The sequence below is a fragment of the Parasteatoda tepidariorum genome, chromosome 4, assembly GCF_043381705.1.
Source record: "Parasteatoda tepidariorum isolate YZ-2023 chromosome 4, CAS_Ptep_4.0, whole genome shotgun sequence".
In the NCBI taxonomy this organism is placed as follows: domain Eukaryota; kingdom Metazoa; phylum Arthropoda; class Arachnida; order Araneae; family Theridiidae; genus Parasteatoda; species Parasteatoda tepidariorum.
In genome coordinates, this window is record NC_092207.1 from 20,483,711 (window position 1) to 20,553,826 (window position 70,116).

Below are 70,116 nucleotides of genomic sequence, written 5' to 3' on the forward strand. Positions count from 1 at the left end.
TTTCGCTCAATGAAACATGCAAGGCCAGGGATTCTTCAGCGTTTGTAAGGTGCAAGCGAAATTTTTTTTCCACATATTTCTTAAAAAATTATTTTTCAAGGCAAGACGTATATTATAAGAAGTTCTATGCGATATTTGGAAATATGGATATTAAAAAAAACTCAAGTTAAGTCCGGACCCCATGGACACCACTACACCCAGAACCATGAATATTTCCTGGTGTAGTGAAACACTAACACTGCAAGTTCTTTTAAGCTCTTTGTTGTAAACTAGTTGCTACCACTATACCAATGTGGTAAGTAAAATCTAATCAATATCGAACACTTATGCAAATCGAGCATTTAACTAAGCTAACATTTAAACAAAAAAAATATTTTAACATTCTGAGCATACAATTTTAAGAATCTGCTCTAAAATAGAGCAATAAAATTAATGGATTTATTTGTTTGTGATAAAAAAATCATTTTAGTGAATATTTAAATAATCATTAAAACGTTTTAATTTCGAACAAAAATATAAATGCGATGTTGTCAAATTCAGCCTTTTATAATTAATGGGAAAGAAACTTTTATAAAAATATCTTTTTTTTTGTAGAAATCTTCTAAAATATTTTATTCCTCCTTTCCGAAACTATTTAAGCGTAAAAGTTAACTTTTTTTGTGCCCAACCTAGCGATTAGATTTCAATCAGAGAATGTCGAGAGAATATTGGCAATAGAGGCCACAAGAGAATTGGATTTCGGTCAAGATTCGGTAATCTTCAGGCTTTCAATAAGCGTCAGTTAGTCAATAGAGATTTTCCTTTCACTTGGATAGCGAGCAATTAGCGGTCATTTTAGATATTGCGGTCATCTCCCCGAAGCTGATTTTCGAATTGCTCCGAATAAATAGTCTTTGTGTTACTGATTCACGATACCATGACCTACATAAAGAGAACTACTTTTCTAGATGTATCAGAAAAATAATATAATTTCTAGTCTAACAAAAGAAGAAAAAAAACTGAATAATACACAGTAGTCTTATGAAGATGTTTGTTAATTAATGTATTACTTAGTTAAATAATTAATGGTAATTAGTTTGGTTAATGTGTTTTATAGTTTATGATTTCAGGTTTATTAGTAATAGTAAATGTAAACTTGTAGAGTGAGTAAAATGTTACTAAAACTTTTTTATTTACAAATATTTTTAATGGTAAATATGCATTTAACATTTTTCTTGACGTTATTTAAAACATTTGTAAAAATTTCAATCGGTTAATTATATTTGTTTTAATATGAATGAATTATCAAAACTTTTGTTTTATTATTATAAACGTCTCAAACTGTGAGATCAATAATGTTAGCTGAAGGTATTTTTACCACGTTTATATCAACTTGCCTTCGTGTATGTCTGTTCGGGTGGAATTTTGTAATCGATTTTAAACTAACTTCCCGACTACCTACAGACTTCAAATTTAGCACATAGTTCAGAATTGGATGACAATGCTTGAAATTAAAGAGAAAGAAGACATTACAGAGCAAAATAAAATTAAAGAAAAATTAATATTTTCGCGAATGTCTTTTGTTGTCGATTCGATTATTTCAAATTAGTGCACATGTCAGTTGAAAAGTTTTGTGTACAGTGAGGGAAAAAATTGAGATTTTGGAAGTGAATACAAGAAAAAATCAAAATACAAAATAATATTTTTAAATACCACGTTTTTGTAGTGGAGAATAAAAATTAAAAAATAAAAATTCGAAAAACGAACAACATGGTGCGCATGAAATACATAACAGTACATATACTCATACATATACACATTTTCTTACTCATACACATCCACATATACATCCTCATACACATGCATATACACAAACATATTCCACATACACATTCACATTCAGATACAATTACAGATATACATACACATATTCTCATGAGCTCACATACACACACTAATATAACATTACTGTTATGTATTTCATGCGCTCCACGTTTTTCGTTTTTCAAATTTTTGTTTTTAATTATTATTCCCCACTACAAAAACGTGGTTTTTAAAAATATTACTTTTTATTCATTTGTATGATTTTTCCTTAATTTATAATGACCAAAGTAGTCATGGTTTATTACAATAGTTATTACCCTTGCTCCAAATGCGTAAAATACAAATAATTTTTATAAGATTGTTTCGTACAAATCATCACTGTTCGGCAATATGCTAATATGATGCTAAAATATTATTGCAGAAACTACTCCATAATTTATTTTTAAAATCAATATTTTAATCGCAAACTGAAACTGGTATAAATTGAAATTATAAAACTCTGAACAGCTTTTGAATAAAAGGAATTTTCAAAAATATTTTAAATAAATAATTTGAGTGAGTTATGAAGACCTAAATCAGAGTAAATTATGAAATTAAAAAACTCCATTATAAGCTAAAAGTGAAAAAAATGTACCTTGCAACATGTTATTATTAAATAAAATAGATCAGAAATTAAACTGTTTACTTTACTAGTTTATACTTTGCTATTTTATTATTGATTACTATTTTATACTTTTTGAGGTATATTTATAAGCATGCAACGAAGAAACCGCAGGAATGGTTTCAAATTTCTTAGCTGTTGTACCATTTATCTCAAAGCTTTACGCCGTCATTCCTATAAATTTTATTTTAGCTTTTTAAAAAAAAGAAGCCAGCGACTACAAAAACTTCAACTTTTATTTTATGCTGATCAAGCACTCTGCCAAGTAAAATATATAGTATGTTGGGTGTATTTTCCTTTTATCTGATGCTTTTATTTTCGTTTTAAGACATAAGGAAGAGATATAACCAGGCACATTCCACTGCATATGTTCTCTTTCGTCGATTTTCGACCGAAAATTATTTGTTTTATTTTTTGTTCTTTACATATAGATCTTTATTTATTGCTAAATAAGAAAGTAAACAGGAATGTATTTGATGTTTTGTAAGAAAGGCACGCTTTTTTTGTCTGGAAAGTTATTTTTCTAGCAATGCTAACTTCTTCCTCTGAATAAAAAAAATATTAGCGCAGTTAAGAGTTACTCATTTATTGCCTAATTATAACAAAGATAATTTTTAAAAGTTTTTTTTTTAATAACCCTCATTGAAAATCCGAACCAGTTCCAAGTACACTATCAATTCAGTTTAACTTCTCAGATTTATCAGGGATGAGCATTGGAGCAAAGAAACATTAGTATAGAACTTTTTGATGGGACTAACCCGCATTTACGATACATAGAGAGGAAGATCAGGGGAAAAAATCTCACGGTTAGCTAGACGGCAAGATAATTCTAACCCCTGATCTGATTCACTGATGATATTTTATGTCAGGTTGGGTCGGTGCGAGCCGAGCAGAATTTGTATCAATCAATCACCGCTGGGTTTAGAACCTAGGTTACCTGATTGGAAAGCGAAAGCTCTATCATCTGAGTCACCGTGGCATCAACTTTGATATTCATAGATAACAATTTCGATGGTTCAGTTGATTTTTTCGGGTATTTTTAAAGAAATCTCCCTTAGACCAAGTGCTTAGACTACTTAGAAGTGCTCGTATTGAGATATCAATACGAGCTCGTATTTGATTTTCATTTTGTGATCGAAGTTAAAATGTTATTGTACTACATTAGCGGTTTTAACTTACGGATTCTCGCAAAATCTCTCATTTTCACTTATGCATGTTAGATATTTTTTCTAGCACTATAGAGCACTAGACGCATGCGTATTTCACCAGAACTGAAACATGCGCACTAGAAGTGCGCATGCGCATACTTGAAATCTTATGCACGGCAGTGTACTGAAGCTAACGTAAATTTGTAATTCCCTATTCATTTTAAATAATTGAAAACAAAATTTATTTTATTTCAATTTCTAAATTTGGGTAATATTTTTAATAATTCTTGTACTATAGTTTTTCAACAATCCATGTAAAAAAAGTCTACATTTAAAGTGCATTTTAAGATAAATCTGGCAATAAAGATCTGATTGTTTATAATCCCGGTATTATCATTTTAAACGATTCAAAACGAAGCAACAAACTAACCTATGTTTTAACAATAACAGTGAATTAAGATTAATATCCAACAAAATTCTAACTGTGCCTTTTCAGTTAATTTTCAAGTAAGGATTCCAATGTCCATGTTGACATTCCCATTTCCATGCTGACATTGCGTATGGGGAACACTTTTTACCCATGTAAAGTGTAATATAGGTATGGTTCTTTGAACCAGTGCAATAAAGGTATGGAATTTGCGTAACATTAAAATATCTACGATTGGCTACAACTTTAGCTTTTAAGAACTTTCGTGATAACATAATTCTTGATAAGAAAATACATATTTATAATATTATTTAATTTTGGTGAATTTCAATATCTTTTTTAGATAAGATTTTAAATAGATACAACTAAATTGCCAGTTTTTGTATATTTTTTAAAAGAAAGAAAAATTAAAGGCTTTGGCATCAAATGGCTAATAACGTATTCTTAGAAATCTTGTTAAGAGCGAAAGTTAACGAAAATTACAAATTATATGAACTCTTTGCTTACGGCACTACGTATGATTAAGCCCTGCATTTTGGTCCACCTGTTATACCAACCGTAAGGAAAAGGTTAATTTATGAGTCCTGATTTGAGTAGATTATAACATTTTCATAAACATTGAGAAAACGATTCGTATTGATTATGAAAAACCCTGCATGTTAGTAAGGGTTATTAAATAATGTTTTTTTATTTTTTATTCATTGGTATTGAGATAATAGTTGATTTGGAACAAAAAGACTTCATCTATTTAACTTTTATACGTCCCACATGCCATGGCTCCAATCTTTTATATTCCAAATTGTTGACATAAGTTTCTTTTACATTTTTGTTTTTTATATGTATAAAATTTTCTTTGCAAATTCACCTATGATTCTGTTTTCCTGATTAAATTACAGAAGAAAGCCTTTCTGAAAGATTTTTTTCTGAAGATCAAATAGGCAATCAAAATCTACTTTTTTTGTGGTAGGAAAGTTTCTTTAAAAAAAAAGCTATTGATTTTGATTGCTTAAAAGAGGAAAGAGAAACTGCAATTGCTTCCACTTTTAATTGCTTCCCATTGTTTGAATATTCCTTTCTTACTGTTTTTTTTATAAGTTGAAGTCTTTGTAGAATGATTTTTAAATTCTTCGTGTTTGTTGTTACTTTCTATGCTATTCAATTGATACGAATTTTTAATAAAAAAATAATGAGGTATTTTTTTTAAAAAAAAGAGAGAAGTATCAAAAAGTGAAAATTTTAAAGAAACATTCTTTAAAGGTTTAGGGTTCATAAGTTCAACATAATTATGCAATTACGAGTTTGCTGAGGGTTTGCGCAGATTTGTGTCAAAATAGATTGAAGAATTTTGATGTTTAAAAGTGCCTAAAGTCAACGCTGTTTCTTAAGAAACATTACTGCACTGATATGTTAACATCAGCGTTTTGTCTGTTATGAGATTTCTTTTATAATAGTGTGGTACTGTTACTATAAAATAGAAAGTCCTATCGCCGAAAAACAAGTTTTTTCATCTGCATCAAATAAATCTTGTTGTTGTTACTAATGCCACTTGTCAATATCAGCAAGCCTGCTATGGGAATTTAAGCGATTTAAATGCAGATGGTGCAATTTTTGTTTTTCTCAAGTGACGCCATCTATGGACGACTTCATACACTTACACGTCACAGCCCGTTTTACAAGGAGGACCCATTCATACTCCTTTCATTCATTCATTCATCCACAGATTGAAATTTTGACCGGAACCAAAGAACGTTAAATTTCCAATTCCATACCCCCAGAGATATTGATTCGTTATGGTACACTTTGTGACCTCAACAGATTTAACGTGGGCCAGTCACCATTTTTAAACGGCAATCTTTCGGCCGGCGGGATTCAAACTCACGATCTCGCGAGCATGACCCCAACGTCCAACTAAACAGAATATCCCAGTCCTTCAAATAAGTCTTAAAAGTTTTGACCCCTAAAACTCCCATTATGGGAATAATTACGTTTTTTTTTTACTGGGTCACCTCATTGAAGGCTAGCGTTCTGTCTCTTGGACCAATACAGCTCCATCAGATAGACAGAGCTATCTGAGTAATTACATCACAATCATTGTAAATCTCCAGAGGATAAAAGAGAGAATGCGGAGAAAAAACATCATCGGTTAATTTAAATTTTATTAATGTATCACTAATATAAATTATGATAAGATGACTAAATATAAATTATGATTATCTTACATTAATTTTTATGAAAGTGTACGAAATATACTCTATTAAGTGAAAAAGATTCATGAAGTATTTAAATTTTGTAATGAAAATAAGCATGATGAAAAATTGGAATTTATGTTTTCTATTCTCTTTTTTTAAACACAATCCTTAAAAAAAAATTCTTTTAACTTTCATCACGGAAAATCGTTTATAAACAAGTCATTCTCAATATCAGTCAAAAGTTTATTNTATTTTTGCCAAACGATCGCCAAATAGCAACATTGTTCAAGTTTGCTCACAACCTTCTCCCAAAAATGGCGAAGTATTATCGTCGCATACCACGTGATGAAGGCGGAGCCAAGTGCCAACTCCTGGTGAACGAGCTATACTCTATTAATTGAAAAAGATTCATGAAGTATTTAAATTTTGTAATGAAAATAAACATAATGAAAAATTGGAATTTATGTTTACTATTCTCTTTTTTTAAACACAATCCTTAAAAAAAAATTCTTTTAACTTTAATCACGGAAAATCGTTTATAAACAAGTCATTCTCAATATCAGTCAAAAGTTTATTCAAAAACTCATTACTGGTAGCTGATAACGACTTTCCTGTTTGTTCTGATATGGGGAACTTTGTCGTGAAGTATAGTCGTATTATCTTTATTCTCTCTTTTATCCTCTGTATATTTACAGTGATTGTAATGTAATTGCTCAGATAGCTCTATCTATCTGATGGAGCCGTATTGACCCAAGAGACAGAACGTTGGCCTTTAATGAGGTGACCCCGGTTTGAATCCCAGCGATAGCTGGCGGAAACGAATTCCGCACCCAGTTCGCATCGACCACAGTGCTAGTGTAAAATGTCCCTAGCATTAAACGGATCATGGTATAGAGCAGGGGTTTCGTATTTTACTCCACTGCGCAGTTTATGTTCGTTACGTCGGTCTACTAAATTGATCCGAGCAGAGGCTTTCCCTTTTCTTGAATTTATTGGCTAGAATCCCCTTGCCGTTAGGCTAACTTTGGGAAATCTTCGTGGTTTCCTTCTCCATGTAATATAAATGTGGGTTAGTTTCATCAAAAAGTGCTCCAAATTTCTTGATCCAGGAGTTACTCTTTTTCCGAACTGGGTTCAGGATTACAAAGCTATGGAGTTAAATATTGGTAATAGTAAACTCAAAATTTGGTCGGCTGTTTAACAGTGGTTATAAAAATCTGTCTCATTGCTCTGGAATGTAAAGTGGGTGAACTTGCACATGCATTTTATTTTATTTTATAACCGTCGTTGAACAGCTAACCCATTTTTGGGTTTATGACTACGAATGTTCAACTCGGATCCATCGATTTCAGAGATTTCGGATGTCATGAAAAGATTTATTTCATTATACCACTTCTAAAATGTCACATTTCTTTGACTTTTAAATTAAATGGGGGTAATTTAATTGTGTATTTGTAATATTATCGACTGCTGAACATCAACTTAAAAATTGATTCACATTTTCCTGTGATTTTATATTTTACAGAAGTTTTGCTTGTAACAGCTGAGGTAGAAAGAAAATTTTTAAGGTTCAAACTTGTGACCTTCTCTACCTCGATCTGGAAAAATTCCGTCCTGCCATTTAGTCTGGTTTTTTCACCAGTTTCTCTTATGTGCATCGCTTTTAAAGAAGAGGTAGTTTCATAGGGACTACTTGGATGAGCGATCTCGCTTTTCAACCAAATGCTGCGTGGAGGAAGCGTGTTGTTGTTGTAGTTAGCTTACGTCGAACTAGAGCAGCACAATGGGCTATTGGCGACGGTCTGGGAAACATCCCTGAGGATGATCCGAAGACATGCCATCACAATTTTGATCCTCTGCAGAGGGGATGGCACCCCCACTTCGGTAGCTCGACGACCTGCATGTGAAGTCGAGCACTTTATTGCAGAACAGTTTAACGAAGACCAATGCCGCACACCCTCGGTCCCTACGCAGACTAATCCAAGTGGTCACTCATCCCCACACTGACCGCAGCCAGTGAAGCTTGACTTCGGTGATCTGCTGGGAACCGTGTCTTAACGATCAGTCCACTGCGGGACGGAAGCGTGTTTGAATCTCATCATAAACTTTGATGTATTTTTGTGATGCGCTACTCTAAATTTGTCCCTACATTGAACTGATCGTGAGAAGTGGCTCTTAGTGGATTCGCCAAGTTTAAGCATCATCTGTGGTCAGTGAGCTGGTGGGTCACAACTTTGATTAAGATCCGGAGCGACCAAGGACGCGTGGTATCGGTCTAAACCGTTTCATTGTCAACTGTTCAACTTCATGCGCAGGTTGTCGGACTACTAAAAACGGACGAACCTACTCCCTCCGCAGAGAATCAAAATTGTGATGGTATGTATTTGGATCACCTCAAGAGATCTTTTCCAGACTGTCGTCCCGCAGTGGACTGATCGTTAAGACACGGTTCCCAGCAGATCACCGAAGTCAAGCATCACTGGCTACGGTCAGTGTGCGGGTGGGTGACCACTTGGATCAGTCTGCGTNGGAGAATTTGTTTTTGTTCTTTGTTTGAGCGGAGTCTATTTGAACCATATGGAATAAAACCAGGAGGCATAAATGGAAGTTTTGAAATCATTTTAAATGGTTCTTTTTTAGGTACTACATAATGAGCCACTCGTATTTGCTGTCGCCATTTGTCTCCTTCTGTTACACACATATGACACATACGCTGATATGCCTCTGACATCTGAACGGCTGCTTCGTTTTTCACTCTAATAAAAGAAAACTCTGAGCTAGCATTTATTTCAAGAAGAGTTGGTTCATTATCAATCATAGTACAACCAAGAATTATTGTCTCACGTCGAATTTCATCAAGTTGTAGAATATTTGTCAAGGGCAACGCAACGCTTGCTTTTGGACCAACAATGATACGAACAAGAGCTGGTAAAGTAGTGACACGTAGCAAATTGGATAAAAGATACACATGATTTATTGTATGAGCTTCAGGGGTTGATATGCAATAAAATCTTCCTCGTGCGCTGTAAGGAAGAAATATAATTTCTCCTTTCTGGGTTAGGCATTTTAGATACATCATAAGGTCTGGGGTGATGGCATGTCTTCGGATCATCCTCCGGGATGTTTCCCAGACCGTCGCCAATACATTTGTGCAGCTCTAGTGCGACGTAAATTAACAACAACAACAACAACAATTGGGGCCGAGCGACGCTCTGTAAAGCGTGGAGGTAGCTGGTTCGAATCCCGCTATTATACTGGATGTATCTTCGTGCTGTCCTTCTCTGTATTATGCTATCTGTTCTTCTCTTTGACAAAGGTTTATAAGCCTAAATTGAGCACACAAACCTGCAAATGTATGCAATTCCAATAAACCAATAAATAAACTGAATTGTATTATCTGTCTTTCTACTTGACAAAGGCTTATTTACGTACATAGGTAACTAAACACACAAGACTGCATGCATGTGCACCAATAAATATATACTTATAGTTTCGAATGGAAAAAATCAAATCTATTTTCTCGTGAAAGGTGTTGGTGGTTTATTCTTTGACATTGTGTTTTTCGGCGTATGTAACAAGTGGACTTCATAAACTTTTTGATTGACAGTGACTTTTCTATATCTTTTATTTTGTCCCCGTCTCCTATAAGTTGATGAATGCTCAGGAAAATTTCCTCAGTTATGACTAAATGAGTAAGTTATTTATGTTTCATTATTTATATTTTATTGTTTTATAAAAATAGATTTTTCTCGCTGTCCGGCCCCAAGGAGCATACAGTGTGGTCAGCCTCTAAATAAATTATATGTCAGACAAAGATGCGAAGTTACAAAATCCGAAGAAAAAAAAGTTAGCAAATAATGAAATGTTTTAAAAAAAATGTTAAAGATCAAAAAAGAAATCCAAGTTTAGATCAACGTCTATTTATTTTAAGATCATTAAAATCTCCAGAATTTGATTACAGTCCAAAGTTATCAATTTGTTGTCCTCTGTGGTTATTTGAATTCTAATGTTGCTCATTTTTTGACAATTTCAATCACCGCGCTCTTAATTTTGTATCTGTTTAAAAAAAATGCAAAAATCACTACTTGGGTACAGTTCCTTGGGAAACTTTTCTCTCCGATGTCTTGGTAAAGTAGACATTTGTGAAATTATGTAGTACTCTAAATTTAGGTAAAGTTATTAAACAGACTTAAAAATTTATGACTTCTGTTTCATAAGCAACTTTATCGCAATTTTAATTAAATATTTAATACTCTTATAAACGAGAGAGCGAAAACGAGAACTACGCATTTTCAACAAATATTTCAACAGAGAAATTTTTTCATAATTTAGGTGTTTTTGATTTTTTCTAAAGCAAACGCTTGCATTTATTATTTATTTTTGTTATCCGTAAGCTTTATTTATATTCATAACTTATACTTGTCCTTATGCTTTATTTGAATTTGCACTGTTTCTTTAAATTCTTATGAGTTATGCTAATCCGAATATTTTAGTTGAACTCTTGTTTTATTTAAGCAGATCCGTATTTTTTATCTGAACTATTTGCATTATTAATTTAAATATGTTTGCAACTAAGTATCGGTTAATAAAATAATCATTTTATGCAACATGCTCAAAAAAAGAGAAATTTAAAGAAAATAATTTGTAATGGCATTTTAAAACTAATTTATCTTTAATTTATGTGGCATTTTCTAAATTAATTTTCACTTATTAAGAGACGGTTGAGTTACTTTATTCCGATCTGTCAAAGAATAAAAAATATCCGTTCGTATTAGTTTTTTTAAAAACATTTTAATGTTTTAAAAGTTAATACATTTTTATTCTGAAAAATGAATAGAAAATACCATTGTTTAAAGTTTGAACTCAATTTCTGATGTTTACAATTAAAACCTAATAATAAAAGTGAATGATTTAAAAATGGTTTACCTTTTGACTTAACTGACTATTAAAAACATTGATAAGCAAATTAAGTACCCCCCAATGTATTTGGATTTTAATTAAAATCTTAAGCCTTATCTAACTTCTGTCATTGAATACTTAGCATTCCCATTCATCACCATGGCAATCAGAAAGTATTTAATCACAGCCTTAATTCGCCCGCGTTAGCAATGATTAAACTCTACTTGTTAGAGAAGTTTGTTGTAAAAAGGAAAATGATACTGCACGGGACAGTGTTATTTCTTGGAACAGTTTTAACTTTTTTTAATGCCCTAAGTTATAATTAAAAGAAATAAATTTTTTAAATTTTATAGAAAATAAATAATAAATTCCTCAATCAATATATATTTTGTAAATATTTCTGTCATGCACTTCCAAATTAAATATTTATTTAAGTAACAAAAATTACAAGATGGTGAGCGACACTTGGCTCTCTCTCAATTCCTTCAGCTTTTAAAAAGTAAACAATCGTTTGATGGTCGACTTTTTAAACGATCCAGTTCGTTGTTTTCGCATGACGTCATTATTCTTTATTAAATCACAATTATTTTATTGATATTTAATAGCATTTACTCTAACTACAATTAGAAAGTCGAAATCTTAAGGAATAATCAAATAAAGTTAACGATTTTTACAAACTTAGGGAACTGAATCTGGCCTTCTTAAAACGCAAGATGTAAATTCTCGATTTCTAAATGTTTAATTTAGTTAAATTTGTTTTTTGATGCAAAAGTTACAATAAAAAATATAATCCCTGCAGAGTTGGAAAATAATTTGAAAAATTTGTTTATAAAGCATTTTAATTCAACTAAAAATCGTTTGCTTGTAAAAATGGGAGAAGAATAGAATATATTTTTTCTTCGCTTAGATGAAAACTGATTTAACTTTTTAGTATGTTTTTGAATGTCAGCATCAGAACATCTTAGAGCACACGCCAAGTCATGGTAGTCACCCATTTGTTTTGGAATTTTTGACTACGGAATGTTTCTTAAAACATGGTACTTAGCGTTTTTAAAAAGCCCTTAAAGGTGCTTTTTTCATGGCGTGTTTTTAAAGAAAGCTTAATTTTCACTTTTCAAAAATGAGATTTTTTTTTCTTTATCATGCCGATTTTCGCTGCTTATTATGCAAAAGCGTGGTTTTCAGTGTTTTATTCAACGTTTTCAGAATGCATTCATCCACAATCCATTTCGGCTTACCGTCAGTCCGTAACGCATGATAGCACCAATCATGTTACATATTTGATGTAATACTTGGGAGTTCGCATGATATACAGAACTGGATTTGGTGAGATTATTGCACTCTCATGTGCAACTCTGCTGCCTTTCCAATTTCGAGATATTCTCCATTTCGGGCTTCTTTTTCCACCCTTTAAAATCGAACCGAAAAATCTCTCTGATCTTTTTATGGTGCCTAATATAATCAAGAAAATAGTTCTTTGTCAGAAATTGGTTATTTTATCAAGTTAAGTCTTTGAAAATTATTTTGCATTTTGTTAATGTATTTCGTGCTTAACAAGTACTTTAAAGATAAAAAAAATTTATTGAGATATTTGGCTACACACCCTGTAAAACGCTTATTTCGAGTTATTTAATCCTAAACTTGTTAGATGACTGAATTTGAACATCCGCTCAATGAAAACTTAAATTTCAATAACCGGTATAAGCTAAAATAAATCAAATTAACGACTTAAAACGACTTTGTTTTCTTATTAAATATATTCAGCACTAGTAGTGTTGAAAAAAAAGTACAAAACCATTCGGCATTGGTACACTGTGTTGGCCCAGCATGAAAATCCGCCATACCATGTTGGGTTTGCTATGTTGGCCCAACATAAAAATCCATCATACCACGTTGGTTTGCTATGTTGGCCCAACATAAAAATCCGTCATACCAGGTTGGGTATGTTATGTTTGCCCAATTTAAAACTGGTGCCAATTCCTAAATTTGGATGTTAGGCAGATTTGATGGTCCCCATCAAGCTGTATGTTGATCTTTGATGGGAATTCAAGATGGTAGCTATCATATTTATGTTGGTCCATCAAAGGAAAACCATCAAGATTTTTTGCCTTGGGTATTACAGGTCACAAAAAATAAAAGGTCTACCGTAAAGGTAGTTATTTGCAGACTCCTTAATTTATAAAAAAAAAATTCACATTGGAATTTGCGAACTAGTATTTAACCGAGGAAAAACAAACGCTTTAAAATTCTTTTAAATCCCGGTAAAGGAAAATACATGTAATAAACAAGCTTGATTGAGAAGTAAACAGAGTGAAGTTTAAAGACCACTAATGGAATCACCTTCAAATTTCAATATCTAACTAAACATGTTTTGATGTTAAGCTGTAGAGAATGACAAATACAAACATCATTTGACTAAACATGTTTATATATGTCTTTCTACAGTAATTTGTCAGATTTCGATGGCATTTTTGTGTCTTCTACAGATAAGTTACAAAAAATGCGGAAACATTTCCAAATTCTTCCCACTCAAATACAAAGAAGAAAAGGGCAACCCTGGTAGTAAAATCATCATAACTAATTTATACTTAGTGGCTCTAGAACACATTCGATTTGTACATTTAAGCTTTATTCTCAATTAAACTGGTTTCTGATGACATTAATCTCACCTTTATTATTATTGACCTCAATAATGATTCGTGATACATTTCATTCTTACTCACTTACGTGTTTATGTGATTTACTAATGTTCATAGTTTTCCATTTTATAAAGTTTCTAATAATATATTAAAGTGTAGGTTCTGTACAATTCATTACACTGATATAAACTCACCCCTTTAAAACTTCCAAAACAAAGCTCTGTATTAAAACAGTTTAAATAAATATTCTATTTTTTAATATAAGGACGTTCTTTCATTATATATGTAATTTATGGAGCTTAGATTTGTCAAATAGATTAATATTAAGGGTCTACAACTGATGACGCATCTAGCCGGTAATGCATATAATACAGGGTGTTTCGTAAAAGCCGCCTTTAATATATATTTTTAGAATGCTTATAAATGCAAAAGACTGAAAACTGTACTTTAGAGGTCATAAAAAATATTTAAGAGAAGAAAAGCATAGTCGCTATGCGAGGAAGCAATAAATTCGCTGTAAAAAATATGACAAAATATTAGTGAAGGTGATTGCAAGTAACATCATATCCCCTCTTGAAAGGGAGAGAAAAAGATTAAGAGAAGTTGAAAGACAATTATTACGAATACCTTCAAGTAACGAAAAGCAGACACAGGTTTTGCATTTTCAAATAGTTATAAGCATTTCTTAATTGTGTTTTCCCAGGCTTTCATGACTATTTTACTTATTCCTGGCAAAACTAATTTCAATAACAACTATCAATTTCCTACACTCAATTGTTTATTTTTTTTTACATTTCTTTTCTGACAAAGATTCAAAAAACATAAACAATAAGGGTGGTCTTCATAAAACACCTTGTACAAGTTCTTTTTAACCTTTATTATAACCTTATCATTAAACGCTTCTTACGGCTGAATAATTCATCGACAAGAAAGGACAGTTTCTTTGAAGTTCATTGTCAATTTATAGCAAAGGAAAAAAGAAGCGTTTTGTCGAATATTTTATTAATGCTCGAACAAACACGCTTTTTTTTGTTGCTAAAGTGTGGCTTTAAAAAATGACGTCACGTTTTTTTCTTACAAATCTTATTTCTCTGTTCTTTTTGTTTCTTCAAGCTTGTAATTTTACTTCGAAAAAAAATCCTTAAGCTGATGGGGTAAACACTGACAAATATTGTAAAAAAAATGGAACATTACCTAAGAAAATTTACGTTTTTACCGGCTTACTAATATAACATTAAGTCAAATTAAAGTTAGAATATAACATATTTTTTATTATAATTGCTAATGGGGATTTTTCTTGCGGCTCATAAATTTATAAATAAAATACTTAAAATATTTTTTTAAATTATTTCTTGATACTTTTATTACTGTTAACATGCGAAATAAAATGTTATTATCTGCAGCAATGTCTACTTAGTTAGCATTTGATATATTAAAGTATTTTTTTTTATATCAAAAACCTTTTTATTATTTAAATTTGATTGTTTTTATAAAATTTAATTAAACTTATGGCTATTAAGAGGGATGTAATTTTTGTAGTAGAGAAATGCTATCGGTAAATTTTCGACATTTTTCATGGAATTAATAATAATGAAGTCTTCATTTTGGGTAATAAAACGTGATCATACTGATGCTGTAGTATGTAGTGTGATGATGAGCTATGACTGATGCTATTTCTAAGGATCCTTTTCGCTCCTATACTCTAATTCAGGGGCTCTAGCTATTTCGTCTTACGTCTGTGACGTCATCATAAAAATAAACAAATGTTTGTTTCAATAGTTTGTTATCCTTTTAAACAAAGCGCATTCGTTGATAAACGAATGGATACTAATATTTTATTTCTGTAATTCTTTAAATAAAATGAACTGCATGCTGGTATTTTCACTTCAATGGCTGCAATAGTTTTGCCCAAAGTGTCTGGTAATAGGTTTTATCTAACTCACATTTTCTAATTTTATAAAAAAAGTAGATAATGGTTCGTAGATCTGAATAAATAAATGCAAGTTCGCAAATACTATACTCTTTATACACTGCTTGACAATTGCTAAGGAACAGTTTCATTTTTAGAAATAATTTATAGTAGACATTTAATTGAAGAAATGAAACTAAGTACATATCTAGTAGAGACAATGTGCATTTATTATGATGCAAAATAGTAAAAATATTGTCACAAATAATGTAAAAAAAAATGTGTCATCACAAATATTATAAAAAAAAAATCTAAAAAATATGCTTCTCAGACGATTTCCAAACACCCACTAAAAATGGGTTTTCTTGTCAGAATGAAACGGGTATGAGTATGTCAGAATGAAACGGGTATGAGTATGTCAGCAAGATGTAAAAAGACCTGTGACACAAATGCACGTTTTGCATCTGTTATTTATGCTGTTCATTAAACTATCGGGGTGTTCTTGGGGGGGGGGTGATACAGTCCCATTTCTTTCCAAATGCATTATCAGATTTTTCATAATTCGAGCAGGCTCTATCAGAATCTGGTTCGGAAACATTTTACTGAAAACTGTTTCAAAATATTAAATAGAAATGTGTGTTGCAAGCTTTGACTTTTTACTTGATTCTAGTGTAGAATTTGGTTTTGAGTAATATATTTTTAAAGCGAACCTTTTAATAAATTTTATACCAATATCTTGTTATGAATGGTAAATATTCATAAATTATCTTAAACCAAAATATAATAAATTTAAATTTTTTGAATATTGTGATTAAGTTCATGAGCATTCGTCTTCCAATAATTTTTGAACAGTTCCTATTTTGGATAATTAGAATAATTGTTAAAGAAGACAATGTGTTATCGAAAACCAATATTGTCCATCCCATACTTTTATGATTTATCTTTAAACTTTGATGACGAAAAATTCTTTTCAGTTCATTGCATTCGTATTTATCACCTTTTGATTAAGAAAAGATTTAGATCTCTCTAAGGAAAAAAATTATAAATGTTAAAGGCTCTATATTCATTCTAGTCTTGCTCATAATAAATATATATGTTACCGTTTAAGTGCATAATTCAGTTATTTCATAGAATAACTAGACAAGTCAGTTAGAAATATTTCGTACTTTACCTAGTTATTCTATGAAAAAACTAATGATAGACAGCAAAAGTATAAATAAACAATTTCAAAGCTATTTTATAAATTAATTTATTATAAATAGCTAAAATTTCTCAAAAAAAAAAACATTTTTTTCTTATTTTGGATGATTAATCGATACATGATAATAGAAAGCAAAGACATTCCTAATTATTGCTCATATTAATAACTACGTCTAACAGCAACGAAATGAAGCGTACACGTCATTGTTAAGCAGCTATAAGCAAAATTCCCAGCCATGCTGACAGAAAATGTTGCCACTATATGACAATGACTCTCTCTCTACAGCTCAGATCCCAGCTTTATTGGACTCTTTTGGTAGGGAAGTTTTGGACCACCCCTCCCTACAGGTCAGACCTCGCGCTGAGTGATTTTCATCTTTTCCGATATTTCAAACCCTATATTTTGGGGGAAATCACTACGACGATTACGTGAAAACTGCTGCGACCTCTTGGATAACAGAGCGGGTGGCAAGTTTGTGTGAAAGAGGGTATTCTATATCTAGTTGTAAGATATGATAAGTATTTAAACGAACTTGGCGACTATGTTGAAAAAAAAGAGAAACATATGTAGAATCAGAAAATAAACTTGTTTCTCGAAAATTTTCTTTCTTTTGGTTTTAATTTTAAATCTGCCCTTACTTAAAAAGCAACCCTCGTATTATTAGTTTTAAGAAGCGAGTTAATTTGAAGGCCTTACGCCAGTTCAACTAAATTCCGTTCATGTTGTTTTTGTCATGGGAGTTAACTTGGATATCTTATCGCAATCGACTCCACTCTTTGGGATTTCATTTCCACTTAGTTTTAAATTCAACTGTAAGTTTAAAAACATACTCTAATTTAAAATGTTTTCTTTTTGCAACAGTTACAGTAAAGACGATAGAATCATGGTTATCAACAAATCATCGAAATAAATAACTGCTAACATTTATAAAATACTAAAAACGCATACTTACTCCATTTTTCACGCATATTCTCTAGGCTAATATATAGCATTAATTGCATTTGGTGTGTCGTGATTTGGCAAGAGAAATAATGTTGTTAGTTGTAGTTACTGATTCGATTAATGATTGAATTGTAGATACTGAATGAAGCAAAGAATAAGGTTTGTGAGTCAGTCAACCTTTGAAATGTCTTGCAGGTGGTTTGATGTTTCGAGTACTGTTCTGTCCCATTTAAATATAGTTTACAACGGGTATATTGCACCAGTATTAGATATTGATATCGGATATATCAATTTTCTTGTGTTGTGAATCAGTCAACCTTCGAAATGTCTTGCAGTTGGTTTGATGTTTCGAGTACTGTTCCGTCCCATTTAGAAATAGTTTACAGCGGGTATATTGCACCAGTATTATCAGATATTGATATCGGATATATCGATTTTCTTGTGTTGTGAATCAGTCAACCTTCGAAATGTCTTGCAGGTGGTTTGATGTTTCGAGTACGGTTTTGTCCAATGTAGAAATAGTTTACAACTGGTATATTGCACCAGTATTATCAGCTATTGATATCGGATATATAGATTTTCTTGTGTTGTGAATCAGTCAACCTTTGAAATGTGTTGTCGGTGGTTTGATGTTTCGATTACTGTTCTGTCCCATTTAAATATAACTTACAACTGGTATATTGCACCAGTAATATCAGTATATTGCACCAGTATTATCAGAATGTCAGTATATCAGATATGACTTTCTTGTGTTAAAAAATAAAGCACTGTAAGAAATGGCGCAATTTTTTTTCAAAACAGATTTATTTTTAAATCGTTTGCAACTGGAATTTTATAAGCCTAGTTAGGGGACTTATTGGTGTTCCTTGCATTGTTTGTATACAATCAATTATGGAATTTTAAAGTAAAATATATCAAGATACAATGATGGATATATTATAGTATATTTTTACAAGACGCAATATGCAACACTTCATCGTACAGTTTTAAAACTTCTAATCTAATTTACTCATTTTATTCAGCAAATAAAGTACATTAGTTTCCATTTTTATACCTACATTCTATTATATTCTAGAATTTAGAAGATAGCTTGCGAAGAATTCCCAAAAATCAATAGTCGACGTATCAGTGGTAAACGAGGAGGAACAAAGATCATTCAAGAAAAGATCGAAAATTTCTATAAAAGAGAAGTTTTGCACTTTTTTTTTTCTTTTTTTTTTACTGAACACTCGATTTATTTTTTGTGCAAAAGTTTGGCCCAATTTCACACCAACAAAGCTTTACTAAAGAAGTTCAGTGTAAAAAAAATAGTGAAATGGACTTTAAAAAATCCCATATTTCTTTTAGAACTCTTCTTTTTTTTCTAATAAATAACCTTCATGGGTGATCTTTTTTATTCTATAATAATATGAATTGACTTCCATGTGATACACCAAAAGGTTATGACAGTGGAAAAGTTTTTCAGAACTTATTTTTTCTATATTACAATTGAAAATATGACAGTCAATCAATATTAAGTATAAAAATGTTTCGAACTTCGAACTTTACACTTAAAAAGTACATCCCAACTTTTGTACAAAAAATTACCAACAGAAGGAAATTCTTCTTTATTTTGAAGCACGTAATTCCTATAAATATCAAATTTTTTTAAATGTAGCATTACTTGATATTTCATTAAAAATTAACGCTTAAAATCAGAAATGGTAAAATTTTTAGTAAAACCTACATATACACGTTTCGGTGTTTTACTGGTACTTTTATCAATTAGGGATAGCAAAACAGAATGGAATTAACCTGGAAAAGCTTACGATAGTAGATATACAGTTAAAGGTAAAACAATAAGTCGACAGTAAGTGTTAGAAAATAATAAATATAATTTTCAAATATTTGAAAGATATGGTATAGTATAGTAGCAAGTTTATTAACAATGGTTTTTTTACGATCTGGTAACTCTTTCAAAAATCTAAGTCAACGCATTCATTTCTGAATAATATGAGGAAAAATCGAACCTATGGCCTTCTGCCCTGCTGTATTTTGCAACAGTTGAGAGGTGCTGTTCGTAATTTTTGTCGTAGCCTTTACAGTCCCCGGCCAAATTATTAGAAGTACTATAAGATTCTATGTAAAATATTTACTATCAGGTGATACTATACAGCTTTATCGTTTTTATGCAGCTAAAACCGGTTTGCACTTGTTTACGTTTATGTATCAATTGATTAACATCGTAATGCAATTCGTTAAAAATATATACAGAGTAGGGGAGAGTGGGGTCAATTGTAACAGGGTATGATTGTAACAGAGCAAAAATTTCGAGTGTCGGGTTCTAGATTTGGTTCATAGGTGGCGCACAAGGTGTATTTAATAAATCTACATGTACACCCCTGATGGCAACCATTTTTATGTACTTTTGAAAGAGTTACATCACAAAAGATATTTTCACGCCACGCAAGTACTTTTTTTTGGTATTAGAATATTATATTGCAACAAAGTAATTTTGTTTAAACAAATAAAAATTAGTAACCGAATATGTAAGTGGACACTTTAATTAACATTTCAATAAAAAAAAGATTAGTTTTGCTAATTAACTAGCATTGTTTTTAACAAATGAAGCTGAAATGGCGTCTTGGGGACAATTGTAACAATAAGTAAAGGGACGATTGTAACAGCTGAAAATAAATAATCTTATGTTTACAAACCATTACTTAACTCTTTAAGAACCACCAATAGTTTCCTATATCATTTATATTATGTTGCATGTGCATTATTTTATTTGTCACCTTTCACAGCATAAATTAAAATTTTTAACCCCTTAAAGTTAAAAGTTTAACCCTTTAGGTCTCTGCTCATTATTATTTTTACTCCTAAAATATCACTACTATTTTGATCAATAAAAAAATATATCACAACTATGATAATATGTATAATTAACTATGTTTTAGTTGAATTTATGAACTGTTACAATTGACCCCGTAAGTGGGGACAATTGTAACAAGTGCACGACTGTCAAAAATTGTTAATAACTAATATAATAACATTTAAAATAAGGTTTTTTTTTTTTCTAGTAGAGGATAGTCTACTTTACTCGTCTGTCGTACTTTCCTGATAACCACATGGATTTTTTGTTAGTTAAAAATAGTTAAGTAAAAAATGTTACAATTGACCCCACTCTCCCCTACATAAAAAATCTCCCGAATAAAAACCTATTACATGTATCTTTAAATGTAAAAGTATCGCTTATAAACTCGTGCAAAACATGCAATTATTAAAACGCTACAGTGTGTCTAATAATTGGACCAAGTTATTATAATATACTAATATATACCTGATGTAATAAATATTCTACATTTATATAATATATCGTCTAATTTATCCGATCATCGAATTTTACATTATATATAGTCTAATTTAACCAATTGATACACGAACGTAAACTAGTGCAAACCGGTTTGTGTCACATAAAAACAATAAAGCTGTATAGTATCACCTGATAAAGTAAGATTTTATATAGAATCTTATAGTGTGTATAATAATTTGGCATGGGACTGCAGATAGCAAGATAAGCAGAAAATGTCCGTAAATGGCCATCACCACCATCAAACTCTTAAAAATGCATTCATGAAAATTTTATACGTATAAATTTATAAGTTATTTCTGGTTTGTGTATATGGTGAGAAACTATTAATCCTACAATTATTAATCTCAAACTAAATTATTAAACTCAGGATTAGCAGAAATCGTCATCATATTTCGTGCTCTCTTTTTTGCTCAATGAAAGAGAATATGCTGATTTAATTCGCAGTTTGTGATATTTTCTTTGAGGAAGAAGAATTAAAAATTAAAATTCAGACTCACCGTTTTACCCGTAAAAGTTCACCCATAAAAAAAAAAAATCCAACTTATCTTTTTATGCTCCTGTGAGAAAAATCGAAAATCCGACTTTAATCCTTACGTTGGCCTGTAATATTTGGATATCATGCAATTATCACAATAACAACTTCAAACATAGATACTGCATTTTAAATGACGAAAAATACTTAAGCTTCATACTGTTTAAAAAATAAAAGTTGCTTGAAAAATCAAAAAGTAGTTTGAAATGTTTTTCAAATAATTGGTCTTACTGATTAAAAAAATAGATTTGTTGAAAAAGGAATATTTTTACTGCACATTTCTTCCAGATCATTACATTTAATAATTGACGCCCGGTTGCTTAAATGGTAGCGCTTCACGCTCCCGTGCCGCAGGTCTGGGGTTCTATCCTTGGACCAGGCATGATTAACTCAGCCTTTCATTCATTCAGTGGGTCGATAAAAAGGCACCAAGCATGCTTGGAAACTAAACACTGGGGATTCCACGTTCAGCGGACCACCCACTCCTCCTGCACTCTAGAGTTCAAGGTCAAGGAAAATTGGATGGGCACAGTAGGCCGATGGACTGACAAGCTATTGAGTTTAGCTTTTTTTTAAATTTTTATAATTAATAATTAATCTCTAATTTTTTTTTCAATTTTTTGATTTAGTAAGGAAGGTTGTATAGGTGAAATTTAGTATTTTTGTAGAAAAGGTTTTTTTTTTTAGAAAAACAAAAATCGGAATGCCTGTACGATTAAAAAACTTTATTCTTTAAAATATTTAACTTAGTTATTTTTTTTATGGTCATTTGTTTCAAAATAGTAAAAATTAGAATGTGGTTAAGAATTCAAAACATTTTTAGAATATGAAAAAAAATAATACATAAAGAAATGAACAGAAAAATATATAGTATGAAAGGATTTTTTATTTTTTTTTCCGATCTGAATATCCAAAGAGTTGAAAGAAAATTACATGGGATTGAAAAAAAAAAGGTGTATTTGAAAAGAGAGCGAGCCAACTGATTTTGAAACCTAACTCAAAAGTCTCGTATATAAAAAAAAAAATATATATTTTTTCCTACCATCTTCAGAATTTATTTTCCAACTAGTGAAAGTGCAATGCTTTAAAAATAAAAGTATTTTTCTCTTCAATTTTTAGGGACGATACAGCACTTGAAGCACTTTTTTCCAAGCTCTCTTGTCCGAGTGCTTTGGTAAGTATTTTGAAAGTGAGGTTTTTGGGAAGCAAAAATAAAGTTATAAGAAATAATACTCATGCTTTACCACATTTTCCCCATCGTTAAACATTGGAGTAAGTCTTCATGGTTTTAATTTTTTTAGAATATATAACAGAAAAGTTGAGTTTTTATATAAAAAAATATTATAGGTTTTTAATTTGACTCGTCTAAGTGTTATTTTTTTCAACATTTTCATTGCAGCTTTTGACATCAATTGCGTGTTTGAACAAGTTTTGATATTTCATTGTGGGAATAAATGAAAAAAAATAATACATGTGAGTTTTATTTTTTTTTATAACCGTTGTTGAACAGCCGACCCAATTTTATAGGCTTACGACTACAAATGTTCAACTCCGTAGACTTATAATTTTGAACTCAATCCAGAAGACAAGGGAACTCCTGGATCGAGTATCGGGAGAAATTTACCTTGGTGGAAGACTTTTTTGATGGAACTAACCCGCATTTGCGTTACATGGAGAGGAAGGCCACGTGAACCTCCCACGGTTAGCCTGATGGCAAGGGGACTCTAACTCATGATACGTCTACTACTGAAATTATTTCAAGTCAGTACTGTGGTCGGTGCAAGCCGGATGCGGAATTCGTATCGACCAGCCATCGCCGGGATCGAACCCCGCTTCACCACATTGGAAGGCGAACGCTCTATCCTCTGAGCCATCACGGCTCATGTGAGTTTTATTAACTAGTAAAATTTAATAGTTAAATATGAATTGCATAAATATTAGCACACTGCTTATTCTAGTACGAGGTGATCAGTAAAAACCGCCCCAAATATGCATTTTTAGAATCCTTACAAGGTTTAGACGAAAAAGTAAGCACATTGGTGAACGCAAAATAATATTTAGGAAGAAAAAAAGCACAATAAGGCTATTGAAATCTGACTAATCACAGTACTGAAAGGCGAATGTGTTAAGTTTCATTGGAGGTTTGAAACTTCGTGTTTCTAATAATTGCCTTTCAATTCCCTTTATAACATACTTTTAACAAACATTTCGTTTAGCAGATTTTTCTCAATGAGACATTTTTTTCCTGTAATGTCATTTGGTCGATTTCGATAGCGTTGTTTTTTTTTTCTCCCTCCAAATGTGTATACGTTTGTTTACATTTTTACTAAAGGCAGTCTTTACAAAACACTCTGAATCGTTTTGCAACTTTTCTTTTAGCAAAACAAAATTTTCTTCAAAATACTAAACTTTATGAAAGCAGATAGTTTATAGATTTTCCTTCGCTTCAGATTTTTGCAGTTTTCAGAGAAATCCGAAAACAAACCTACTACGTAATAGCGAAATCCTCACATGGTTCGAGAACTAAAAACTTTCAGTTGGGAGATGATAAAATGAAATTTATGCCTTACTATTTCAAGGTTTTGTCTTATCTTTCCAAAGCTGAAGACGCATCTAATAGGATTTGATGTTTTTCTTCACACCCAAATCCCTGATTTGTTAGTTTTTGTTTTAAAAGTGCGAAAATATGGATGAGGTTTATGTTTACGAAACTAATACTGAAAAAGAAAGGGGTGCTATGCTACTTACCTTTAATCATTATTTGCGCAGAAATATAATAAAATTGTTTACAATATTTTTTTTTATTTCTTACTGCCTTTTTTGGAAGTAATACATTAAAATTGTTTACTGCATAATTCGTCATTAGATTAATGTTTACTTACGTCTGTTATTAAAATATCTGCACAAGTTGTTCGGAGCTTGGCTGATTGTAGAACATACAAAAATAGTTTTATTTATATACACAGAGATGCCAACTTGCTCCGGACAGCGAATAAATATTTTCAAGTGGTAGTTCATTAATTGTGATTCTTGGTTTAATAAACTCTGTTTAGTTTTTATCCACCACTATTTCTAAACAATTCGTAGGCTTATATAATTCACCCCTTTTTTCAGATGTGTCATGATAAACCTTTTTAAAAAACTAGAAAAATCTGTCTAATATTTGCAAATTTAGTTTGTAGTTATTTACCGTTTGACCAGACGGGCAAGCCATGTAAAATTAGTGTGGGATACAATGTGTCAGGGCTCGAAAAAACTCAGAAATTTTACCCGTCCCCGAGGACGGCTTGTCCTTTAATGTACCTGTCCTCCTTTGAAACTAACCCGTAGCTTCTATATAAATAAAAATATAATTTTCTCTTATTTAATACTAACATTTATATAAATTGCACAATGAGTAAGTAGTTACTAGGATTACATTATACAGTAATAAAAGAAGTACTAGGTTACTGGTTACTAATAGTAAAAGCTAGTATTTTTTTAATAAAATAATTTATTTCCTTTATGAAATAATTTAAATGACGAAAGTCAAGTTATTTGGAATGTCAATTTATCCATGGGAACTGTGTTTTTTAAATGAATCAAATATGACGTTTGTCAGTTCCACAATCAAGCCAATGATTTACAGAGGTTTCTGCTCGGAAATCTGAAAAGGGTTTTCCATTTAGGTAGATGTTCATAATTGCGTTTAACGCTTCTTGTTTAAGACTAGTACGTAATGAGTTTTTCTTGTAAGTTCATTGCTGAAAAGCCCCTTTCAACAGCTGCAGTACTCCCATATAGAGAAAACATCAATTTCACCATGCGTAATATGTTGCTGTATTTCTAGATTAGAGGATCATTTTAGAAGTGAGGCGTTAGACTCTTGTAAGACAGCAAAAATTGAAAATGTATCACGAACATTAACGGGAAAATGGCCGTCCGCGCGGACGTCGGATTCGAAAAATTTGTTGTCAGCGGGGAATTTTTGACCGCCGAGGACGGGCGGATATGCAGTTTTTCGAGCCCTGCAATGTGTAAACCCACACGCAGTTTAGAAAATAGGCAAAATTAGGAGAAAGCATTCATTATTTTCCTTACCGACTACATGGAAAAACCAGTTATGCTATGTGGAGAAGATTGCAGATTAAAATACGACTTTTTACGTGCAGAACCGTCAGTGGGAAAATAGAACATATTGCTGTTTTGAATTACAAGTTCACTGCCATATACATTACCAGAAGAAAATTTAAAACATTATTAGAAGTATTTACGTTCCTCAGACATTTACCAAATATGTTATAATCAATTCGATTATTATTTTGTCAGCAGATGTTAACAAAACACAATCTCCAGAAGGCAGTTGATTAGCTAAAACTTATTTCAAACAACTTTCTGAAAAATTTTCAATTGCGTCAAACGGTTAACTAGTACATTATAAAAAAAGTTGAGAAATATTTCAATAACAGTCACACAAAATAAGCGAATGCGTTGCATGGACTGGAACTGATAACTTTTTTTTCATAATTTGGCCCTAAAGTTTGAGATCAGTACCTAAGTAGTTGAATCCAAATATGGGTATACAGATATATAATATAAATATATAAGTTAACACCTTCCCCCGAAGAGAGCTGGAGTTTTAATCTATAACTTACTGAAGGGATTTGGGAACTTGCACTTTTCTATATAGACAATACTATCATTTCTATCGTTCGTTCATTCGTTTATCATTTCGATGCATTTTCTTTATGCTGAACTAATAAAGCCTCAACCACGTCTTTACAACTAGTAAATGAGAAGTTATGAAAAACTTATGATTAATAAACTGTGTTTTTCTGTGTACTATTAGTACACTGCGTATTTTCCCACTATTGTGCAGACAAGTTTTACATATTATGAATATTTCAGGATTAATAAAATTAGATTGAACCAAGTAAAATTAAATCAACACGAATTTATTAACTTCAATTTTGACTTCCCCTTCAAAGAAAAAAAAAGAATTATTTTTTTTTCGGAAATAAAAAGAAATACCTATCTGACAGCTTTACATAAATAATATATCTTGAGAATTTCAAGAAAACCAATATGTCAAGCAATTGAGAAAAAAAAATTGCTCTTTTAAACAGATTTGCAGTTATTTACGTTATAATAAAGAAAACTGATATATTATTGGAAACATTTACGTTTTTAAACATTGACCAAATATGCTATCATAATTCAAAAATTATTCTGTCACTGGATGTTGGCAGAGGCAGAACTTAATCTCAAAAAGGCAGTTGATTGATTCAAGCATATTTTAAAGAACTTTCTAATAGATTAGCAGCTGTGTTCCATGATTAGCAAGGATATTGTAGAATGTGTTGATAGATATTTAATTAGCACTCACATATCAGTTGAGGCGAGTGTATTGCAGGGACTAGTTACGAACCTGAAACCTGTCGTCCCCCTTAAAAAAATACGTATTGCTAGGTTTCTTTAAACGTTACTACTATTCATTTTTTTACAGAAAAATGTGAATTTGTGCTGTTTTAATAACAAATCCATTGTTATATATAGAGGACAGCTCAAATATTATTCTTCGTACTTACGTTTCGAGACATTTTCCAACCATGCTATTAACAATTCGATAATTATTTTGTCACCAGATGTTAGCAGAACTCAATCTCACGAAAGCAGTTGATTGGTCCAAACACATTTCAAACAACTTTCTAACAGATTTGCAGCTGCGTTCCCATGATTAGCAAGCAGATTGTAAAAGGGGTTGAGAGGTGTTCGAATAACACCCACTTCTCTTTGCGCTTGGCAATCTAATTCATCATCGACGAAGAGGACTACTCATCTTAATTAGCATTTGCATTTGAAGCATCTGTGATGAACTCAATAAGATGAATTAATCTCTTGGATCAGATAGGAGAGAGATGCTGATTTCTCCATTATTTTACAATAAACTGGGTTTTGATGGAAAATTGGGCATCCTTCATCTGGGTGGAATTTTCGTTTATTATTTTAATCCAATGAACGATGATTGAAATTAGGTAGCGATATATTTTAGCTATGATATAGTGGAGTTTGCTTTTGTTTTTACCCATCTGAAAAATGGGTCTTGGTTTGAATTTGGTAGCGTGCACCCACTTTTCAACTGAGTTCAAGAGTAATAGTAAACAGTGCGCATACGTTGCTATTTCGACCGCTGCTGTTTTTTCTTATTTTCACTAGCAGGCATTTTTAATGTATTTACATAATATTAATTTAAAGTATTTTTATATTCTTTTTATTATTAACGTATAATTACTGGCTTGATGGTGATTTTAATTCGAATATTGAATGCTAAAGAAGGAAAAGTGATGTCTTGAAACTTGTACATAGGCATGCTATGAAAATCAATCCGACGACAAACTTCAATTGAAGCAGTTTTTGCAACCCATGATTTGAAATGTTGTGGCGTTTAACGGAGTCAATCCAGAAAGAAAAAGCATTTGACCAATGGATAACAAGTAATCGAAATAAGGCAATCACAACTTTTTTGTTTATTTTGTTTCTTTTTGTGTTTGTTTTTCTTTAACATCCTGAGGCACGAATTTTAAATAAATGGAGTAAAATTTGATTTTAAAGTAGACATTTTAGACGTGGAAGAAAGTAAAATCATAAATGCTTTAGTTTTTGAAAGATGTTAGTTAAAGTTAATTTGCAATTTTTCTTTTAGAAATTTTCATTTATCTAAAAAAAAATATGAATTTGTATTTTAAGCGTTTTTAGCATATTGTTGAACATTTTTTCACAGTGCTTGCTCTCATTTTATTCATGAAAGAAAGTGTTAAATAATACAACATTTTTAGGGCATAAGACGTACCAAAAGGTTTCTTAAATTTTTTTTTATTACCTTTTGGAAAATGATTTCAAATTTTTCATTGTAAATTAACTCCGAACAATGAGAAAGATTTAACAAACAAATGTTGTCGAATATATTGGGTATTGAATCCCAAGAGGTAAATACTTAAACTAGTCTTATTTAGTTATTAGTATATCTACTGGGCTACAAACGAAGGATGTGAAAAACATTTTATTTTGTATTTCGAACGACTGCATCACGAAATGAGAACAATATAAACATAAAAAAAATAACATGAAGGAAAAAAAAAGTAGAGGCTTGGTGACATAAACGTCTATGCACCAAGAATTTCCCTAGCGCACCAGTAACGGTCGCACAAAGATCCGTCATTTATTGCACTCCAGCCGCAAAGATGATTTGCAGCAGTTTGCTACCAAGGATTGCATAGTCTGTTGAAAGGGATGGAAAATTTAATATATATGAGACGCTGTCTAATACATAAATGTTGCCCAATATATTGGACACTGGGTCGCAAGAGGCTATTAAATAAGAAAATGTATTCATATATATTATAAGATGAAATATTTACTTAATACAATAAAATCTATTTTAGATAAATCCAATTTTGTGGTATACTTTATATGCACTTCTTATTTATTGATTGAACGATTTATCAATTCTGAATCTCTTTTTTTATTATGGAGTTTATTTATTTGATTATAAAGTAGATTTATTTAATTTTCCAATTAACTAATAAATTTCTGATTTAAAAGGCAAAAAAAGAAATAAAATTTTTAGAAATTTTTTGTAACTGTTTATTTAAAAAAATTTTTTTTAACCGCATTGTTTGCCTTGTTAAGTAACATGCAATTTTAGGGTTGTTTTTCGAAAGCTTTGTCGTCATGTAAAAAGATACTTTTTTGCAAATAATATACTATTTTCATAACTTCTGTAAGTTTGCAACACTTATTCTTGACTATTAGGTTAAGTTCAGCTTATCTAAAACTGGCGTTATCTATGCTCATTCTGAAAATGGAGCAAAATGCCAATATGGAGAAAAGTCACGGTTTTATGGAAATGAAGAACATTTCTGGTCTAATTTTTTTAATATTTAAGAACTTACTCCACAGCTGCATTATTTGGGCTCATAAAAGTTTCCAAAAACTGAGAATAAAACAATCCTTTTGATAATTTTCTTCAAGGTGACAAAATGTCGCCAAATTTGCGATTTTTTTTTTTTTAGAAAAAGTAATATTTTTTAAAATATTTTTTTGTTATTCATTATTATTCATTATATTTTGTTATTCATATTTTGTTTTCGTAAAATCAGAGATAATTCTTCACAGCAAGATGCTATTTATAGTATAAAATCATAATTTTGCTTCAAGTGTAAGGCACTTAAACTGTGGCTTTTTTTATTTTCCTTGGCGACAGAGCTTCGAAAACCATATTAACAACGTACTAACGTAATGACTAAATCCTAGTTTTCCCCTGAATTTTCTTCGTGTAACAGATGCCTTCTGTTTCCGAAGAAGGATTTTTATTTCTTTAAGAGCACTGAGATTAAAATACGAATGCAATCTAACTACTTAAAAAAGAAATTCAAAAAAGAAGCATTGCTGCTTTATTCTTTGATTGCTCTAGTAAAAGTCACTGATGCGTTATTTTCCCCACCATTTCGAAAATTAAAGTAGTTTTAAGACTATAACAATTGTTTTCAAAGTTTTGCTTTCACTAGACTAGAAAAATGATAATTCTAGAAGTTTTAGTTAATAAAATTCCACGCTTTCAAGTAATTAAAACGAAATGGCAAAATTATATATCTATCGAGTTTTTTAACTCCCTTTTCTCGCTTGTCTGATCGGCTGAATTATCATTTATACTGAATGAATACTTTATTAATTACTTTGTTATCATTTCATAAATGTAACAATATTAAACTACAGAAATAAAAGTACTGAACCTGTCTTTAATGCTATGTAATTATATCAACTTTAGTTTAAAAATATGTTTTTATTCACTATGTTAATATATTTATTTCATAATTTCAATTGATATTGAATTTGACTCGTACTGTTTTTCTAGGTATATGTAATCTTAACTTTTTAACCTTGTAACTATTCAGAAGAGGGACATTTCTAAATCAAAACAAGAAAAAAACTAACTTCTAACATTTTACCCGTCTGTGAACTGCATATAATATCTCTAAAGTGCAGAAATAAGTTATTGTATATTCTATACATTATCTAACTAATATACATATTAACTAGACAGATTCGTAAAAGTGTTAATGCTGTAATTTATCAAATTATCTGATAATCTGAATACTATCTAGCTAATCTAAAAAAATTATCTACTAAGCACTGCTTAAAGCGAAAATGAAATCTTTGCTGGAACGATACCAGCGTTTCTGTCCACTCAAATTAATGTATTGTTATTTATTTAATTTTCACTATCTGAAAAATCAAGTGATTACAACAATCTTTGCATATCTCGTAATATGAGTCCTATATACAAATGTGCGCATATACCTGATTTATATGGCTGTCTAATCTATTCCATAATAAACAGATTTTTAACTGGGTAGCTTGTGTTCTAATAAAGCCTGATCCCTTGATTGATTTTAATGTTGATACTTTTTCTTCTGAAGCCACTTAAGTAGTCTAAAATTAGCAACATAATAGTTTAATATTCTATTTAATACATAGATGGCAGCACAATTTCGTTTTGTCATAGCATCTGAGATCATTATGGTAATAAATGTAACATTTTTTCACTGGTTATATATTTTTAAAGACTATCATTAAAAAGACGTTTTTAAATAGTGCATAAAAGTATGTAGTGTCAATTATAAGAAAAAAAACATTTATTAGGTTAGATATTGGTTTATTATACACAATAGATATTACAATTAGATATTGGTTTACGTTTCCAGTACTATCCATGTTATGTGGGTAGAGAAAATGAACGTATTTTAATTTAGAATCATCTTTAAATCTTTTATAATATTTTATCAATTTCTTCAATATAAAAGGAAAGATTTAGCTCCATTCAAACTGTCAAATTTAAGAATTGACATAGAATATATTAAAGATCTATATTTTATACAAAATATTGATTTTCAATTTGGGCATTGCCTCTATCCAGCGACAAAGTAGCTGAGTATGAAATGATTGAAAAGCTGTCTAGAGATTCTTCAGATAATGCTTTATGTTCACAAAGCTTATAAAAAATTAAAATTGATGTGACGTTTTTTTCCCCCTTCTGCGTCGTTTCATTTATTAAGGTCTGGTGAAAATAGTTTTACCATAAAAGTTTCCAGCTATTTTTGTTTCTGTTACGTTGAATTCATTATTTTTAAGAGAACTATGACGAAGGTTCACTCTTTGCCATGTGATAACTAAATTTATATTTATCTTAAAGTACATCTGTACACTCTGTCTAGTAACATAATTTAAATATTTATTATAAAAACTTTTATTTTGATATACTATAAGGTGCCAAACTAGTGTTGGCAGAGCATAAAGCATTCCAAAATGCATTTTTTTAACTCCATGCAATTTTTGGAATTTTTAATACAGCTTCCTAGATTTTTTTTTACTTAAATCATAGAGATATTTGAGCATAAGTGTTTACTAGTTTTCCTTTCATTAAAAACAAGTTTGAGTAGTTTAACATTTTAATAGATATTTTAAGAAAAAATAGTTTTACAGTGTTTAAAATTACTTCAACACGTTTTCTAAGTTAAAGTTTATGGTTTACTTCTAAGTTAAACTAATATAAAAATATATTTCTTCAAATATGTATAAAATGTTAATAATTTTTTTCCTTCTATAAAACAACATATTTTGACTAATATAAAAATCTATATTTGACATTAAATACAAACTTCCCTGATGCTTAAAATATTTAGTAAAGATTTCAAATGATTTTTGAAAATTTTATTAAGAAATTAAGGGAAAAAGTATATAAGGGAAAGAATACGAGATGTTAAAAATTCAGTAGAATAGCTAGAATTTTAAGTACATAGTTATAAACATTAGGAAGAAAAGGGAGAAATAATTAACCCTTAAAAGTTTATTCACCACAATACTGGAGAACGGAATTATAAAACAAAACAAATTAAAAAATCTCATAAAAGAGAAATGTTAAAAGAGTGCTACATTGGCAATAATTTCAAAAGTAAATCAGTTCCTCTGTTATAACTTAGATACAAAATAATTGTTTTCATTTCAGATTACTCTTCGCTATGTTTTCAAATCTAGATTTAATAATTGGGCTTGAGAGGGTGACCTACCCCAAATTTGATAATTAGTCCACGCGATATTTTAAGTTATGAAAACAGAAACAAAAACGTACTTTCTTTAAATAAACATCTTTCTTTCAAACTGATTCGGATTTATGACTCCCCAAAATAAAGGGGCTCGCTTGACCCAACAATTGGGACTATGCTTCTCCTAGATTGCAGGAGTCACATTAGGAGTTACATTAGGGGTCACAAATCCGTTAAAAAAGTGTTTATTTAGAGAAAGTAAGTTTTTGTGTCTGATTTCGTAATTTAATTCGTCTACACTAATTAATTAAAATTTTAAAGTCACCCCCTTAAGCTAGTAAAATTAAGTAATGGAACGTGAAGGATCACTAGGATAGTCAAAAAATTATTCAGGATAGTTAATTTTTTGCTCATTGTACATATTTAATTAACCGTATGCGTTACTAATGCAATTAATGTGGCTAACGCAACAGTAAATAAAAAAAAATATAGTGCGTGGAGTCCCTCCGCGCAGAAGAAGTTAAACTTCGTAACCTACGACGTTAATTGTAGAAGAATCAGCAGTCGTAGAAGGATCACTACTTCTATTCAACGACTCTTTTTCCTGCTCCGCTCGCTTCCGTGTTCTGTAATCACGGTAATATTGTGCATTTTTCCCTCGTGGACCTCTTGAACCAGTGGAAGTGCTTGTGGTTGCCTCATCGTCTCGCCATGGAAAATGTATTTGTATTAATAATGTATGTGAATGCGTCATAATGTAATTTCAGAAGAGAAAACCTAACAATCAATTGATATTCACAAGAGACGTACCTTGACATAACCTTAAATCCGTCGCATTGTCCGTGGGATTGTTTTCACTCATTTTTTACAATTGTTATCCACTAAGTTTGAAAATAAAAAATACTACCCTATTAAATTATATGTGTATCAAAACATACTAAAAAAATATTTATAGAAGAACAATACTTTTATTATTATTATGCTAGTGAGAACCAAAACAATATGGAAATGAATGAGGGAAAACTGGATCCTACCACGTGATTTCCCTGCCAATAAATATGTAGCATTAAACGAACGCAACCTTGTTGGAAGTCGCATAAGAAGTATAACTTCAAAAAAATATTTAACGTATTCACCAATAAGTAAATTTAATGTATCTAACGAAATAGCCACCAATAATAAGACATAATGTAACTAATCTAGATTTGAAAAAAAATATCGAGTTGTTTTTTGCATCAATAAAAACAATTTAATATAACTAAAGAAACATGAATTTCAATTTATATGTTAAATAACCAAGAATGTAGAAGTAAATTAAAATAAGAATTTATTGTCTTTTTCTGATTGACTGTTTGTTATTAATTCTGTTGAAACTTAAAATCATTAATCTCTCAGTAGAAATGTACGAAATCATCCTCAGAGATTAAATACTTGATTCTTTAATTCGATTCANGTTAGCTCTGATTTCCAGCTGACGGCGTCCTGTCCTAAGAAACCAGGCCTTTAAAGTCATTAATCTCTCAGTAGAAATGTACGAAATCATCCTCAGAGATTAAATACTTGATTCTTTAATTCGATTCATCATTCCACACACCCCCCCCCCAAAAAAAATATGCAATCTTAAAAAGAGAATAGGAGAAAGATTAGAAAGCATTTTGACTTGAGGGAAGAAAAATTACATCTAGCAGTAATGAGACTATCATTGAATGATGTATCTTCATTCGTTAGGAAGCTTAAAAAAAGGAACTGCGCAAAAGTATTAAATGCATTAGGCAACCACGGGAAAAGAACGATTTGTGATTCGGAGAAAAACTATTTTGTGCGCGGAAAGAGTTTTTCCACAATACAGGACTGCACTGCGTAATAACTCTTGGCGAGAACTAATTTTTAATTTGATTTATGAAAACTTGATAATCCTCAAAATGTAACAGATGGCTGGCTATCCAATCATCATTTTTGTGAAACATTGACATAAACCGTCCTTTCTCTATTGATATTCATATGCAAATTAGGGAGGTCGTAAAAAAACGAAATATCGAATTTTTTTTAAGGGCATCCACTATAAAGGTACCGTTTGCTATAAAACTAATATTTTGAATGGTTCTGCTTGAAACGGTAAATCTTATGCCATCCTCTAAGCTCCAAGGTTTGAAAAAAAAACTTAATTTTAAACAAAAGAAAGAAAAAAAAGACGTTTTAGGCTATAACTTCTGAACAGAAGTTATAACCTAAGTTATAGCCTTCTCTCTGTTTTGAAAAACATCTGGGCTTATTTTGTAGATAATACTTACTGGTGGAACTTTTATCATTGAGACGTCTTTGCCAAATGATCTAATCAAAGGATAAAAAGTGTTTTTCCTAACCCTACCTGATAAAAATAGTTTGAAGAAATGAGAAAAATTGCGTACGATTGGTTCTGCTTGATTAATTAATAATGAATATTTCTTTGAACACGATAGGCATAAAATACCGAATTGAAAAAAAAATATGAATGAAAAAAGCGGTATTTGAATCAATGATTGAGTTATCTGAGATAATTTAATCATTGATTCAAATCATAGAACCATAAACCTTGTAAAAATAGCAAATTTAATAATTAGTGATTGTTTCTCAACTTCATACATCCCATATTCATTATGCAACAATAGTTTTGAACAGATAAAAAAAAAAGAAAAAGAAAGAATACCCTGCTTATTCAGAATAAATACAATAAATGGTGTAGAAACTTTGATGCCGCTACTTTCAATGTTTCTGTATCTAATTTTCTTAAACGAATAAAAGCTCAAACTAGTATTATGCCTTGAAACGGAGCTTATGCGACATTTCAAACATTTATCTAAACTTTTATGTAGATGTTTAAAAAGGAAAGACAGATACTATTTCAAGAAACTAAATACGAATTAAATTAATCAAGATAGTACGTTTTTGCGTTGGATTTTGTAACCTAAAATATCGTCTGTACCAGGGCTCGAAAAACCGCCCGTCCTCGGCGGTCAAAAATTCCCCGCGGGCTACAAATTTCTTGAATCCAGCGTTCGCGCGGACGGCCATTTTCCCGTTACGTGATACATTTTCAATTTTTGTTATCTGGTTTACTTCTAAGTTAAACTAATNTATACTGGCCAGACTGAAAATTTAACCTTTCGTCAACTGAAATAAACAAAATTTAACGCATCTAAAATGTTTACTTCATCCTCTTTATTATCAATTTAATAGATATTTCAGTATTACTTGTAAAAGAAAGGGTTATACTTTACCAGGTAAATATTTTTGATGGAACCATTTCTGTTTAGGAATAAGAATGAGAATTTGTGCTTCACTTTTGACACATTTATTGACTAAGAGACCATTTTCAATATGAAACATATAATTTCCCTTATTCATCTGATTTATTAAAGGTTTAAGATTTAATCTACATTTGTATGATACAATTGGAGGTTAGTGTATGGAGGAAAGCATTACTGTTTTCACAACGCTGACGTAGCATTTTATTTTAGAGATTTGGAGATTAACGACTGAACATATTAGGCAATTTTTTTTAATCTTTTGACGTACTAAAGGGAAATCTGAGTGGGCTAATCGGACGGGTAAAATTTCTGAGTTTTTTCGAGCCCTGGTCTGTATTAATTAGCATATTTGAGATCACCGCCTCGAGCCTGATTAAGCCCTAGAACGTAAAGATCCGGTCATTAAATTAAATAATATTCAGGTTGGTCCGTTTATTTTGCTCACTGTTTGTTACCCATAATCTTACGGGAATTTGAAAATATAAACCACATTTTTTTACGTTTAAAATTGCCTTTTTGTAAAATTTATAATGCAGTGTTTTAAGTTTTCTAATTTTCATCTCTTGCTTTCAGCTTTACGTTATAAAATATAAATTAAACATAGTAAATTGCAATAAGCGAACTAGGTTAACTAAACAAAACTAAATAAATACCAAAATGGAATGAAACTAAAATAGGTTTATAGAGAGTATATAACACAATATTTAAAAGAAATCCCTTTGAAATTACGAGCCTTTATGATAAGCTAATTTAATAGGTTAAAAAGAATATTAGCCTGACTTGTGTATGCATGTTTACATTAATACATTTCTTTAAAAGTAACCAACCTTTCCTCCTTAGAAAACTATATGTTTGAAAGTTAAAAAAAAGAATTCTGACGTTATAACCTACGTTTTTGTTTCGGAAGGAAATTCTAATTAAAAGAAAACGTAGTGTGTCAAATTATTTCACTTTTTTTTCCTCGAATGAAATTAATATCTAATAAAAACCTTACCTCTTTTCATTACAATAACAGCAATAACTTCATTTCTTCGTATTTGTATGAAGCTTCATCATTTTCATTTTTGACACATAAATTGAAATTGGATACGTTTATTTTTATCTTCAACACAAAATAAAAGAGCGAAAAACTAGCTAAAAAAATGTTTAATTTTTCGAATAAACGAAATTTAATAATTTTTCTTCAAAAGAATAAAAAAAAAATACTATTGACAAATAAAATTGAAAATGTTTTAGATAATTGAATTTTTCTTTGAAATAATAGGTTTTGGGAAGTTTGTAAGCTGATGAATGCACACCGTTGCTTAGAAAAAAAATATCTAAATTATTTTTAATTTGCTTGTTATAATAAGAATATAGAAATTAAAATTTCGGATGTGGAGATAATTAAAAGTTATTTCTCTATGCATGAAATGATGTTCTAAAGTAGGAAGTTTATTTTTTAATAAAATACAAAGAATTTTTTTTTTCAAAATCTCAGTGAATTAATGTTTGTCTTAATTCATTACATATATTTTCTTTCGAATCAAAAATTAACAATAAAAAATGAACTTAAGTGTTAACATTAAAACGAACTGCTAAAACAGTTCAAAGTGAATTGCTTAAACTGCAAAATTTACTAGAAATAAATAAAAGAAATAAACAAAGTATAATATACTCCGTTAATCAGATAGGCCTATGCCATAAATTAATAAAATTGTACTTTAATAATGCTGTTATTTATTGTTATTTATGCTGTTTTTGCTAACATACATGTCTTTATATTTCGCATTGCTTGTTTTTGGTTTCTTACTTTTTCATTTAAGTTCTTTACATAAGACAAATTTGATTTTAGCTGTTTTTAGCGCTTTTCCATTTTGACTTATTATTTTAAAATTTTTATCTTAAAATTTATTTAAATCAATTTCATATTTTGATTGGATTAACTTAATTAATATATTAAGTCTATAGTTCACGTTTGATATATCTGCATATGGTATCACAAAATCATATATCCTCTTGAAATCACAAAATATTGTTCAAATTAAGAAGAGAACCAAAACGATATCGGTATTTGTCGATGCTAAAGTGATAGAAACTGTAACCACTGTTAAAAACGATGAACTACATCATTTATTTTTCTGGAATTTGACAACGATAACAAATTACAAAACGATGGGTGATCTAGTTGCGCCTTCGTTACTGTTTAAGTGATTTTTTAAGTGATCTAGTTACGCCGCTGATGTTTTTCAGTTTTTGATTTGTGTTTTAGTTATGTTCTAGTTCGTGCTTTAATATTTTAGTTGTGTTTTTAATCTGTTCTAGTTCGCGTATTAACAACCACAGCAATCAAAAAATGCTATTATGATTTTTAAATTTTTTTTTCACTACGTAGCTTTTTTTTACTACGTAAATTTCTCTTCTCTCCACGTGCGAAATATCATTGCTGATCGGCAGTAATATATGCACATTTTATACGAGATATAAATAGCTTTAAATTTGAATATCTTCATGATGAAGTATGTTTGTCTTTTACCGACTTTGAATGTTTCAGCATTTTTTAAAGTTAAAAAAAAGAGCTGAAAAGTAAGCTGAAGGAAAAACTTTTGCTGAATGGTCTTTAATTGCAATGCAATTTTTTTATCGCTACTTTAAAACGAAATATTAAGATTTAATTTATATACTCCATATTTTTTACTATTGCTAATGAGTGGAAATGTTATAAAAATAAATTTTTTTTTTTTGGCTAAATTCTTATTTGCTTACAGATGACGATTTTGCATCCATTTTTCTTGTTTTTTTTAGAACTTAATAAGTGTAGTTTTCCTTGCAACAGAAAAGAGCAAAACGCTAACAGAGGTTATGAAGTTTTATTTACTTTAAAATATTTATGCATTAGCAACATAATGCTTTTTTTTCCCTTGTAGGTTTTTTTTTAAATTTCTGTTTAAGTGTCATAGTTTTAAAATTTTACTTTATAGGAAATTGCGTTTTTTTTGTTGCTTTATTTATGGAAAATAAATATTTTTTTGAATTGTTAAACTTACATTTCCTTTAAAAAATATAATTCAGAAATCATTAAATATATTTTCAATCAACCTTGTTAGATTAAATGTCAAATTAAATAACAGGACATCATCAATAATACATTTTAAGCAAATAAAGCTTTAGAAAATATTTATGAAAGGATCGAAAGCTAAACGTTCTGATAAATTTAATTTCAAAAAAGAATAGGCGAAATATTTGGAAAACAAAATCTAAATCTCAAATAATTTAACAAATTTACCACTTTTACAGTTTTTATTATTTTTTACGGTAGAATGATCTTTACCTGATGATAGATGCTTATGTGTCCTCAATATAATGTCTTTTTTTATTATTCAATACCATAGAGTTTCGATTGCTCATCGCTTCATTTAACAAACACTACGATCGCTTTGCAATCAGTTCTGTTTCTTTACGTTGACCAGACTGTTAAACCAAAACTAAACATTTCGTAATGGAAAAATCCTAATGTGCTGTTGTTGTTTCGAATGCTACTTGGCACTATCAACAAGCCTGCTACGTGAATCGAAGTGAACTTTTTAGGCAGAGGGTGCGTCTTTTGTTTTTTCAGTGGTGCCATCTATGATCAAGAATGTGACATCAGCCACACACTTGTCACAGCCCGCTTACAGGGCTAATCCATTCATTCATCCACAGATTGTAATTTTAACCTGAATCAAAGAACGATCAATCTGCAATTAAGAATCCCCAGAGGTATAATTTGCTATAGGAAGGTGAAGGTCTTTGTGACCCAACAGATTTAACGTTCACCAGTCACCATTTACAAAACGGAGTTTTCGGACGGTTGGGATCGAACACCTGACCCCTTGACATGGGGCCCGACGCCTTACCAACCAGGCTATCCCGGTCTAATTAATATCAAAAATGTTATTTTTGTTTACATAAATGTTTTTCCACGGAGATAGACTTTTGTCCCATTAGAATTAGAAACTAATATAATAAATGCGCTTAGTTACCATTGCAACTTGTTGCAGACTTTTTTTTTCAATGTTTATATAAGCTTTGGTTACAATAAAACCTTAATTACAATAAATCTTTCCAAATAGCTATTCTTAGTAATAAGTTGAAAAGTTAATAATTAATATTGCTTTAGAAATTTAATTAGTTATTTTGTATTTATTAATTTAATTGTGTTGGAGGAACATAATTATGATAAACTGTGTTGTAAAAGTAAGAAAGAATTGTAAAATGGCAAAATTAAATATATTTCCAGCTAAGATGTAATATCATGCCCTTTATTTGTCAAAATTTCAAGTGACTATTTTTTTAAAATTTTAAACCTTTACTTTTAAATAGTATTTAAAATCAAAAATCTCAAAATAACGGAGAAGAGCATTAAGAAGATATTATATAGTGATATTAATTGTATATAGGCAATAAATAATTTTCAGGTAAATATTTTTACTTTGATTACTTTTATAATGAAATCTGCTAAAGATGAATAGATTTTTGTTTTTTAATGATCTTACAGTGTGACATTTCTGTCCAAAGAGAATGTACAAAACGATAAGACTGTAATTTTCCATCTTTAGTAATCAGACATACACTACTAATCAGTATGTACTAATAATCAGTTTTAAACATTATTTACTATGATACCCACTTTCATTCGGTGTTTATATTCACTAACGTTTTTTAGGTAAAATCATCCTTTCATCTGATTATCATTTCATTCCACCCACCTGTAGTAAACATAGCAGTAATGAACCTATCGTCCCACGCAATATTTTTTAAACGAGAAATAAAAAGATTACGTGGACTCTAAAATTCCTGTTTATCTTCTTCAGAAGGTATAAGCTCGTTAACCAGGAGTTGGCACTTGGCTCCGTCTTCATCACGTGGTATGCGACGATACTATTTCGCTATTTTTGGGAGAAGGTTGTGAGCAATCCTGAGCAACGTTGCTATTTGGCGATCACATGGCAAAAATATTTATTTCGCGAACTTTATCTGCATTTTTTTTGACATTGAATATTTCATAAATTTGATAATTCGAACCAATTTTTATGGCATTTCTCTCTTTTGAGTGAATAGTTTGTCTTTTTTGAGACATTTTGATGAGAAATCAGCAGCTTTTATATTTAAAATATATTTAATTAGCTGGAGAAACGAAAGGTATAATAACAGATGATAAAGCGAAGTAAGTGACTGAAAAAGAAGTCACTATTTGTGTTTGGCCCTCATTAAGGGTTGTCTCAATTTCAAGGGTTTCTCTTCTTACTCCTGCGCTGAAATGAACTCCGAGGAGGTGGAGCCAAGTGCCAACTCCTGATGAACGAACTATAACAGGAGTTTCACAGTTTCGACCAATCAATACCTCCTGGAAGAGAGAAGGCCTGACATTGGTCACCATAAACGAGAAATTTCGAAAATTTAGTAATCCAAATGTAATTACATCTTTTGTATTTTTACCAATGCGCAGTTATGCGTTATTTTTGTATACATCGCTTGATTTCATTACTAAGATTATGTAATGTTTGCGTTCCTGTAGCTGTACTGTTAGCCTTATAGCTGTATTGTCTATTGCAAACATAAAATCTGCAGGCGATTAACTAATCAACTATATCAAAACTACCATATTGATAAGCTAAAGTTTTATGTAGGATTTTCTGTAAATAACGCATTAAATGCATTTATTATTCTTATCCAAATTGAAAATAAAACAATATGAATACCATGATATCCATATGTAACAAATCACAGTTGAGAAAGGTGGTTTTTCTTTCAACTGTCGTTGAGCAGCTGACCCAATTTTGAGTTAAAGACTATCAATGCTCAAATCCGTGGGCTTGTAAATTTGATGGAATCAATCCGCATTTGCATTACATTGAGAAGAAAACCACGATAACCTCTCTTGGTTAGCCTGATGGCAAGGGGAGTCTAACCCTCGATCCGTCTACCACTAAGAATATTTTATGTCAGCGCTGTTGTCGATTCGCGTTTGGTGTGGAATTCGTATCGACCAGTTACTGCTGGGATTAAAACCCAGGTTACTTCATTGGGAGGCTCGAGCTCTATATATAGCCATCACAGCTCTAAGGATTACATCAGAAAGGTCCTGGTTTCGAATCCCGGGCAAGGCATGTGGATGTTTCTCTCTCTCTCTCTCTGTGTTCTATATCCTTTCTCCTTTGTGTGTGACTGTGACTCGCCCTATAAACGGGTTGTGGTTGTGTGAATCCCGTGGCAGAAGTCAAATTCCTGGCCATAGATGGCGCCACTGAAAAACAGGAACAATCGCACCCCCACTGCCTAAACAGGCATACGACAAAAAAAAAGAAACAGTATATAGAAATATCAATGTAAAAAATGCATGAAGATGAGTCATTCAAACTTTTTAATGCTTTCTGAAACGTCAACATTTCATCAGTCATTTAATCGTCTATCACAAATTTCTAAAACGATTATTTCAAACTCTCAAAAGTAACTTTTTTTAGAGTCGTATCAATCATTGCTTAACTTATTTAAATATCCACGTTATATTTCTGAAATATGTTCCGCGAACTGAACNCCTTATAGCTGTACTGTCTATTGCAAACATAAAATCTGCAGGCGATTAACTAATCAACTATATCGAAACTACCATATTGGTAAGCTAAATTTTTATGTAGGATTTTCCATAAATAACACACTAAATGCATTTATTGTCCTTATCCAAATTGAAAATAAAACAATATGAATACCATTCTATCCATATGTAACATATCACAATTGAGAAAGGTGGTTTTTCTTACAATTGCCGTTGAGCAGCTGACCCAATTTTGAGTTAAAGACTATCAATGCTCAACTCCGTAACGATTTGAATTTGATAGAACCAACCCTCATTTGCATTACATTGAGAAGAAAACCACGATAACCTCCCATGGTTAGCCTGATGGCAAGGGGAGTCTAACCCATGATCCGTCTACCACTAAAAATATTTTATGTCAGCGCTGCTGTCGATGCGCGTTGGGTGCGGAATTCGTATCGACCAGTTACAGCTGGGATTCAAACCCAGGTTACTTCATTGGGAGGAGCGAGCTCTAAATATAGCCATCACAGCTCTAAGGAAGGTGAGTGTATAAAATACAAAAATTTGACTGCTGGTTGAAACTTGAATATGTTTTCTAATTATCATATTTCAACTCCTGATTCACCCTGCAATAAAACAGGTTTCGTGTTTCACTCGCTTTTATTTGAACTATGATTTGTCATATTTTGATAAATTTAATGTTTCGTTTTTCTATTTAAATATTAAATTCACCTCGATATTAAAACTTTTTCTCTTTTTTTTATCAGCAATCTAAAATTCAATTTATTAAATGTGGTTTATGCGGAATACCCGTATGTTTAAAAAAGAATTTCAAAATAGTCATGACGTTAATAGAACTAACGAAAATATGCACTTTTATTCGAGAATTGGAAAAAAAATTTCCAAGTTATGATTCAAAAGCTCATATATATAAACTAAAGAACAGCAAAACGAACTAAAACGACTTTATGAACAAAATATAATATGCATGAACTGAATTACAAAATATACAATATTATACGAAAATTGAAATCGAAAAATACTTGTGCCACGATACAAAAATTGTTCATTTACATGAATGTAAACTTCATAAGTTTGAAAATATCTCACAACTTTGAAAATTTTAAAATTAAATAGTCAGGCTTTTCAAATGTAACAGTAACACACGGAAATGAAATCTTACAAAAACATTCTGATATCTACAAAAATAAACAAACTTGTTTTTTTTTTCCGATTACTTTCTTGAAATTGTACTTCTTGTGAAATTGCTTTCTAAATCACTGTTTCATATCTTTTCTACTCCATTGCTGAATGTAATTGAATTTCAGAAAAAGTACTTTTGGATGACACTATTTATATCAAACAGATTGAACTTGAGCTTTCTGAAACGTGTCTTTAAGTGAAGAATATGAAATTATATTACTTTGTAATGGTTTATTGGCTTTTTCGAGACATTTTTAGATAGATCGTAGAAGTTAAACACGATTTATTTATTTATTTATTTTTAATTCTGAAGGGAGAACTGAATATAGGATTGCAAAACATATGATATATTACCTTTATCTCTAAAAATAAAAATAATAGATTTTTTTTTTGTAAGCCTCTATCTCTTAACTCCAGAAGCATATTTAGACCAGGAACTTGAAAGTTGAATATCAGTCACAAAGAGTAATTTTAGTCCCAAATCCTGAAAATTGTTAAAAATCTGTTCCGAAGAGACATTTTAAAAATTATTTTTTTCAATTAGTATTATTATAAATTCATTCAATTAGTATTTCAATTAGAATCGACGCCTGTCCCGCAGAGGACTGATTGCAAAGACACGGTTCCCAATAGAACACTGAAGTCAAGCATCACTGGCTGCGGTCAGTAAGCGGGTGGGTGATCGCTTTGATCTGTCTGCGTAGGTACCGAGGGTGCGCGGTATCGTTTCTCGTTAAACTGTTCTAACGGTAAAGTGCTCGACTTCACGCACAGGTCGACGGGCTACCAAAGCAGGGAAGTCATACCCTCTGCAGAGGATCGAAATTGCGATGTTACGTTTTCGGATCATCCTCAGGGATGTTTCCCAGACCGCCGCCAATAGCTCATTGTGCAGCTATAATGCGACTTACATAATGCACCTACCATAACGACGCATAATTCAATTTCAAACTGCTCCTTTTTCTTTTTCAATTATAGTAGAAGACACGATTAGTGGTGTATATTATTTTACAGTTGCTTTTAAACTAAAACTAGTTTTATTGAGAGTTTATGTCATGATCTTCAATAATTAATATTTTTATCTTTTTGTATAATAAAAGCAAAAGTAAGACACCGCGGACGGCAAAATCAAATTTTATAAATTAATTTTATTTCCAACTGTTATGGAATGCTTAGAATTAAGAAGTTTAAGAATATTTGTTCACTTGTGTTAGCAAAGGTTACGTAATAATATTTTAATAAATTGGAATCAAAAGATTCCGCTGGCAAGCATCCGCTACTTTTAAATTATTTAAACAAATCTATAACTGGACAGAGAGACAGATTATTATGCTTTTAAAATTTCTACCGGTTTTAAAATGTTTTGCTTTAGTTCACTATCAATAAAAAATAAAATCTTTCACGAACCTCTCAAACAATGGAAAGTAAGCAAGAATGAAGAATAGATTTTGTTTCAAGTTCTAAATATATTAAAACTACTAAATACTAATACTAATTCTAGGACGGGATAGCCTGGTCGGTAGGGCGCTGGTCCCATGTCGAGACTTCGTGGGTTCGTTAATCTGTCGAGTCGTAAAAGTCCTCTATGTTCTCATAACAAATCAATACCTCTGGGGGTACTGGATTGGAGATCGATCGTTCAGGTCAAAATTGCGATCTGTGGGTGAATGGATATATGAATGGGTCCGCCTTGTAAACAGGTGCGACGTATGGTGAGGTCGAAGTCGAATTCTTCGCCATAGATGGCGCCACTGAAAAACAAGAAACACACACTCTACCTTAAATTTGCTCTGTTTCACCAAGCAGGCTTGCCCGGATGGCAAGTGGCATTAAAAACAACAACAGCAATACTAATTCTCAAACAATGGAGGATATGCAAGAATGACGGACATGATTTATTTGCCTAAAGTTCTAAACATTTTAAAAACACTAAAGAACCATACGTAACTAATTTTAGTCTTCGTTTCACAGTTTTCTAATTCTTTAATGTAGTTGTTGAAATAATAAATTTAGAGCAAGCCTTTATAATTTGATCATTTATTTTTAAATCGAAAAATTCAATCCAAACAACTTTTCTAAATTAAAAAAAAAAATTTCTAAAAATTTTCTGTTTAAAATAAATATTCGATGCAATTTATAATCTAGATGGAAACAAATAACTAAATTGTGTCAAAATGAGTTACAAAGTCAACCGAACACAGAATGCGAGACACATTTATTAATTATGTGCAAAAGTGCCTTTAATACTGTTTGTTTTTTAATCTTGTTTGTCTTTAATGCTATTACTTTTTTTTAATGTTACTACTTAACAGATATTAATCATATTAAAGTTTTCTTTATCCAATCTTGAACTAAAATTCTCTTCCTTCGCATTTTTTATTTCTTTCTCTCGAGTTCTCATTTTCTGGTTGAAGAGTGAGCTGATTTGCAGCGTCGAATTTTATTTTACGTACATTCTTAGGAAGAAGATTGTTTTATTTTAGCGCCGATGCAATATTTACAATAAACTTTAATAATATATTTCTAATAAATTCGTTTAATCAGTTTATCTCGATCGCCAAACTTATGAAATAAACAAGGATATTTAAAGGATCCATATTGATTATTTTTAAAAAAATAATTCTGTATTAAACAGTGCTTAATAATTATTAGCAGTTTTTCAATAAAATAGTTTTTTTTTTGCGAATAAGTATATCTAGAATATTCCATCATCGCTTTAGTAAATTATACAAAGATATATTAATATTTAAATCCCTTAAAAAGTCTCGAATAATTGCAAAAATGTATACTGTGGGATTTATTTAAAAAGAAAATATTATAAAATAAAATATGCTTCGATTTCATTATAAATTCAATCCCGAAAAAGAATTTAATTTTCGGTTAAATAGTTCCTGAGTAATTAAATTTTCGTATTTGTAAACTTTTATTTCTCTAAAAAGTGTTTAAAATTTTCCATTTAAAATTGCATAGATTAAAAGTACCAAAAATTAATAAACCTTACGCTTAATTGTTTCACCGTTATAAAGTTTTAATAAAAAGGAAAATATTCAAGAAGTAATATCAGGGGCTAGTATTTTTTACGGCCTATTTAGCTAAATTATGGAAACCATTTTTTCCAAACGACAGCTAACAAGTCGAAAAATGCAAAATGGTTTAGTTCAAGAAATTATGTTTTATGCCTAACTGTCTACTTCGATACATTATCTGAACAAATTAATTGTATTTTTTAAGATTAGGCCTTCACATCTACGTCAAAATACATGAAGTTAATTTTTTGTTTCCACTCAGAAATTGTATTTTTCCCATGTCAGAATGTAAATCACGTCCTTTTTTTTACATTTGTTTATCTAGTTTCCTTTCAAAACATTTTCAATCTTTTTTTAATGTTATATAATTTAAAAAACTTAAAATTTAACGTATACAAATTTTTACATAGATGAAATTGTATAATTTTAAATGACGAAATACAAAATTAGATTAAAAGAAATAATATTTCTTAATTTTTGTTTTTTGAAGAAATGTTCTATATGAAGAATGTTTAAATAAATAAGTTAACTTTTAACATTTCCCCCTCCTTTATGTCAAAGTAAGTGTAGCACGTGTCTGAAAAAGGTCCAGCGATTTGATCAGCTTAGAAAAAGCTAAAAGACATAGAAATGCACTTTAAACTGCGAGCTGCTTAGGAAATCAGTCTTTTTATTCCCAATAAATAAATATAGTTACATAGCTCGTAAACTCTGAAAATTATGAAATAATTCAAATATCCACCTTTTCCAAAAATGCGATACAAGCTGAGAACAAAATTAAGAAGTACGCGTGAATATATTTCTGTTGAAAGTTCGACGCTGCTCTAAAACGCCTTATAGACAAGCGGCAGTAATCATGATTTTGAAGTTTCCTTCAGAAGGGCATGCCATGATACCCTTATCATGGACTGCCATGGACTTTGGACAAAATAATTTAGCCTATATTTAGCAACTTATAATCTATATGAGATATAAAGTAATTTACTTGAGATTGCAAAAATATTAACTATAGATTATAAGTTGCTAAATATAGGCTAAATTATTTTGTCCAAAGTCCAATTTATTAAATTTTATTGAAAAATTTCTGTTTTAGTAAAATTTTTACATGAGCTTATTGTGTAAGCGTATGGTAAAGGTGGTCTAGCAATATTATTTATTCTAGTATAATATTCCAAGGGAGGAGGTCTGCAATTTTATTGGCTTTATAATCCTGAATTGTTGCAAGCACTTTTTGCAGATATTTCAAAGGATTGATGTTATTTAATTTAGCAGTTTCGATAATGGAATAGATAATAGCGGCAGTATGACCACCATTGTCTGATCCAGCAAAAAAGCCAATTTTTTCGTCCTATGGCAATTGATCTTATTGCACGCTCTGCAGCGTTGTTGTCAATTTCTATTTTACCATTATCCAAAAATTTCATCAGTGCGTTCTGATTGTTTAAAGCATAAGAAATAGCTTTTGCCGTACTGCTTTTTTTAGGCAGTTGATCATATGCTTTCCTAAAACCTGCAAACAATTTTTTCACCAGTACTTTAGATTTTTTCTGTCGTTCCTCTAGCCTCTTATGTCAGCTTCGATGCCATAAATTTTACCAATCTGCTCCAATATAGCAATAGCAATGTTGGCTTTATCATTTGCTATTGTTACTTCGTAAAACTTACGGCGTACATGAGCCCAACATGCTGCTTCCTTTATCTTATCAGCTGATTTTTCATCATCGATATAACCAGATATAACCAGACGATTGGTTATAACCAGAATAAGCGTCAGCATGCAGCACTCCTGTAAAATCTTTGAGATGCTCAAGTGGTCTTGTCCCTTTCCGATCAGGGCTATAAAAATAGCAAACTGCAGCTGGAGACTGATCCCCATGAGGTCTACCATCTGATACATAGGTCCATATTCTACCGATCTTGGTTTTACCAATCCCAGGAGCTAGAACCCTCACAGGTGTATCATCACCATGTATCTGTTTACCCGAAAAGATACATTGTTGAATTGCTTTGGCTGTTCTAGCAATCTAGCACACTGGCCCGCCCAACTCGCCATTGTTGTCCTCGAAATCTCCACTCCTTCTCTCTCGTAAATTTGCGACTGACGATATAGTGGTAGATTATTGCAATATTTCTGAATTAATATATGTGCCAGTAACCCAGACCCCGGCTTACCTTTATCAATGGCTTTTGATGGTGCGTAGGCGGTTCTGTCGCATCTGTAAAATGAAATATTTTTACCATAACTTAAAGTATATAAGTGAAAATTGTATCTTACTTGTTAATAGAATTGAATCCACAAAAATGTATATTAATCATTATAATATAATGATAAGTATTAATCATAAGTTGTAGTGTAAATTTCCAGTTTTATAGATGCGACAGAACCTATATACTTTTACATCAAATTTTTATCCAGCATATTGAGGTCTATTAAACCATTTTGGATTTCGCCAGTCAATAGCTTCTATCAACATTGATAGCTGGGCTGTGGTAATTCCAACAGATTGCTTCTCGTCAACCTTAGGCCATATAAATTTACCGCTATCAAGACATTTGTAATATAAACAAAAACCTTGTCCGTCCCACCACAATATTTTTATCCGGTCAGCCTTTTTACCCCTAAATACAAATAAGGCACTCTTGTGAAATTGATCTGACAATATTGATAAACCGTTAATCCCCTTACGCATGTCAGTACAAACGGTACAAAGATATATCTTGCTATCATACCCTATATCTAGCATGATCTATCCAATATTTTAACTATCTCTAATAATTTACTACTACTAACATTACCTTCAATTGATAAAGAAAAATCATTAAATGTCAATTCATCTTCTTTTAATATTATACATTTTGTCTCCTCCTAACAAACTTCCGATAAAGGCTCTATTTTGGTCACCTCAAAACCGAGTCTTGTTGCTGGTTTTTGAAGGTTTATTACCATTTTGGACTTTGGACAAATTACCATTAGATTTGGAGATAAAATTTGTCCCAATTACAAGAAACTTGCATTAAGCAAATATTGGTATGTAGTTGATATTTTAATTAATACAACTATGACGATATGCAAGAGCTACATACTGGGATTCAACAGTTTAGGAGAGAGTTATATCATCTTTTTCCAAAACGTTCGGATGCAATGATGAATTTACTAGATGCGTTAACTAGTTATGGACATCGATGTAGAAGCATTATACAATTAAGCAACGTCAATTGTTTTGATAGACAGTATTAGTAGCATTACCGACGCCATCGCAAATGGATTGCCGTATGCAGACTTTAAAAAGATAGGGAAACTGATTTACGATTATGCAAGCAAGAAGAATCAAGCAAAGTATCCTCTTTTTATTATTGATTGTACGCCGAATCCCAGAGCTTATGCAAGGAAGCTTGTTGATAGACGTATAACACATTTTCCGAATCCCGCACCTGGGAACAAGCCAATTGTAGCTGGTCATCAATATTCAGTATTGACGATGCTACCGAATAATCTATTAGAAAAAGCAAAACATTGGGTAATACCGATTTCAACAAAAAGAGTAGAGAGCTGTCCAAAGTCCAATAATTAAAGTTGGAGGATTGAATGAAATTGGACTTTGGGCAAAATAATTTAGCCTATATTTAGCAACTTATAATCTATATGAGATTCCATTTATTTTTCTAAAATCTTATTTACTATATGCTTTTTAATTTCCTGAAATATTCCTGCTTTGCCAAATATCTCAGATGGATCACTTTGTGATAGTATTTCTGATACTACTTTTTCTATAGTCGGATTTGATACTTTACTCTTATTCTTCATATTAGCCTCATGTAAGTTGTTTTAATTAATTTTATAACTTACACAAACTTCCTGACACCCTCATTCTTTGCTCAGGTGATGTTTTAGTATATCTTCCAACATTTACGGCAAATATATTTCTGACTTTCCCCATCAGTGATAATGTACATTGGGCTGAATTAGGATGCTTAAATTTAATCAATATCTTCTCTTTTCGCCGAGTTGGTTGATGAGCATTCTCAATACGATTATTTAGTCTTTTATGAGTGCGATGCTCAGTCTTAGTACACATCAGCTTAATGTAACTCCTGAGCTTATCAGTAACAATGACTCTTGGGGCTGGAAAATTACCCAATAATCTTGATAAAAAGCGAATAGCTGATTTCTTGTTACGACGTTTCTGCAGTAATACTTCTAATTCATGCCCCTCAGAGTCAACAGCTCTCCATAATATAAATACCTCGCCTTTAATCTTAATATTCATCTCATCTAAATGCCATTTATCAGTTGGCTTCCTCTCTCTCTCTTCCTAATAACATCTTGAAAATAAATTGCACCAAAATCTTACTGTCTCATGACTTAAAATAATACCTCGATACGCCATCTGTTCTTGTACATCTCTGTAACTATTATTGAACCGATGATATAACCATAGTGCATGGCTCATAATGCTTACTGGAACACGATGTCTCTTTGGGGATTAGTACGCATAGTGGTAAAATTTAGGACTCAATAACAACCAGCTGAAGCTGGGGTGGGTTGATATCTAGACTAGAAGTCGCTATTACTAATATTATTAGACTGATGAGCATCTGAATGATTATTAATGTAATTATTTATGATATCATCAGTTACATTACCGCTAGTCGAGCTAAAGAATCCCCTACCCCAAAAATGACATCCCCAATATGTCTTTCTAATTTCAGGAAATTCTTGTTGAATTTTTCTAGAAGAACGACCTTTAGCAACTTTAACAAACTGACTTACAGATCTATGAGGTGGAATTTCAGCCATAATGTGTACGTGATCAGCAGATAGAACCCCATTGATAATTTTAATACCAAGTTCTTCTGCCGCCTGCGCAATTATCTCTCTGATCCTAACTCTTAAGTTACCCTGTACTACTTTGTAGCGATATTTAGTGATCCAAACAACATGAAAGCGATGGTAAAATACAGTGTGGCTAATCTTGTTATAATCTGTCATATATGATATTTTAATATACATAAGAGTATACTCTTATGTATATTAAAACATCATATATTCAAGTTATAGTGAATTGAAATATTAGAACAAGGACTGAAGTCTTTCCCAGCTGAAGCTGGGGGTTTGAACCAAAAAGGTGACTATAAAGCATTCCTTGTATTTACTCAATACTTAATTTACCTCTCTCTTAACTTGACGGTGCCTTACAACTTCCTTCAAAGACTAAAGGGGCAATAATATCTTTATTACAAAGAGCAGCTATCATAGACACCCTTCTTTTATGTTGAAATATTTTCTTACCATAACATCTTGATCCCTTTTTGCTCCATCCATTTATAGGACATGCATTATCCTCTATGCCAGATTCGTCTAAATATACTATATCTTTTAGTGCTGTATCTTTTATTTTCTCTATAAATTCAGTTCTTGAATTCTCATCTCTTTTAGGATGAATAAAAGTTTTTTTTATATGTGTAACCCAATTTTTGAATAGCTCTCCAAATAGTAGTAGGTGCATATTTTCCTGATACTTTAGCAAGTGCTTTTAAACTCTTATCTTTATTATTATCGATAAACTCTTTAAACTCTTTTATGTCGGTTATCTTAATACTGTGACCTTTTTGATAATTCTCCTTAGGTTTTATATCTCCTGTTTCTTTTTTTTATATCAATCCACTTATGCAAGGTTTGCCTTGAAATATTAAGTAATTGTTTAACCTTAGTTATACTTAATCCTTCCTCTATTAGATTTAAGGCTCTTATTCTTAGTTCATACGGATATGGCTTACTCATTTCTAGTAATAAAATTTTATTTACTTATATCTTATTACTATTGATAATACTAAATGTCAATAGCTTAAGGGTTTATGCTGTACTCTGCTTATCCTACTTATATCAATCTTTTTTCTATTGTCCAACATATGCGACAGAACCCAAAGGGCTACCCCTTTGACTACAGAACTAGGATTTAAACAGATTGTTGATCTCCTGAATAGATAAACCGGTAATACGAGAGATTTCAGGGATAGAGTAATTATTAGAGAACATATTTTTTGCTACTTCAATATTTCGTTCAGCTTTACCTATTTGGATACTTTCAGATTTACCTTCGGCTTTAGCAGTTTCTATCAGGTAATCCTCAGATGCCTTATTATCCATAATACGTTTAGTCTCTTGCTCATAAGTCAGCAATTCTTCTTCCGTCCAATTAAACTGATTTAATTCTTCATAAGCTCTTTCTATCACTTGATCAGAACCTATGATCTGACGTAAATCTGATTCACTAGTTTCATTAGCATGTTTAAAAAAATAACACCATTTCTCTATTATATTAGTTAGTAAATTTATATCAGTGATTTTAAACTTTGGTAGCTCTATAAAAGTAAAGAAAAAATCCTTTAAATCATGAGAATAGCTATCTTTATCCAAAATAATATGATCAGACTTATAGAAGACTTTAAAAATAATATTATCACTGATAGCAATAAATATTACCGACTTTAAATCTATATATCTAGCCCCTTCTTCCTTCCCTTTATTTAACTGCCGTGAATAGGCTTTAGCCGCATAATACTATGCTCTCTTCTCAAAGCCTTCTTGTGGAGATACCTGCATCTCAATAATTAGCTGCACTCCATTTTCATCTTTGCATCTACTATACTTTGCTTCTTTGAAGCAATCTCTGGTTCTTGAATAGTAGGTAAAAATGTTACTTCTTTGATTCTACCTTTAAGCTCCAGCACATCATTAATGAAATGAATATCTTTATTCTTCTCAGAACCAAATATACGGCAATATCATTTTTAGGATCGAGAAACTTAGTAATAGCCATAAACAGTAATTATTAATAGTTGTTACAGTTCCTACACGTTAGTTATTATAACATAAAGCTAGACAAACTAACAGCACAAAATACTAAATTGTCGGACTCTATTGCAAATAGTAGAGTAGGTGTGTTTTGTCGCATCTATAAATCATACTACATCAAGATTGTTAAAACTAAGGTTTTGGACATTATGATGCCATTAACATAGCAAAATTCTCAAAAGTAGAAAGATTATCATTAGCTCCAATTATTTGTCTTTTTTGAATCATACGAATATTTTCTATACCGGTAATAGTCATTTCTGCAGAATGAAAACTCTTAAAACCAAGCATTGGCTTTGTACGTTTTTTGATAAACCTATGATCTTGTTCTACAAAATTATTCAGGTATTTGGTCTGAATAACCTTAATTTTATAATCTTTAGGAACTTCTGTATTCAAATCATTAAGAGCAGCCGCATTACTACCGCTTTTATCAATTACTACTTTCTCAGGAAAATTATTCTCTCTGAAGGCTTTACGAAAAAGTGCAAGTGCTGCTGGCTTGTCTCTATGCTTACGTAGAAGAAAGTCTACAGTATTACCAAGACGATCTAGTGCTCTATATAAATAAACCCATTTACCGTTTAATTTAATATAATACCAAATGCAATAATTAACACGGTGTATTTATCCAGTCTCTATACATAATTGATTTTACTAAATCTACATTATGAGCAAATTGATTCCAAGCGTAACAAGCCATAGTGACGATATCTTCATATACACCATAACATTGGTTAGACAAGAAATGATTTTTGATCCATTCCCAAACTTGTTCCATTGCATTAAGTTCCGGTGCATAGGGCGGAAGCGGTATCAAAGTGATATTGCTTGGCACAGTTAGTTTTTTGGCTGTGTGCCAACCTGCATTCTCCGTTAGTAAAGCTATATGTCGGTTGCCTTGAATACTGCGAGAAAGGTCTTCTAAGAATTTATTCATTGCCTGTGTGTTTGCATATGGTAAAATTAATGCAAAAGCTTATCCTGTATCATGGCAAGCAGCTCCATAAATATATGTTGAAATGAATTGCTGTTGCCGAACTTTACGGGGTCTAGTGCCACGCTTAGCCCATATACGAGTTAAGCTACCTTGTTGCCCAACTCGAGTTTCATCCTGAAACCATATATCAACTTTACATTTATCGATATTTTTTGGTAATAATTCTGTTAACATGTCCGAGAAGTTTTTTTATATGTATTTTGAGTCTCTTGATTTGACTTTGGATGCATTGAACGAGAAGTAATCCAGCTAAAACCAAGTCGGTGCATAGTATTGTAGACTGTTTTTAAAGCACATTTAGCACCATATTCCTCAAGTAACATGATATGTAGCTCCTTTCCAGTTATATACCCACCAGTTTTACTTTCACTGAGCGTATTGATTTTATCAAAAAGAGTAGACTCTTGTATGGTGTTAATCTTCCTAGGAGCACCGCTTCTTTGTGATTCAAATAATCCTTCAAAACCATGATTCCTGAATCTTCTGAGCCATGATTGCACAGTCATCCAGTGTGACTTCACTATTTCAGATATGGCTTTAAAAGATTTGCCTAATTGAAGGTGATACATCGCCAATAAATGTATACGATTTCGACCATGCGGCTCATGTTTCATCATTTTTATAAAATCATGACCATGAAAACCTTGCGGTAATATTAACCGAGTTATTTGAGTACCTTTTATCAGTTAAAAACCCATTTTACAACACTGCGTTAATTATTGCAATTGGTATTATAGATGCGACAGAACCCATTAAGCAACATGTTCAAGGTCACTTACTAACTCAACTGCACCTGTTAAAGTTACATGATGAGGGTGAAGTCCAGCTAAAACAAGTTGACTAGCCTCGCTACATGCATTTGGAGGGGATTGCTCTGGAACATAACGTGTATTAAATTTTTCAAACCAAGTTGCCGTTTTGTCACCACATTTTCCATCAACTTCAATACCATAACCATGGTCTTTTCGTAGTAGGTATAAATTTACCAAACCCAGCATCTGCAAGTTGTTTCCAAGGAAAAAATTTTCCAGGAGCGATGTGCCTTTCAGCAACTTCACCGAGCCCTACAAGATTATCCTTATTATCCCAATTTGGGTATCTAGCTTTAATATCTACAAGTAATTTTATTACTTTAGTTATTTGAGAAGTTGTAAAAGTGCTTTTTGCATCATTAATACACATGATTCCTATGCCAAAGTCATTAACCTTTTCTTGCCCTTTCCAACTACTCTTTCCAGCATAAAAGGCTTTTGATTCTAAATCATTATGGTATTGGTATTGCTGCTCTTTTTTATCATTTGGTTCTTGATCTATTATGTAATGTACGCTTGCTCCATTATATTGCAAAGTATCTATTGCAGAATTTAATGTATTACTAACGGAATATGTTATACCAATTGCAATAATTAACGCAGTGTTGTAAAAAGGGTTTTTAACTGATAAAAGGTACTCAAATAACTCGGTTAATATTACCGCAAGGTTTTCATGGTCATGATTTTATAAAAATGATGAAACATGAGCCGCATGGTCGAAATCGTATACATTTATTGGCGATGTATCACCTTCAATTAGGCAAATCTTTTAAAGCCATATCTGAAATAGTGAAGTCACACTGGATGACTGTGCAATCATGGCTCAGAAGATTCAGGAATCATGGTTTTGAAGGATTATTTGAATCACAAAGAAGCGGTGCTCCTAGGAAGATTAACACCATACAAGAGTCTACTCTTTTTGATAAAATCAATACGCTCAGTGAAAGTAAAACTGGTGGGTATATAACTGGAAAGGAGCTACATATCATGTTACTTGAGGAATATGGTGCTAAATGTGCTTTAAAAACAGTCTACAATACTATGCACCGACTTGGTTTTAGCTGGATTACTTCTCGTTCAATGCATCCAAAGTCAAATCAAGAGACTCAAAATACATATAAAAAAACTTCTCGGACATGTTAACAGAATTATTACCCAAAAATATCGATAAATGTAAAGTTGATATATGGTTTCAGGATGAAACTCGAGTTGGGCAACAAGGTAGCTTAACTCGTATATGGGCTAAGCGTGGCACTAGACCCCGTAAAGTTCGGCAACAGCAATTCATTTCAACATATATTTATGGAGCTGCTTGCCATGATACAGGATAAGCTTTTGCATTAATTTTACCATATGCAAACACACAGGCAATGAATAAATTCTTAGAAGACCTTTCTCGCACTATTCAAGGCAACCGACATATAGCTTTACTAACAGAGAATGCAGGTTGGCACACAGCCAAAAAACTAACTGTGCCAAGCAATATCACTTTGATACCGCTTCCGCCCTATGCACCGAAACTTAATGCAATGGAACAAGTTTGGGAATGGATCAAAAATCATTTCTTGTCTAACCAATGTTATGGTGTATATGAAGATATCGTCACTATGGCTTGTTACGCTTGGAATCAATTTGCTCATAATGTAGATTTAGTAAAATCAATTATGTATAGAGACTGGATAAATACACCGTGTTAATTATTGCAATTGGTATAAAACTGGAAATTTACACTACAACTTATGATTAATACTTATCATATTATAATGCTTAATATACATTTTTGTGGATTAAATTCTATTAACAAGTAAGATATAATTTTCACTTATATACTTTAAGTTATGGTAAAAATATTTCATTTTACAGATGAAGCTGGTTGGTTGATATCTAGACTGGAAGTCGCTATTACTCTAAAGAGATATTACTAACGCCTGTGCAATTATCTCTCTGATCCTAACTCTTAAGTTACCCTGAAGTCTTTCCCAGCTGAAGCTAGGGGTTTTAACCAAAAAGGTGACTATAAAATGACTAAAAGAAAATTAGATGTTGCAAATACTTCAAAAAAACAAAAAAATAATACAGACATTAACTTAGAAGAAGATGTTATTAAGTATCACTTAATGCCATCGTTACAACATGTATCAATGAGCAATATAATAATTACATTATGGAATCAAGCAGATATTAAATATCAAATAGTAAAATTATTCAACGAATATGAATATAACTTTCTTACAAATATTTATAAATTATTTTTGAAGATTGAAGATAAAGTATTAGATCAAGTATTACAATTACCTGTACCTGATTGTATAAGAAAACTCTTATCAAATATTGTACATCCTATAGGGTATGAAATATTTAACTGGATAGAATATCAAGATCGATATATTTTTAATACTGATTATAGATATCAATATTCAAAATCCATAGCAATAAATTATATAGATTATTTAGTTTGGACAGCAAGAGGTGTAATAGATTATAAAGAGACAGCAAAAACTTTATTAGCTAAAGAGGAAAAGTTATTTGATGGTAACAAATATGATATTGCTTGTAGCTATTGTTTGGAAGATGATATAGCAATTATTGCCCCCAAGGTTATCGATACTACATTATCCCTAAGGTGTATTAAGAGGCAAGCAATGGTACATTTTTGGACTGCTCATATAACAGGAGATTTTACTAAATTATATAAGGCGTTTTCTTTTTACAATAGAAAATATAGTACTAATTATAGTATAAATGAATGTCTATTTAAAGAGTTAATAGATAATGATTGCACAAATCAAGTAGGAATAAAATATATCTGGGATAAACTGAGTAATGAAGCAAAAGCCAGACAAATAGTTTCAGCAATAAAAAATACACATAATACTGATATTAGATGTTTTCTTCTATCACAAATAAGTAAAGAACAAGAAAAAGAAGTATTTAAAACTTATGATGCTACGCAAATACTACTAGGCTTTCTAGATGATTGGTTATGGGGGCAGTATTTTTTACCTACTATACATCACATATGGGATATAATATCTGGATGTGATTATCTTAGTGTATTAAAAGGTATTGTGAATAAAATGGAAAAAAATCATGAAGATACTGAAAAATATAATCAATATAAATCTATATTTAAGGAGTTATGGCAATATGCTCCTAAACATTTAAAAGAATATGTTTTTGAACACAACAATGGTCATAGTTGTCATAGTATATTCTCCAGTTTATTTTGCAAGGAAAATATAGATATAATTCAGTCAATATTACGTGATGCTAATGATATACAAAAGAAGAAAATAATATTTTCAAATTATGAGGTTGATATATGTCGTTTCCTAATAACAAGTAATCAATGGGATTTATTAGAGATATTTATTGATTATACTCTTTTTGCTAGAGAAGATGTAGAGTGCTGTAAACAGGCACTTATAAAAAAAAAAAGGACGAGAGATAGCTGTACATTTTATACAAAATAAAGAATGGAATAAAGTAGAGCAATTCCTACAATGGGCTTTTAAATCAGATTATGAAATGAAGGAGTTTAAGTCAAAATTAGCATATAGTAAGATTTGTGATGATATCTTAGAATCCATTGTAGCAAATAACAAAGCAGATTTTATGGAGCTAGAGTGTTTTTTAAAATGGTGTGCTTCGGGTAATGCAGAAGGAATTGTTGAGTTAAAAATAGAAATACCTCAATTATATTTTGATGAAGTAATTTGTAAATTAATAGCAGAAGATAAATATGAATTGTTAGAGCCAATTTTAAATTGGTGTTTTATAAACGACCAAAAGCAAATTGCTCAGTTTAAACAAAATTTTTATTACGATCATGGAAATTTTGAAATAGTAGGGTTAGTAGTCAATCTAATAAAACAAGATGATCAATTACAATCATTTAACAAGTTTCTGTATTATTGGTGTTCTACTGATGAAGAAATAAATAAGTTTAAAACATGTATATTATATCCTGCGGAAGATACAGTAGGTGTATGTATGGAATTATTGTGTAAAGATATGTTTAAATTAGCTGATGAATTTGTTAGTTGGTGCTGCAATTCATCACAGAGACAAATAGATAACTTTAAAAACCAGTTAATGATTGACTATTGTATGGAGTATCTTTCTGAAGGAGATGATCCACGGACATTCTATGAAACAAAATTGCTTAAATGGTTTAATCCATCTATAGAGACCACTATAAGATTTAAAGAAAAATTTATAAATTTTTATTGGTTTAAAGACGTTTTACCTGCATTAGATAATTATATCAAAGAACAAGAATATAATCAAGATAAAGCTATAAACAAGGATATAAATAATATTTTACACGATTTAATATCAATTGTGGAAAACCAAGACCACGATATTATGCATTGCAATGATGATGTAACGGTATGTCTTGTACTGAAAATGCAAGTGTAATATTATAACTCAAACTATTATGGAATGTCTGTAGTTTCAAAAATATTTGTTCCTAGTGTTAGCAAAGGTTACGTAATAATATTTTAATAAATTGGAATCAAAAGATATTTGCAACCATCCGCTACTTTTAAATTATTTAAACAAATTTATAACTGGTCAGAGAGACAGATTATTATGCTTTCAAAAATTCTACTAGCTTTAAAATGTTTTGCTTTAGTTAACTATCAATAAAAAAAAAAATCTTTCACGAAACTCTCAAACAAGATGCAAGAATGTGGGATAGAATTTGTTTTAAGTTCTAAATATATTAAAACTACTAAAGAATTCTAATACTAATTTTAGGCCGGGATATCCTGGTCGGTAGGGCGCTGGGCCCAAGTCCAAGAGTTCGTGGGTTCGAACCCCACCGACCGAAGACTCCCAGTGTAGTAAAGTGACTGATGCACGTTAAATCTGTCTAGTCGCAAAAGTCTTCCATGTTCCCATAACAGATCCAAATCTCTGGGGGTATTGGATTGGAAATCTCTGATTCAGGTCTAAATTACAATCTGTGGATGAATGAATGGATGTATGAATGGGTCCACCCTATAAACGGGTGCGACGTATGGTGTGGCAGAAGTCTAATTCTTGGCCATAGATGGTGCCACTGAAAAACAAGAAACACACATTCTGCCGTAAATTTGCTCGGTTTCACCAAGCAGGCTTGCCCGTGTGGTAAGTGGCATTAGAAACTACAACAACAATACTAATTCTCAAACAATGGAGGATATGCAAGAATGACGGACATGATTTATTTGCCTAAAGTTCTAAACATTTTAAAAACACTAAAGAACCATACGTAACTAATTTTAGTCTTTGTTTCACAGTTTTCTAATTCTTTAATGTAGCTGTTGAAATAATAAATTTAGAGCAAGCCTTTATAATTTGATCATTTATTTTTAAATCGAAAAATTCAATCCAAACAACTTTTCTAAATTAAAAAAAAAAATTTCTAAAAATTTTCTGTTTAAAATAAATATTCGATGCAATTTATAATCTAGATGGAAACAAATAACTAAATTGTGTCAAAATGAGTTACGAAGTCAACCGAACACAGAATTCGAGACATTTATTAATTATGTGCACAAGTGCATTTAATACTGTTTGTTTTTTAATCTTGTTTGCCTTTAATGCTATTACACTTTTTTTTAATGTTACTACTTAACAAATATTAATCATATTAAAGTTTTCTTTATCCTATCTTGAACCAAAATTCTCTTCCTTCGCATTTTTTATTTCTTTCTCTCGAGTTCTCATTTTCTGGTTGATGAGCTGATTTGCAGCGTCGAATTTTATTTTACGCACAATCTTAGGAAGAAGATTGTTTTATTTAGCGCCGATGCAATATTTACAATAAACTTTAATAATAAATTTCTAATAAATTCATTTAATCAGTTTATCTCGTTTTCCAAACTTATAAAATAAGCAAGGATATTTAAAGGATCCATATTGATTATTTTTTAAAAAAATAATTCGGTATTAAACAGGGCTTAATAATTATAAACAGTTTTTCAATAAAATAGTTCTTTTTGTAAATAAGTATATCCAGACTATTCCATCATCGCTTTAGCAAATTATATAAACATGAACTAGTATTAATTTTTAAAGCCGTAAATATGTCTCGAGTTATTGCAAAAATGCATACTGTGGGATTTGTTTAAAAAAAATATTATGAAATAAAATATGCTTCGTTTCGTTATAAATTCAATCCCGAAAAAGAATTTAATTTTTGGTTAAGTAGTTCCTGAGTAATTAAATTTTCGTATTTGTAAACTTTTATTTCTCTAAAAAGTGTTTAAATTTTTCCACTTAAAATTGCATAGATTAAAAGTACCAAAAATTAATAAACCTTACACTTAATTGTTTCACAGTTATAAAGTTTTAATAAAAAGGAAAATATTCAAAAAGTAATATCAGGGGCTAGTAGTTTTTACAGCCTATTTAGCTAAATTATGGAAACCATTTTTTTCCTACGACAGCTTACAAGTCGAAAAATGCAAAATGGTTTAGTTGAAGAAATTATGTTTTATGTCTAACTGCCAACTTCTATGCATTATCTGAACAAATTAATTGTATTTTTTAAGATTAGGCCTTCGCATCTACGTCAAAATACTATCACTTCCATTAAAAACAATAATACTATCACTTCCATTAAAAACATAAAAACAATAACAATCAATAAGAAGTTAATTTTTTGTTTCCACTCAGAAACTGCATTTTTAACATGTTAGAATGGAAATCATGTCCTTTTTTACATTTGTTTATCTAGCTTCCTGTCAAAAAAATATTAAATCTTTTTTTTATGTTATATAATTAAATAATGGGCAAAAAACGTAAAATTTAACGTATACAAATTTTTGCATAAGTGAAATTATGTAATTTTAAATGGCGAAATACGAAATTAGAACGAAGATCATTAAATAAGATTTAAAAAATATATATTTTTTAATTTTCGTTTTTTAAAGTAATGTTCTATACGAAGAATATTTATATAAATCAGTTATCTTTTAACATTTCCCCCGCCTTTATCTCCAAGTAAGGGTAGCGGGTGTCTGAAAAAGGACCAGCGATTTGAAGAATCAGCTTAGAAAAAGCTAAAAGACATAGAAATGCACTTTAAACTGCGAGCTGCTTAGGAAACCAGCGTTTTATTCCCAATAAATAAAATATAGTTACAAAGCTCGTAAGCTCTGAAAATTATGAAATAATTCAAATATCCACTTTTTCCAAAAATGCGATACAAGCTGAAACCAAAATTAAGAAGTACCCGTGAATATATTTCTGTTGAATGTTTGGCGCTACTCTACCACGCCTTATAGACAAGCGGCAGTAATCATGATTTTAAAGTTACCTTCTTCAGAAGGGCAGTCTGTTTACGAGCTTTGTCACTACTTTTTTTTAAATTTCAAGGAAAAAAAAACTATTTTCCGAAGCAGAACGCAGCAAACCTATAAATAAAAATTAGTAGATTTTTATCCACCACTATTTCTAAATAATTCGTAGGCTTATATAATTTACCACTTTAAGGTATTATGTCATGCTATACCTTTTAAAAAGCAAGCAAAAATAGTCAAATATTTGAAATATTTACTTTGTTGTTATTTACCGTTTTTTTTAAAAATTATTTTAGCGTGTCCGGAGCAGTTGGCAACTCTGAGCATGCATAAAATATTTCTTTTGCATAAAATATTACTTCACAAGCGAAAATGTTGTTTATTTTTGCATTAATACAGCTTCAGCTTTTTTAAAGAATCGAAGTTCGATATATTAATCAAATAATAAATGGCCTTGTCAGACGTGTCATAAACTAAGCGGTATCATTTTCAGAAATATATATGTTTCCCCTTTATTTAACTGCTATCATTTGTGATATTTACATATAAAAATATTGCAGCTACATTTATAAGACGCTTCACTGCCTTAATCTAATGACGACTCTTGGAAGAGAGTTTGACTTCTTGAATGTTTCACTCTTTTTGGAAATCAAATTACCATCTCTCTCCCACTCAGATAAAAGGTTATGGGGAGAGAAAATAACAGTATTTCAAGAGATGCCCAGCTTTATTTGAAATGTCATCGAACTTAATAGCCATCGAGATTTGAAATATTGCGAGACTACTTCAAAATGAAGTATGAGATGTGATATTTTTGACATGTTATTTATTAAAATTTTGCGCACCAAAATGTTAATCGGTTTCCGAAGATGAGTGTTATGTTGTTTTTTTTGTGTATAATTTATGATATTTTATGCCTTACAGGCTTATTTCTAAATTATTTACGTAATTAATTGAGCATTTGATTAGAGTTGATTAATTTCTAGCATCTTTATTAACACTAGAAAGACTGAAATTTGGTATATACCTATATTGCCCAAAAGCAGTCAAAATGACTAGATTGTAAAATAATATGTAAGGTGTAAAGAAATTTGTTTAAAATTAATTTTTAATATTTTTTATAGCATTTAAAGTTTATAACAAGTTATTAGTAAATATTAACAATAAAAAAAATCATGTTGTACAAAATTCTAAGAATTTGTGTCATTATATACATCATTGTTTCTCTGATTGAAATTAAAAGCAGTCAAAATGACTTCCTTAGGCAATCTAGTGTTAAAAAAGAATAAATAATGTTGTATTTGTTAGATTTCGACGATGCGTATATTAACTCTTTAGAAGAAATCATATCGTTCTCTGATTCAGGTCAAAATTACAATCTGTGGAATGAATGGATGTATGAATAAATCCGCCCTATAAAGTGGTGTGACGCATGGTGTGGCAGATGTCAAGCTCTCGGCCATAGATGGCGCCACTGGAGAACAATAACAATCGCACCTCTTTGCCGTCTAAACAACAACAACAACAGAAAAAAATCATATTAATAAATATTGCTGCTGTTGTTGTTACTAATGCTACTTGCCACTATCAGCAAGCCTGCTACATGAATCCAAGCGAACTTTTAAGGCAGAGGGTGCGCTTCATGCTTTTCGGTGCCGCCATCAATGACCAAGATTACGACTTCAGTCTCACACACGTCACAGTCCGTTTAACAGGGAGGACCTATTAATTCTTCCACAGATCATAATTTTGTCTGAACCAGAGATTAATCAATCTCCAATTCTGTCCTTCTAGAGGTATTAATTTGTTATGGGAACTTGGAGGACTTTATGACCCCAAAAGATTTAGCGTGCACCAGTCAGCATTTAATGCATGGAGATTTTTCCACTGGTGAGATTCGAGCATGATAATAACTGTGCAATATGTAATGTGAAATGTGTGCACTGTGTTTTATACAGATAACGGGTACTGCTCTATCACGCCCCCTAAACTTGATTTTACTGTTATTGGTCGGATGGATGTTTTTTTCGGTCTTATTCTAGATTTTTTTGTCTAGTTTATTCCGAATAATTAGTTCTTTCTATTGAAAAAAATTGAAACGTAACAGTTTGAGTAAAAATAAATCAAATTATAATACTAACTCTTTTACGAAAACTTTATATGCTTAATTTTAACAGTGAATTATTAAACTTTGTCAAATGCCTGAAACGAATCTAATGGACATTTTAATGCTTACAAAAATCCTGATTTAAAAACTACACTCTTTAGAAGTGAAACAATATTTTTTTTCAAACTGAAAAGTAAACGCATTAATGACTTTGATTGAAGCAGTCAAAAAATAAAACTAAATTCATTCTATTTATTTTTATCTTTCGAATTGAAATTACATTCTTTAGTGCAGCATTAAATTGATTTCTCAAAAAGAAAATCAACTTGGAAAGATGTTATTCGAGTTTAAAGGGTATTCTATTTTTTATGGAAAGCAATGAGACACAAATAAAATTAACAAAAGCTTTATTTCAAAAACAAGTAAATTCCAATTTGATTGTTAGTAGATACTATATGTTTAAAATAGAATATACGCCTGCTGTTTAATTTTTAAACTTTACTTTTGCTAAGAAATATACATTTTTAACGTTTTTATAGCTTAATCAACTTATTTCAATTTTTGAAACACTTCGAAAATTAACAAGACTATTTTTCTTGATCAAGTTGTTATTATTTTAAGTAGAAAATAAAAGTTTATTAGTTTGCTTTAAATTTGTTTGCACAATAACAAAAATGACTTTAAAATGTTAATTGAAAAATTTGCAGCTATTATTTTTTTTTACATCTTAAATGGCATTCTCATATCGATCAAGAAAATCCACAAATTTACAACAAATATAAATTTAAAAATTGAGATGCCTAACATTTTAGTGTAAACAAATTCACTTGTTAATGATAAATTATATGACCACTTAATGGTTATAAATTTATTTGGTGCAACAACTTTTCAGTTGAAAAATAAATTAGCTGTAAAAATAATACCCAAGCAAGTCCCCTAAAAAGTAAAGAAATGTTGCTACAGATCAGTTAATTTATGAATGTTTCTATTAGATATATATATATAAATAATACCAATTGTTTTACAGTTAAAATTAATTCAAAATATTCCAGAAACTGTGCTTCTTTCCATTTAAGCTTTACATACAAAAATATGTTGAAAATTATATGCTTTTTTTTAAATGTAAAGAAAAATTAATTTTTACTGCTCGATTTACAAGATTGAAGAAATTTGGGATTTCTCATGTTTGCAAGAATAAAATAAGTTTCTCTCTGAAAAGATGTAAAAAATCAAAAATGTAAAAAATACCTTCTCCTCAAAAATTTAAAAAAAAAATACTTCATGCTGCTAAGCAGAAAATTTTTTATTCAAAAGTGAACATTTGCATTATTTGATCGAAGGACATTGGTAAAAACAATTTTTTTTTATACATTTAATCCACTTAACAATATTTATTTTTAATCAGCTTAAAAAATAATAGGAGAGAAAAGGCTGACAAACTGAAATAATCCGCACTTGCGATATATATATTTTTTAACACTTTAAAAACTATCGTGATGTTGGGTATTATTTAGTTTTAAGAAATGTAATGAAAGGAACTTAAAAGTTACTATTTCTATAACTTGAAAAATGTATTAGCTCCTATAGCTTGTCATTTTTGTTTTACTTTAAAATATTTATTTTAAAAATTATTTTTATGCATGTAGTCTTTAAGTTAATAATCCTGTTTACATGCAATTGAGTTATAAATAATAAATTACAGCAAAGATCTTTGAAATAAAAAAATAAATTTTATTATTTTTACTAAAAATCATTTTTTTTCGATGAACTTATTCAAAAAACTTCATCACTCACTTGATTCAGCACTCATTTGATTATTTACTTTAAACTAAATTTTAAGCTAGGCACAATGCGCAACAAAAGCGGACCACCCTGAATAACTTTTGATCTAATGATCGGATTTTCACGTTCTAGGCCTAATTCTTCAGCAAAATCAGTTGAATAGTTCCTGAGAGAGCCGCGATGGCTCAGGGGATAGAGCGTTTACCTTCCAATGAGGTGAACCGGAATTCGATCTCGGCAATGGCTGGTCGATACGAATTCCGCAACCGGCTTGCACCGACCACAGAGCTGACGTGAAATATTCTTAGTGGTAGACGGATCATGGATTAGACACTCATTGCCATCAGTCTAACCGTGGGAGGTTCTCGGGGTCTTCCTTTCCATGTAACGCAAATGTGGGTTAGTTCCCTCAAAAAGTTCTCCACGAAAGCGAATTTCTCCCAATACTTGATCCAGGAGCTCCCTTGCCTTCTGGACTGGGTTCAAAATTACAAGGCTACGGAATAGTCGTAAACTCAAATATTCGGTCGGCTGTTCGAACGACGGTTATAAAATAAAATAAGGAAAAAAAAGTTCCTGAGAAATTTTATTTCAAAAAAGTCAGAGGCTTAAAATTCGATTTCTCAAGAACTATTCCACAAATTTCGCTCAAATTTTGTATTTTACCATGTAAAATTATATTTTTTGAAATGATGCAAAAAATTTTGTACCTTACAATTAATCTTTTCGAACATTTTTAAATAAATTAAAAAAACAAATAAATATTTACAAAAGATTCGTTTTTCCGAAGATAAATCCACGTAAAAAATAATTTTATAATTGAGTGTAAAACTTTTTTCAATTCGTTTAAAGAGATACGCAAAAAGTAAACTATTGGGACCATATTTCCTAGATGCGGCTATCCCCTATATTTTGGGAATCAGAAATCTGAATCCGTCAAAAAAAGATATGCTTATTCAGAGAAAGTACGTTTTCTTGCCCAATTTTGTAATTTAAAGCATCGTCTGCATTTTTTCAATGAGCATATTCGAGGTCACCTTCGCGAGCCATTAAGATTGAGTTCATTACAAAGGTTAATCATGATGGACCACTTTTTTTCGCATTGTACATTTGGTTGCGGTGCGTTTAAAAACTAATTACTGTAGTAGACGTTGGTGACAATAATTCTAAAAACACTCAACCTAATTTATAATTACACTTTAAAAGACTTGTATCAATTGAGTGGTTATGGGCAATCTCTAGCAAAGCATGATGTAGGTTACGAAGGTCTATGTTTCACGGGTATTGGTTTCATAGATGCATTGAGTCTGACTGCAAAATTGCATTGAGTATCAAACTCGTCAAATATGAAATATTAGTCTATTGAAAGAAATCGTTAGCCATTGTTACAAATTGTTAGCCAAAGTATATCTAACCAGATCCTTTCATTAACCCACATCCAACATACGGTTGATTTCAAAACAAGTTTTGACCAAACTCGGATAGAGTTTGCTAAACTTTTTATACAAAAGTTTAGCAAATCATTATTCTACCCACGTTATACAACCAAAATTCACCACCAAAAAGTTGAGTTTTTTGATGATGAAAGTGGAGTTTAAGGCTTAAATAAGTTTCTTATTTCGAGAATCCAGAATTTGAAATGCCATAATTGCTAACTCGCAACAGAAAATTATTAACAACCGATAGAGAACTGAAAAATTGTGAGATCACTCGCCAAAAAGTAAAATCTAAAACAAGTAACTTTTATTTTGAATTCTTGAAATCGACATTTTCTACGAAACGTTAGCCTGTGAAATTTGTTAGCGTATTCGTGAGAATAGTTAGTGATGGCAAAAGCAAACATTAGCTATATTTCAGCAAATGAAAATTTTTTGGTGGTTTTATGATTTTCTACAATGCTTTTACAAATCACTAGTGGGCTGCACCCCCTGCTCGCTAACGCTCGCCAACCCCCGAAAATTGCTACGCAATCTTATATGGCTTCGCAAACCAAGCTCGCTTCGCTCGCTACTAACTTAGGTATATTGCAAATGCACAAAATTCTAAGAATTCAAAACAATCGTTGAAATCCATATAACAACTTTTTTTTAAAAAACAAATTACGTCTTTTTAGTAAATACTAACTCATTAAAATAAATTTGTATTGAAATAAATGGCATGTAATTCGTTAAACCTATTATAACTGTGCTATAGTATAAAATCTTAAGATAAAATTTTTAAAACTGATATCTCTTAAAGGTTAAAATTTTATTCTATTAAAAATTGAAATAAGTGAATTGCAATGGAAAAACCTGCATAAACAAATAAATTCTAGTAAAGCAAATAAATTCGTGATATAAATCAAAAATCGTCAAATAAATTCGTAATATATAAATTCGTGAAAAAAAAGCTCTTTCGACAAAATACTAAAATAGAGATCCATCGACAAAGACTACTCACTTCTGCCTAGCTTATGCTCTCTGGTTATTTCAGTTACCGTTTTTAAATGCGCTATATGTTGAGCCATCTCAGCTGGATTTGTCATGTGACATTTTTAGCGGCAATCATTGGTCGATTTTCTAGCGTTGCCATTTGGGGAGTTGTAATGAGGCTTTTTTTTGTCGCCGTGTAAGAGAAATATATATATAGATGTTAAAACTCGAACTTAAGGTTTCAAAATTCACACTCACACATGTTTAATTAGTTTAACTTAACGCCATAAATTAAAAATTTTTACAAAAATCTCTGTGACATGATTTGGGAATTTTAAGTTATCGTCGATGACAGATATTTCATTCATGTTTTATTAACAATTTTAGGTCAATATTATTACCCATTGGCAAAATGAGTCTTTGATTGGATTTGATGGCATCCACACACTTTTCAACTGAGTTCAAGAGTAATAGTAAACAGTGCACATGCGTCGTCATTGCATGCGTTGCTATGGCGACCGCTGCTGTTTTCTTTTTCTATTTTCACTAGAAGGCATTTCAAATATATTTACATAATAATAATTTACAGTATTTTTATATTCTTTTTATTATTAAGGTATAATTACTGGCTTGACGAAGATTTCAATAAAATTATGAATGCTGAAAAAGGAAAAGTATTTTGTGACGTCTTGTAACAGGTACATAGGCAGGATTTGAAAACCAATATGACGACAAGCATCAATTGGGTATAATATAAAAAAAACACAACTACTTCCACTTAGTAGGAATAACATTTACCATGACGCAATGCTAAATTCTATGCCACTATCCACATAAATGCCACTATCCACATAAATCAATTATTAATCAAAAATCGAATATCAATTACTTTTCTTTATAATGCAATAAAATCTGGCGAGCAGCTATTTAAACGATCAAACACTTCGTTTGTTTATTTGTGGCTTGAAGTTAGGCTCGCAGAAAATGCCGTTCAT

General features: G+C 30.9%; 1 protein-coding gene across 2 annotated transcripts; it reads left to right on the forward strand.

Moving 5' to 3' along the window:
* The first annotated feature begins 9,597 nt into the window (after nt 1–9,597).
* On the forward strand, nt 9,598–60,065 carry LOC107446311 (uncharacterized). 2 transcript variants are annotated; one of them, XM_043042738.2, is made up of 3 exons: nt 9,598–9,920; nt 22,825–22,879; nt 57,390–60,065. In XM_043042738.2, exon 3 carries the CDS (start codon nt 57,548–57,550, stop codon nt 58,997–58,999), a length of 1,452 nt encoding a protein of 483 aa, XP_042898672.1. In that variant the 5' UTR covers nt 9,598–9,920; nt 22,825–22,879; nt 57,390–57,547; the 3' UTR covers nt 59,000–60,065. The 2 variants fall into 2 exon arrangements, with proteins under 2 accessions (XP_042898672.1, XP_015916410.1); XM_016060924.4 differs by lacking the exon at nt 22,825–22,879 and having other exon boundaries at nt 9,604–9,920.
* The last annotated feature ends 10,051 nt before the right edge of the window (nt 60,066–70,116 follow it).

Coding starts and splice junctions, on each gene's coding strand:
- LOC107446311 (XM_043042738.2), top strand. CDS start 57,548: ATGACTAAAAGAAAATTAGATGTTGCAAATACTTCAAAAAAACAAAAA.